The sequence below is a fragment of the Myotis nattereri genome, assembly GCF_964212035.1.
Source record: "Myotis nattereri genome assembly, chromosome: 3".
Taxonomy (NCBI): Eukaryota; Metazoa; Chordata; class Mammalia; order Chiroptera; family Vespertilionidae; genus Myotis; species Myotis nattereri.
This window is the reverse complement of record NC_138077.1, coordinates 200,399,787-200,453,270: the sequence shown is the minus strand read 5'-3', so window position 1 is coordinate 200,453,270 and position 53,484 is coordinate 200,399,787. Positions and strand designations below refer to the sequence as shown.

The window sequence follows — 53,484 nt, the reverse complement described above, 5'->3', positions numbered from 1 at the left end:
ATGATTCTCAATCATCATTGATGTTTCTATCTCTCCCTCTCCCTTCCTCTCTGAAATCAATAAAAAATATTTCTTAAATGTTTCTAAAAGAGGGGCAGAAAAGTACAGCAAACATAAAGCACATTGTGATGACAGAAATAAATAAAAACGTATTGATCTCAATGAATGAGTCAATTCTCCAATTCAAAGCTAAAGGTTGTCAGATCGAATAAAATCCAGTGATGTTTTGTTCACAAAGACCAATCTAAATTGTAGGAACACAGATGGACAAGGTTTGGGAAAAGAGCCACTGCGAGGGGAGGAGGATGAAATCGCTGTGTTGAAGCAAAAAGCATCGTTGGAGAGAAAGAGGGTCACCTTACGATGATAAGGTCAGTTCACCAGAGAGAGAACGTGTCTAGATTAGTATGCATCAAATAACACAGCCTCAAAACGCCAGAGAGAAATGGACGCACCTGCCATGCCACCCTGGGATATTTTGACACACCTCTCCTCGTAATTGATAGATGAAATAAGCAAACAAAACTCCAGTAAGGACACGGGAGATTTGAACCTTACAATTAATAACCTCTATATGTTCCAGTCACCTATGTCTATCCCTGTATAAATACGTCACTGTCTTAATTACTGGGAAATTAAATAAATTAACCCTTAGCATCACCTGTGGCCCATGGCAAGCACTTCACAGATGTCAGTGACAGCAGCAGCGGAACTTACCATGTGATTTTGGTGGAGACACTTCACCTCTGTGAGCCTCAGTTACCTCTTCTAAAAAATGGCCATAATTATCGTTCCAAGTTGCTTTGCAAACCAAATGAGAATAACGAACCGGAATTCTCGTAAACTAACAAGAAAAAAATAGAAATGTGTGGGGAAGCACAGGACTTGGTTGGAATGTCCGTAAGAAGGATTCTCTGAAAGGCCGGGACCTCTCAGGGGACCTTGCTGAAGGCGGCAGCCCCTACCTTGACTTTTCCAATCAAGTCTGAGCCCCTGGGGTGTTTTGCTAGAATCTCTGTTTAGTCTTTTAGACCCGACCTTGTAAAAGCATATACTTTCTCAAGAATGCTTACCCTGCTGGTTGTATCTAAAGGTTGATTTTAGTTCAAGCTATTATGACAATAAAAGCCAAAGAAGGCAGACAAACAAAACTACTTGGCAACAATAGCCAAGTAATGCCTTAGCCGTCTCTTTCACAAAAATACACGTTAGAACAATCTGTTCATCCGTTGCTCAGGGGCTGCTGGTCAGCCCCGCCAAGTAAATGAAAGGATGTGCTGCTCTTAAGGGTTTAACTGGTATTACCAAGCACCCAGTGTCGACGTAAATAACCATGGGAGTGGTCACCAGGTGGAACCACAGAGCTAGGTTGTGGGCCCTTGGCTACTAGAGCTGAGGAAAGAGAGCCAGCAGATAACCGGGATCAGGAAGGCTTCTTGAAGGATAAAGCCTGCCCTCTGGTGGGGGGGCCTGGAACACCTTGCTCAAACACAATCAGACTGGCATTGTCCCTGGGCAAAGCACTTCCCAAACTGAGTCTCTACCTCCCCTCAGTCCCACAGACTTGCTTCCTGTAGTCATGATAGGACAGGGTGGGGTAATTTGGGGAACAAAATGATCACTGTGGCCTGAGCCTCCAAGTGCCAAGTTCACCTAATCCCACAGTCTTGTTAGGGGAGTCTCTAAAGGGTACGTGGTTGGCCACAGATCTCACAGTATCACTAAACAAGATTTGTCCTAGGCTCCCATCTCCTGATGACCAATCCCTTGGAGATCAGTAGGGCTGGCAAGGGTGGCCCCTTTGACTAAAGCTGGAACCTCATGAGGCCAAGGGGAACAGACAACTCTGGGTCTTGGCCCTTGATGGCACAAAGATTTATTCTCATTTCTCTCCTGAAGGCACTTAAAAATTACGAGGTATTAAGTGGGGTGCTTAGTACTTGTTTGTAGACTAAATTTTGATAGAAGGAAGTAAAAAAGGGTGTCTAAATTTCAAAATAGAGCATAAAAGCAATGAAAGTGATATATAAAAACATGAATAAAGCCCATGGAACACACAGGAAATTGAGGAGGAAGGAGGAGAGCTCCAGGGAAAAGAAACAGTATGAGGAAAGAAAAAGAAACATGAAATGTTTAGAGGTCATGAAATGTTAGAGGTTGGCAAAGACAGAGATACATGCGGAGGGAATTCAGCATGTTGATAAACGGGATTGCGAAGAATCCTGAAAGCCCAGCTCAGGCATGAGGTCAAGAGCACCAGGGGTCCAATTGCCTGGGTTTGAATCCCGGCTTCACCATTTACAAGCGTGTGAGAACTCAGGCAAGTTGCTTACCTTCTTTGGGCCTCAACTTCCCCACTTACAAAGTAGGAGCAAGAAGAGTACCTGCCTTACAGGAATAGATGAGAGATTCTACGTAAAATGTTGAACATAGAATCTGATACATTAGCTATTATTGTTATTGTTATTGCTGATAATACTCTCTACGTAATGAGAACAAGGGAATACAGCTTTCAAGAAATAAAAATAAATAAGTTTCAAATAAAGTAGAAAGAGATGTGTTGAAGGAGCTGCTAAGATGCCCCCTACCCCACTTCAGAAAACCTTGGGGTATCTGAGTGGGATCTCAGAAGAACAGTTATTGGGAGGCTGAATTGTTCCCCAGGGGCTGGGGATGTAATCCAGGCAAGAGATGATGATGGTTGGGACCAGGTTGGTAGGGTGAGTAGAAGTCATCTAAATCTTATGTATTCTGAAGCTAGAGCCAAAAGATGTTGCTAATGATTAGAAGTGGAATGTGAAAGGAGATGCATCCAAGATTACTCCGAGGTTTTGACCTGAGCAATTGGAAGGATGCTGAGATGAAGGATCACCTGAAATGAGGACAGCGCTGGTCCAGGAGTTGTGGAGGGACGGGAGACAGGTCATTAGTTTAGCTTTGGACTTGCTGAGTCTTTGGTTCCCAGATAGTAGCCTCAATTCAAACTCAATGTCTAATAATTTCTAAAATGCCCGGACTTTCCTTTCTCCCTTCCTTGGAGGAAGATGTACTGTATATGGTGATGGCAGTGCTGCAAGTTTCTCCCCTAAGGGATCTGGCCTCCTATTCCATCAAGACTTCAGGTCTGTGAACTGGCTTAGATCTGGAAATTAGCCCAAAAGCCTGAGATGCTCCCCTGTGACAATCATTCAAGATAGGCTTCTGGCCATAAGACATGGAGGTTTTCTGGTAATATGCCTCCATAATATTTCATAAGTTGCTCATCTGTTTCATTCTTAGAGACACTCTGATCAAAGATCCCCGGAAGTCAAAACATTCTGATTGTCACTTCATTCCCCTGCCTGGACTCTGGCAGTACAGCTCTGTGACTGGGTCTCTACTCCTCTAAGACTCCATCATCCCCAGTGATACAGGGAACCCATCTGGGAGGTGCCTCTCCCACTAGACCCCTGCTACGGAGGGCATCCGCCAGAAAAATGTTCAAAGATAATGAGGCTGCTTTCACTAATGCTTATCGCAACACCTAGGTGAGGAACTACCCTCTGAGCCTTCTTGGGGAATGTACTTGGTGGGATTAAGGAGTATAGGCAATTTCATGTGGTAAGTCTTCTCCAACGTTCCTATATTCTTAGGCATTAGACAGATTAACCGAGGAAATGCTGGCATGTCAACCTCATTGACAATATACAGATCACGTTGAGTACTAGTTTTGGTCAACCGAACGAGCAAACTATTAGAGTTACTTTGGCTGCAAGAGGTGACACATTAACGCTAGAATCTCTAGTAAGGGCCCTTATATTAATGAAATCAATATGATCCCGTGTTATCTTCTTTCCTCCTTGACTCCACCCAAGATTTGCTAAATAAGGTTCTCTGAAGTGGAGTCCTGACATCTGTCTTGTTAACAAACCCCGCAGGTAAATTTTATGTCCAGGCCACCTGGAATGGCATTTGGGAACCACGGGTCTAATCAATGACTTGCTCCAGTCCAAGAATGAGCTCCTAGCAAAGTCAGGACCAGAACCTTGGTCTCCTGACTCCATATGGGAACATCTACTGCTCTTCCAGGTCAACTTGACAACAAACCTCAGGGAATCTGGTCAGCATACCTGAGACATCACAGTGTGGAGATGGGTTCGAATGGTGAGCAAACCTAGGCTGCACATGCTGGGTGCTGCCGGCACTGTGGTGAAGGTGACCCTAGTTTGGAGAGAATGGTGTGTTTCCTCCTGATGTATTTTGGTGTAAGTGACTGAAAAATCAACCCAACAGGGTTTAGCTAAAAGGAAATGTATTTATCCAACTGTGAGGAGCATGTATAGTTCTGCTTCAGACATGACTAGATACAGAGACCCCACCCCTCAGGGTTGGTTTTCACTCTCTCCACTCTGTTGACTCAGTTCTGCAGCAGGCTGTCCTCTCAACGCTCTTTATTCCCAGGTTCTTGCACAGCAAGGACGAGAGAGAAGCTTTTTCTCAGAGGTCCCAGCAAGCCTCATGGGCTATCATTTGAGTTGCATGTTCATCTTTAAATGAAGTAGTGGAGCCCTGCTGGCGTGGCTCAGCAGTTGAGCGTTGACCTAGGAACCAGGAGGTCATGGTTCAATTCCCGGTCAGGACATATGCCCAGGTTGCGGGCTCAATCCTCAGTGTGGGGTGTGCAGGAGGCAGCCGATCAATGATTCTCTCTCATCATTAATGTTTCTATCTTTCTTTTCCTTTCTGTCTGAAATCAATAATTTAAAAAATATACATTTAAAATATAAATAAAGCCCTACCCGGTTTGGCTCAGTGGATAGAGTGTCGACCTGCGGACTCAAGGGTCCAGGTTCAATTCCGGTCAAGGGCACATGCCCAGGTTGCGGGCTTGGTCCCCAGTGGGAAGCATGCAGGAGGCAGCCAATCAATGATTCTCTCTCATCATTGATGTTTCTATCTCTCTCTCCCTCTTCCTTCCTCCCTGAAATTAATAAAAATATATAAAAAATAAAATAAAATATAAATAAAATAAATTAAGTAGTGGGGAAAAAATAAATGAAGTAGTGGGACCAGAGAATTGTGATAGGCTTTTGACCCAGGCCTAGATCAAGTGCCCCACTCGGAGTCAACTTACCTCACTCTGAGAGCACAAAGTGGCCAAGGTCAGGGTAAGATGCCAGAAGAAAGGGCAGCATTGCTGAATGGCAGAACTGCAGGTGTGCAGTGTGGAACGATGGGGTAGCTGGCAATGACTGTGAAGAAGGTGACAGTTCGAATCCAGGGGTAGGATCCAGGTGCTAGTTATAATTCTGTGATGATGTCAGGAATGGTGGTTATAATACCACCGTTGCCCACCCCTTAACCTCCACCTTCTGTGGGAATTGCCCTCCTCACATACAAAAGTGTAGATCCCCACAGTCAGGTAGCTTCAATGTGATACAACACTTCTATGGCCATAGCTCAGTGCTACCCCTAGAACTTGCTAAAAGGACTGCTGCCCTTTAAATGGCCCCTAATATACAAAACACCCCAAAAGTCATTTATTGAAGACCACATGGGCACCTGTGACTTGGGCCTGAGCGCTCAAAACTGCCTTCTATAAGCCGTACCCTCAGCACCTGCTCTCAGACCTAACACTGTTCAGCCCCAGCCAAACAAACACGTCTCCCCATCTCTTGCCCTATATCCTGGAAATAAGATGACTGCATACAAATGTCATGAAGGTTCGCCTTCGTGCAGACAGCCACTGTGTGGAGTGCGGGGAAGACTCAGCGGTGAAGGCACTTAGGTAAGAGAAACGACAAATTAATTAACTTGTCAAATCCTTCTTCTCAGAGAGCATGAATGCCGTAGGTTGAGGCACAAGGAACTATTGTTCCCCAGCAAGTGCCGAGTGTCCATTTTCTTGCTTCATTTCATGTTCCAATGTGCAGCATAGCATTTGCAATAGTAGCAGGTGATGGCTGAGGATCATGCTGCATTATTAAACAATATATTTTATTTTTAAATGTGTAACTTCAGGTGCAATATGCAAGAAGCATGGTGCCAATTGCTTTAGGAGATGGTGAAAATGGTGAGATAAGAAGTAGGGATTTACATGATGCCATTAAAATATATTGAAATATTTTCTGTTGTTAATGATAACTTATCATATACACCCCCATTTAAATGTTTGAACATGTTATGTAACATTCATAGTTCATCTCTCATGTGAATATTGCTTTAAGAATTTTATTTTCGCCGAAACCGGTTTGGCTCAGTGGATAGAGCGTCGGCCTGCGGACTGAAAGGTCCCAGGTTCGATTCCGGTCAAGGGCATGTACCTGGGTTGCGGGCACATCCCCAGTGGGAGATGTGCAGGAGGCAGCTGATCGATGTTTCTCTCTCATCGATGTTTCTGACTCTCTATCTCTCTCCCTTCTTCTCTGTAAAAAATCAATAAAATATATTTAAAAAAAAAAAAGAATTTTATTTTCCATTCTAGTTGCTACCACCTCAGCAGAGTAAAGTTTCACCACACTAAAATTTTAAAAAACTAAAAATAAGCCCAAGCCAGTTTGGCTCAGTGGATAGAGCATTGTCCTGTGAACTGAAATGTCCCAGGTTCGATTCCAGTCAAGGGCACATGCCCGGGTTGTAGGCTCGATCCCCAGTGGGGGACTTGCAGGAGGCAGCCGATCCATGATTCTCTCTCATCATGGATGTTTCTATCTCTCTCTCTCTCCCTCTTCCTTCCTCTCTGAAATCAATAAAAATATATCTTAAAAAATAAATAAAATAAAAACAAAAAAAACTAAAAATAAAAAAAAAAAACACAGACTGAAGAGAGGTTATTTAATTAGGCATTTCTATCAGTAGAATACAAATTATGTGAAGCCTTAATTATAGGAAAGAATTTCAGCCACAGCATTAGCCTGGCTCCACTTCTCCCTCTGACAGTTAGCAATTTTGCTGAAATCAAGGAAGAAAAATAGATTTGATGAGATAATGATGTAATCATTTATGAATTATTCACATCTTTATTTTCTTACTCATTCAACATTGTTGGTCCTTTAATAAAACACCCATGTGTGCTTAATAATAAGTAGGTTGAGTCATCTTTGGTATTTTGACGACTTTCTGTGTGTGAAAAAGCTAAACATTTTTCAGCACCTCAATATGAAAGTGTAGCTGTCAAGACAGGAGGAAGACTCCTTGCCCCTGCATTCCAGGAAAAATCCTCGTTTCTTCTCCAGATGTTTCCCTGTTTTACTAAGTCTAGATTGGATGTTTTTTGTTCCTTGTACTCAATCTAAAGGCACGTTGATGAAGACAGTGGTGGAAAGTGGAGATGACGGCGATGACGAAGATGTGCTGACAGAGGTGTGGGTGACAAGGACTGGAGCGAGGACTGCATTGAGGTTGCTCTTGTTCCAATCCTTGCTTCCATCCAGCACGGGGAGCCAACAGAGCAAGCAAGGCAGGAAGGCCAGCGGGTAGTGAGAGGGGGCTTGCTCCTGCCAGGCCTGTGGTACAGTCGAGGCGGCAGGTGATTCATGGGCTAAGAGCCGAGCCCTGAGTCCCAGCTCCCCATCTACAAGCTGTGCAGCCCTCGGTGAGTCACTTCACCCTTCTCTGCCTGTTTCCTCACCCACCTCACATAGAATTTTGTCAGAAGTGAGTGAGGTGCTGAGCAGAAAGCGCTTAGCAAAGTGCCTAGCACACAGTAAGCAAGAGATGCATTGGTTTTGTTATTGAAACACTAGAAAGCCTATCTATTTTTTAAATGATTTTTTTAGAGAGAGAAAGGGAGAGGAACAGAGAGATAGAAATATCCATCAGAGAGAAACAACATCTATCGGCTGCCTCCTGCATGCCCACCCCTGGGGACTGAGCCCACAGCCCGGGCATGTGCCCTGACCCGGGAATCGAACCAGCAACTTCTCGGTTCATGGGACAACGTTCAACCGCTGAGCCACACCAGCTGGGCGGCCCTATCTATTTTATTCATACTGTTCACTAGGTGCTCAGGGGAAAAATGGTTAATGACACCTGCCTCTTCCCCACCCCACTGCCCCTCCCCGCTCCCCCAGTGGCTACTGGGCAGTGGGTGCTGGGCACCTGGCTCTGCCCCAGGCCGCCCCTCAGAGGGAGAGTGGAGCCAGGCTATTGTTGCAGCTGAAATTCTTTCCTAAACGGAAAGCCCTGGCTGAGAGGATGGCTGTTCTAATCTCTCTGGGACACACACATGGCCAGCGAGGGGCTCCTCCTCAGGCCCTGGGGCAGCGCAGAAGCCCAGCGCTGAGCCCCTCCCTCTCTCTGAACCACCGGCCTTGAGCCCCCTTCCCTCATTCGGAGCCTTTTCTCAGCCTCCCCATCGCCTCACTGAACTCATCTCCTCACAAAACCCCTCCCTTCTCTGTACCCCATCTTCTCTCTAATCCCTCCTGAGCCACTACCCCAGCAGCGCCTTCCCAGCCTCTAGCCCTCACTGACAGCCTGGCTCCTGCCGTCCCCTAGACCAGTGGTCTGCAAACTGCAGCTCGCAAGCCACATGCGGCTCTTTGGCCCCTTGAGTGTGGCTCTTCCACAAAATACCACGTGCGGGCGCGCATGTAGAATGCGATTGAAACTTCGTGGCCCATGCGCAGAAGTAGGTATTTTGTGGAAGAGCCACACTCAAGGGGCCAAAGAGCCGCATGTGGCTCGCGAGCCGCAGTTTGCCGACCACTGCGCTAGGCCTATTGCTCTCACTATCCCTCCCACAATTCCCCTACCCTCTGCCCTCCAACCCCCCAAAGCCCCACCCTTATCCCACCCCCATCATACCCCCATCAGAAATCCCTTCCAGGCCCAGATACCCTCTCCTCTTTGAAAGCTTCCCTCCTCACCCCACAGAATAAATACCCGCTCCCCATGTCACGGCAGCACTGCTCTCACTTGAGTTGTGATCAGTCCTTCACACCTCTGCCCACCCCACCTCCACCCCTAAGCTGGCTGAGCTCCCTGGGAACAAAACCCATCTGCTGACCCCAGGCCACAGAGCAGTGTTCAGAATGATTTGTTGCCGAAACCGGTTTGGCTCAGTGGATAGAGCGTCGGCCTGCGGACTGAAAGGTCCCAGGTTCGATTCCGGTCAAGGGCATGTACCTGGGTTGCGGGCATATCCCCAGTAGGAGATGTGCAGGAGGCAGCTGATCGATGTTTCTAACTCTCTATCTCTCTCCCTTCCTCTCTGTAAAAAATCAATAAAATATATTTTTTAAAAAAAACAAAAACAAAATGATTTGTTGACAGCAGCTGAGAGTGAGACTGTGGGAATAGAAAAAAAAGTTTAAAAAGATTTAGGCCAGAATTGTCCAGAAGGTATTGGTGGAGGGCAAGAGCTAAGAGTCAGATACATCTAACATTGTTTTTAGCATTTTTTCTTTATTTAAAAAAAATTTTTATTGATTTCAGAGAGGAAGAGAGAGGGAGAGAGAGACAGAAACATCAATGATGAGAGAGATTCATTGATCAGCTGCCTCCTGCACGCCCCACACTGGAGATTGAGCCCGCAAGCTGGGCATGTGCCCTGACCGGGAATAGAACCATGGCCTCCTAGTTCATAGGTTGACACTTAACCACTGAGCCACGCTGGCCCGGCTCATCGAACGTTTTGAGCCCCTGAAGCGCCAGGTGCTTTCCCTTCTCTGCCATTCTGCACGGAAGGAAATTCAGAGCGGTTCAGTTCTTGCTCAAGGCCACACAGGATTAGAACCAAAGGTGGGCAGAGGTGTGGATGGCTATGGCAAGGGTGGCTGACTGGTGAGCGGGTTGACACGTTTCTCCTCTGTGACAATGTGGGTCTGGGGTCTGAGCCGGATCTGAAGGGCCTCCCTGACCCACCAACCTCTCCTAGAAGGAGCCAGTTCTGACTCAGGCCTCTTCCCGTGGATCCTCAGAGTGGTTCGGGAATGAGCTCCAAAACAGGAAGGAAACATCGCTCAGATTTGGCCTCCCCCTCCCCCCTTCCCGTCCCCCTCTGCCCCAGGCCCTGGCTCTGGGGCCGGAAGGAGCCACTTTAAGGATCTCCCTGGGGAACCATGACCAGAAAGACAGATGATCCGGTCACAGCCAGTGTGGCCAAGACAGGCCGGGCAGGCCACTGCAGCTCCACCTCCTTACCCCCCATCTCCCGCTCACTCTTTCAAGCCTGTCTCACCAGGAAGCCAACCAATTTGACCTTTCCACCAGGACCCATGATAGAGGGTCAGTGCGCCCTGGCATCCCGGACAGAGTGCTGTGGCCCCTCAGAGAGCTCCTGAAAGACTCCTTGACCACCCTCCCCCTCGGGCTCCTGAGGACAGAGCGGCTCTCCCCCCTCGGCCTGGAGACCCTCAGGGTGGACTGGGTGTCTCCCCCCACCCCTGACAGAACACTCAGGCCGGGAGACGGATCACTTCTAATCACCTCATCAGACTCGGGGCTGCCCCAGGGCAGCACCTGCGTCCCCCCATTCTGTCGTCCAGCATGTGCCTTTGGTCCCTGGAAAAGAGAAGAGAAAGGGGCCCCCTGCCCTTCTCCCCAACCCGGATGCTCCTTTAAGACCAAAGGGATGGGGGTGGTATCAGGAGTCAGACACACAGCCCCATCCTCCCCCTCCCTCACAGGCCAGGTTTCCTGCCATTGACAGCATCCCAGCTGGGCCCTGCCCAGCCTCCAAGCTTAACCCCTTCGTGACCAGGTCTCAGGACTACTTCATCGATAAAATTAGGAGATGAAAGTACCCATTTCATTTGGTTGTTCTGAGGATTAAATGTGCTAATCATTTGTTTGAAATACTCAGAATAGTGCCTAGTACTTATTGATCTCTCAATAAAAGTCAACTATTATTCCTAATTGTGTGAGCTTGGATCAGTCATTTCCCCTCTCTGAGACGCAGTCTCTTCCGCTGTCAAATGGGAAGAATTAATAAAACCTACCCGCCTAAGATTGTCCTGGGGATGGACTGTGATAAAGTACATGGAAGCATTTTGTACAGTAACAACACCATATGAAACTATCATGGACAAAATAATAATAATCCTAACTAGGTAATAAAAATCTCTTACCAGGAGGTGGGCCTTCTGGTTTTCAGACCCATTATCTTACTTGACAGGCAGAGGGTGCAGAGGAAGGAGTGGATTTGGGGTTGGGCTTGGGCAAGCCTCTCCCCTCTCCGATCCAGTTTCCTTACCCTGCTGGTCACGCTGTCTAGGGTCCTTGGGAGGGACAAAGGAGACCGGAGAGCACAGGGGTGAATGTGCTTTGCAGGGGCCAGGTAGAGGAGGGCAAGCCCTTGGCAGGGAAATTGTCTTTGAACTCTAGGCACTACAGAGTTTACCTGCTGGGGAGTGGGGCGGAGCCCTCCTGGCACCAGCACTGTGGGGACTGGGCTCCTCTTGAGGTGCCAGACAAGAAACCGTGCCAGCTCTAGAAGTCCCCAAGTTGGGGCAGAGGAGAAAGGAGGCCAAAGGACCTAGACTTGACCTCAAACCATCCCTTCATCTTCCTCTTCCCAGTCAATCCCCATTGCCATCGGAGAACTTTGGGCACAGGCACCTCCAATGGGCTCCCAGCTGACCTTCACGCCAAGACTTGCTGGGACAGGCTCACCCTGAACATCCGCAGCACCACTGCCCCACCCTCAGGCTGCAGATTGCTGGCCTCACCCATGGAGAGCAGCCTGATGCCCACACCCGGACCAGGACAGGTCTCAGCCTGCTACAGAGCGGGAAGGCACAGTTATTAGAACGCTGCTCTGCCTTCCTATTCCAACCAAGAGGATTTGCCAAGGCCCAGAGCGGGCTGACCCCACATGAACAGCATGTCCCCACCCCAAGCCTCTGAAGGAAGCCTGGGAATCAGGAGAACTTGCTTGGGGTCCTGGCTGTACCCCAAGCTCACTGTGCCTCCAGCCAAATCGCTTAACCTATCAGGGCTTGTGTGACCACCTATAAAATAAAGGAGCTGGGCCCGCTCCATAGGCCTCGCCAACACAGACTGTGACCAGGAAGGAGTTAATGGAGGCCAGGCGCTGGGTCAGGAAGGCGAGGGTTAATCTGGGGGGGCGGGGGGGCAGGGGTGGAGGCTCTCTCAGCTTTTCCTGTGGAGAGTGAGGTTTGGCTGCCACCAAAGTTACTTCTAGTCCCTGCTGTCCCTCCTGCCCTCAGTCTGGACCTGCCTTCAGACCCCTGCATTCAGCCTCCCCACACAGAGGTGAGTGCATCCCGAGCCCAGTGCTCAGATGGCGGGGTGGGGGCACCCAGGGACCCAAAGGTGGGCAGCCTGGCTCCAAGCTAATGAGCACAGTTCCCCAGCCCTTATCGGGAGCAGAAGCCCTGGACAAAGTTCGGACCACTAACCCCAGGACTGGGAGAAAGTGGGCGAAGGGATGTCTGCCAGGCATCTAGGGAGGGACATCTGCGGTTGGGCAAGGCCAGCCCCGCAGGCAGGGAAGAGGCAGTGGACGGCAGCCTATTTTGGTCCCTGTGTTTAGGGACTTTTTATAGCCTCTGCACTTGGGGCTGGGAAGAGGCGGAGGGGCTGAGGGGATGTGAGGGTATCCATGAGGTCAGATTAAGTGCAATGCCCTCCTGAGACCTTGGAATCTGACCCATTGCCTGGGATAGTCCTTCGGAGCCAGGAAGGAAGGCACTGTCAGCCTCTCCTGCTTCCTGGGATCCCAGTCACCTATGGACTGATTTACTAGACACTGGTAGTGTGTATGAGTGTGTGTGTGTGTAAAGCTGAACAAGTTGCACTGGGGTGAGTGGGGTTGGCAGGGTCTCTGCCTCATGGCTCATCACCAGGGCTCCCCTCCCCCCATCCCTGACAAGTTCTATTGCTTTGTTGCCTCCAGACTTGAGGTCCTCTAAGCCCCCAGAACTGATGTGTCCCTCTCAGCTGAATGGAGGATGGAGGACGTAAGGGGGCAGGGATGGGGTGGGGTGTGCTGAGCTGTGTGGGTGGCCCATTCTGTGGCTGCCAAGGAAACTGTCAACCATTGATTTACAGCCCCTCCGGCCCCTTTCCCTGCAGAGGGAGGTGGAGGAGAAGGGTCATGGGATCTCAGGATGAGAAGGAGGCAGGGACCCTGAGGGCAGGTTTCTAGGAGTGCAGGTTTGGGGAAGAATCAATGGCAGGAACATTTTAAATGAGGCAAGGGGCCCATCTCTAAGGGAAATTGCTTGGTTGTACATCAGCGGGAATACAAGAAAGAAAAAAAGGGATGTTCTGACAGGCAAGTGAGAGATCCAACCTGAACCAGTTCTGGAATGCAAGGCAAGAGACCTAGTTCCAGTCCGAGGCCCTAGTTCTCAGTAAGCCCTGAGCAAGCCCCCTCCTCCCTGGGCCAGGGTCACATTCTACAGAATGGAAATGCAGAGGTAGGTAAGGTGATATTTACTGTTGGGCATGCTGGGATTCCCTTGGCAGGAGCACAGAGTGGGTGGGTAGCAGGCAGCCAGCTGACATGACCTGGTGACCACCGCCCTCTCCTTCTCAATGGCCCTCCTGGGCCTGGGCAGGGCAGGGCAGTTGGCCGCAATTACGGGAGACTCCTACACTGTGGTTATATCCCTGACCTCTGTGCTTGGGGGTGGGAAGGGTGGGCCCCCCTGGAGCCAGCCTATGGCTGGGAAGCGTCCTTGTCTTGGACTCCAAGTTGCTGGTTTGGGAAGAGGTATTTTTTCCGGTCGAGGCCACTTTCGGGAATTGGGCCGGGACCGGCCCCATTTCCTTTCCCAAGTGTCCTGCTTGCTGATGCCTGCTTGGCATGGTCCTGTGGCCAGATCGGGGCAACCTCCATGTGGCATAGGGAGCCCCTGCCCCATGTCTTTGAGGAATGGAGGTAAGGGACAGCCAGAGCCTCTGCCCCCTAGACAGGGCACCGGGGCCTTGGATGGGGGAGGAGTGACTGGCTGATCCTATTCCCAGGAATGCCTGCAGGAATATCTACTCTCCCCCTGACCATTCCTCTTTCCCTGCAGGTCCCAGGAAGCCCCAGCCAGCTGCTCTCAGCAACTCACTGGCTGCCTAACTGCGGTGGCTTATGGGGCACTGTCCCGCCCCGCTCTGCTAAGATGCTCCTAGCCTCTCCCTCCACCCCATCCAGGGCACGGACCCCCAGCGCGGTGGAGAGGCTGGAGGCCGACAAAGCTAAGTATGTCAAGACGCACCAGGTGATAGCGCGACGCCAGGAGCCAGCCCTGCGCGGGGGTCCGGGGCCGCTCATGCCGCACCCCTGCAATGAGCTGGGGGCCCCTGCATCTCCCAGGACGCCCAGGCCGGCCCGCCGGGGTAGCGGCAGGCGGCTGCCAAGGCCGGACTCCCTCATCTTCTACCGCCAGAAGCGGGACTGCAAGGCTTTGGTGAACAAAGAAAACGCCAAGGGCCAGGGGCTGGTGCGACGCCTCTTCCTGGGCACCCCCCGAGACGCCTCCTCGAGCAGCCCGGGCCCAACGGAGCGACCTGCGGCCACAGGAGGTTGGACCGCACCCCAAGAGGCCCCGGAAGCGGCGGGCAAGCGGGCGCTGTGCCCCACGTGCTCGCTGCCCCTGTCGGAAAAGGAGCGCTTCTTCAACTACTGCGGCCTGGAACGCGCGCTGGTGGAGGTGCTGGGTGCCGAGCGCTTCTCTCCGCAGAGCTGGGGCGCGGACGCCAGCCCCCAGCCCGGAACGTCGCCGCCGCCTGGCTCCGGGGACACCAGCGACTGGACATCCAGCGACGGTGGCGCGGATCGCTCGGATCACGCAGGCGGCGGCGGCGGCGGCGGCGGCGACTCGGAGGCAGCGGGATCGGCGCGGGACGGGCGCCCCCCGGTGTCGGTGGTGGAGCGCAACGCGCGCGTCATCCAGTGGTTGTACGGCTGCCAGCGCGCCCGCAGCCCGCCGCGCGAGTCTGCAGTGTGACCGCGGCCGCTCGGGAGCGGGCTCCCGAGGAGTCTGGTACCTGGGGAAGGGCAGGGGGTGCGCGCGGGGCTGGACCCGGGCGCGGGCAGGGACGCCCTGCCTCTGGCGCGCAGGTGGCCTTTTGGCGAACCCCTCCTCCCCGCTCTGGATCTTGGCTTCCCCAAGGAACCGTGGGGGGCGTGGGACGAGATGGTTCCTAAGGCCCTTCCCAGTGCGGACGGCGGAGGCGGAGGAGGCCTCCTCGTGGCCCCGGTGGAGGCCGGGTCTGGGGAGTGAAGATTGGGCTGAGAATTCAGGGAACCTGCTGAATAAAGGCAAAACGTTAAGCGAGTCGTGAGATCGATGTTCAGGAAGGGGGCGGGCGGGTTTGCGGGTGTGTTTTGCGAGGGTTTTGGAGTATGGGTGCAAGGCTGACTGTGTGACTCTCCCTGGGCGAGCACTTTCCCTCTCTGGACTGCAGGTGCACCCCTCGGTGATCATAGTATTTTTGAAATAGTTGGAAAGCTCATGGCAATGTTCCCCGCACATAGAAGCGCTCAATGAAGGCAAGCTGCTATAACCACTACCGAATTAGTACCTACTCACACTACTCATTTCCTCCACGACCCCCAGGTCGGTCCACTCTACAGCGGGGGAGAAAGAATAGAGAGTTTAGGGGGTTTCTGGGGAGGGCCTGCTTTAGAAATCTGGGGGCCACCCGTGCCTGAAAGGTCCCCATTCCTGGAGTTTTACTGCCTGCTTTTGGTTGCAAGGTATGAAGGGCTGGAGCAGAATTGAGGAAAATAAAGGCAAGGACCCTCCAAACAAGGATTTTGCCAACCTGCAGCCTCACATCCTGCCCTTTCCCTCAAAGACCACCAGGTCACCTGTCTTCCTCACACGTTTGCATCTTTAAGTCTTGGTTCACGGTCAGCCCTTTGCCTGGGTTACCCTTCCCTGTCTCTCCACTCATCCTTCTAAGATTGGATATGTTCATTCTCCCTCAGGAATTCCTGAGCTCTCCAGTCGGCCGCACCTCTCAGCTCCCAAGTACAGCCCTATATTTTGAGCCTCGATTTGTCACCTTGTGTGGGACCCGCTGATAGTCTGACTTCTCTTGTTAGTCTGTGGCCTCCTAGTACAAGGACAAAGCATATAGTAGGACCACAGACAACGTTTGCCAAATTAGAAGAGGCTGGGCAGAGCGATGGAGCCTGTCCTCAGGGGTTCCCCAGCTTCTTGGAAAGTTGTATCCTAAATCTAACACAGTCTATCCTGATACCCTGGCTGTCCCTGGTCATTTTCTCCCAGTATGTTTGTGGGATAAGGAAGGATTCCTCCAGCCGGACCCCCACCCTGAGACTGCCCACCAAAAAGCAGCCTTCCCGACTGTCCAGGCAAAAAAGCACGCGGTGAAACGGGCTGTGGGACCAGGGTTTTTATGTTGGAAAGGAGGCGCGGGCTCCCAGTTCGGCCGTCCGGCTAGTCACCTTTGGATGCAGCCTTCGCCCTCATCTCGGCCAGTTTGTGGGTCAGGAAGCCCCACTTGAAGTCGGCCGAAGCGTCGGTCCCCCGCGGTTCGGGCTGCTCGGCGGCCTCCTCCGTGGCCTCCTCCCCGGCTTCGGGGTCCCGCTCCGGGGCGGGCTCGGCGCCGCGCAGCATGGACGCCGCCGCCGCCTGCTGCTGCCACCTGCTGGCGAACGCGTCCCAGAACCCGAGGCCCCGGGGCTCCGCCGCCGCCTCCGCCGCCGCCGCCGCCGCCGCCTGCGCCGAGGCCTGCGCCGCCAGCGGGCTGCGAGAGACCGACCGACCAGAGGGTCAGAGGCGGGCTGGAGGCCCGGCGGGGGCGAAGAAGAGCAGGCGGGTCAGGCACCGGTGGCGGAGCCCGGGGAGCCCGGGGGATTTCTGCGGACTTGGGGGGCGGGGGGCGGAAGACACGGGGCAGGTCAGGATGTGGAGGCAGGGGGAGGCTCAGACGCGCGGGGGAGCGGGGCTGGGTGGGACAGGGTGTAGGGATTTTTAGGAAAGTGACTTGGGGCGAGGCCAGAGTAGGAAAGCCGGAGAGAGGCGCCAGGTCCGGGAGGATGGGGACGGTGCCCTGAGAAAGGGCAGGACCAAGGATTCCAGCGAGTGGCCCGGGACCGGGAAGGGAACGGGTTCAGGAGGCGGTGGTCAGGAAAGCCGGGGGTGGGGGGGTCGGGGGGGGCCTGGGAAAGAAGCGGGGTGGGGACTGGGGTCCGGTTCTGGGATGGGAGTCAAGGGCGACCAGAAAAATTAGGGGACACGGGAGAAGGACGGGTGGAGAGGCCCCTAGGGAAGGAGAAAGGTCTAAATCAGAGGCTCAGGGGAGGGGGGACTTTGGAGGTAGCCGGGAAATGTGGGGGAAGCGCAATCGAGGAGCCGTGGTGCCGCTTGAGGTGGGATCTCAGGTCTGAGGGGAGCCCCTACCAGAGCTGGGAAGTAGAGGAGATAAGTGTGGGGACTAGAGATGGGTGGGCCAGGGGCCCTAGCGGAGAAAGGAATATGGGAGTGTCAAAGAGAGGGGGAATGGGACTGGGCTGGAGGAAGGGGCAGAGATGGAGGGTGTGCCCGAGATAGAGCTAGGAGGAAGACTGGGGCCCTGGGTCCTGCCCCCTAACCCTCCGGCATCCTAGGTCTGCAAGGCTGGTTGCTAAACTAGTGTGCCCCAGATCCTTTCCGCTTGCTGAAATCTAGACCCCAGGCCTCAGCCCACACCTGTTGAAGCAGAATCTTTGAAGAGTCTGGGAAATGGTGTTTGTCATAAGTACCCTGGGAGGATGAGTTTAGACCCGTATTTGGGAATCACTGGTCTGGATCACCCTCTGTTCCAAACACCCAAAGGTTCTCTGCTCAGCTCCCTGATTCTAGGGAGAGGACCCCTCCCACGTGGATGGAGAGAGAGCACCCATAATACCTTCTAGCACCTCAATCCCAACATTTGGTAAATTCCTCCTGTAATCTACCCTAATCTCCCGGATATGCTGATTTGGCCTCTTTCCTGCTAAGAGAAACAGAAAGAGCAGGGGCTGGCCCATCCCAACCCTCCGTGGCCAGAAAGACAAACTGACCATATGGAAAGGCCGTGGAGAAGGCGACCCCAGGCCCATCCCTGAGCCTCCCCCTCCCCCTCACACACACACACATACTGGTCAGCACAGGACTCTGGTGGCAGCAGCTTATCTTCATCTTCTTTGTTAAACAGAGATGACATTGTCAGCCAACCTTTCACTCCGACCCCCTGAACCTGGGAGGGAGGGCCTGGGAGTCATTGAGGGGACACAGCACCACCTCCCAGGACTCCACAGCAGCCTCTTGCAGGCTCCCCAGGGCCGGGTTGGAAGGAGGGAGAACTCACCCGGCGGACCAGCTGGGACATGGGGTTGAAGGCCTCTGAGGTCGGTTCTGCTGTCTCAGACTCCACTAAAGCTGGGTTCTCCCTCTGAGACACAAGACCCCCCACCCAGCATGAGAGAGGCCCCAAAGGCATAGGAACTCCCTCCCCCACTGCTAGCCTGGTACACACAGACCAGGCACCCCAAATTCCACAGAACTAAAAATACACCTAGTCTTCTCACACCCTTCCCAGATGCATAAACGTATTCCTCTAAACCAGTGGTCGGCAAACTATGGCTCACGAGCCACATGCGGCTCTTTGACTCCTTGAGTGTGGCTCTTCCACAAAATACCACGTGCGGGCGTGCATGTACAGTGCGATTGAAACTTCTTGGCCCGTGCACAGAAGTAGGTATTTTGTGGAAGAGCCACACTCAAGGGGCCAAAGAGCCGCATGTGGCTTGTGAGCCGCAGTTTGCAGACCACTGCTCTAAACAAAGCTACCAGTCACATACATTACCTGTATAGAAAAATTCCTCCACAAACACATATGTGCCCACCTACAGACACGTCCATATATACCCAAAAAGCATGTGGACATGGGCATGCACACTGATGTAGACACACCTGTGCAGGAGCATGCCTCCACATGGCTATAGCTCTTCCCCTCTACATGGCTATGTGCACTTGAGGCACTTATACAAGGGCACATACACAGTTATACCATTCACATTTGTGCACCTGTACAACTGCAGACAGCTGCACAGAGGCCCACCCACAGCACACAAACCTTTCCACCCATCCCCAGACACCAAGATATAGATGTACACACAAATACACACAACACACAAACAGAACACCTGCCAAACCTGCACAGAGCTAGGCAGGCATAGACTTCTGCCCAAATGTACACATCTGAAAATACCTATACCTAGTTCACACCTGCACATACACCTTCCCTGGGGATACCACACAGACACCAATCCTAACACTGACCCACAAATACTTCTACACATGCCCAGCCCTGTCTAGACATTCACTAATTCATATACACACATACCACAGACCGTGTTCCTGCCCCTGCCACGTCTGTTTGTGCAATTGCCACTTATCACAGCCGCTAGATGTAAGACTGTTTCAGAGCTTTTTCAGTTTGTTTGTTTTTTTAACGTCAGGATAAACATGGTCCAAGTGTAGCTCTGATCTGATGCTGTCAGTGACCCTCAGAATAAGTGTCACTGTTCCTACCTCCGGTACCAGGAGGCTCCACTTCTGTTCCGCTCTGCCCAGTAGTAAGTAAGCTGAGTGTACCTGTGTGGCCACTGCACACTGGACCTAGAAGGATCTTCTCCCTGTGGCAATCCTGGAGATCCATGGATATGGTGACCGCTCCCCCAAGGTCCCCCAAGTCTTTTCTTCTTGAACCTCCTGTCTTTCTGACCCTGTGCCATGCCATTGTCATCCTTCAGTGGGCTGATGACTTCTGCACAAATGTACCCCGCCCTCTCATTCTCTCTAGCCTGCCCCTTGCCCTTCTCTGTACCTTTCACTCCTGCTTCCCCTCTGCCCCTGCCCCACCCAGCAAACATGGATGGTACTCACCTCCTCTGCCAGATCCTCCTCAGATTCCCCACTCAGGGTCTGTAGCACTTTGGATTTGTAGGTTTTCCAGAAGGTCTGGCTCATAGCTGCAGGGGAAACGGGCCTGGTGCCCAGGTACAGGAGGCAGTGGCTCAGAGGGCATCCAGTGGGTCTGGCTTAGGAACTTGGTGAGACCGAGAGCCTGTCCCAGGGATCTGGTGACTTCATTAAAGATGCACCAGCTTCCCCAGCTGGCACAGTGCCCGGCAAGTGAACGGATCCAAAGGAGTCTAGGGTGGGGGTGGGACAGAGCAGGCTTCTTCCACCTCGGCCCCTTGCCGTGACCCACATTGGCCAAGAATAATAGCGACATCTCTCCCCACAGAGGCCTCCTTCCCAGGAGTACTTGAATTTGATCTCTTGGAATGGCTCCAGAAAAGTCCTCTTCCTTTCACAAAGTCCATTTCCAAAGTCCTTGTCCCCGGACCCACATTGGTGCCCCGGTGACTACAGCCATAACTGCTGCCCTCAGCAGGGCCCTGCCCTCTGTCCCCACTTAGCCTCTGTGAATTGGAGTGGGAAGGTCCCAAGTCCCCCAGTCAGTGCCCTGGGCTTACATTTCACTGCTTTGTCTGGGCTGGAAACTGATTCCTCTCCCCAGGGATGCACGTGCCTGTCTCCCTGTTTCCTGGCAACAGGTTCCAAAGAGCTGGAGCCCCTGAATTATTGCTGAGCTCCTCTGGTTGGCCTGGAAGACACCAGGCCCAGGTGAGTGGGAAAAGGTTTCTTGGCCCTCTCCCCACTCTGAGCACACAACACCTAGGCTGTATCTCTCTCTGCCTTTGTTGCCAGCCCACACAGGGCAGTCCAGGGCTCAGAGATGGGAGGCCCTCCTGTGAGCACCTCTTCTTGTGGAAGGAGCTGATCGCTCTTAAGTCTGACACTGCCTGAGCACTGTGATCTCTGGGGAGGAACACCCCTTCCAGTCTCCCATGTGGATTTGTCTGGGGTGGGGGTGGGGGGTAGATAAGGAATGGACACCGGAGGGAGTAACTGAGGAGCAGTGAGAGGGGCAAGGATTTGTCAGGGAATGGAGGTATCTCGGGAAGCCTTATGGGGACCAGAATCCCAAACTTCTTCAATTTATTCACATCACAGATATTTTTCAGTGCCTCCCGAAGATATTTAAAACATGCCCATCTGCCCTAACCGGTTTGGCTCAGTGGATAGAGCCTCGGCCTGCGGACTGAAAGGTCCCAGGTTCGATTCCGGCCAAGGGCATGTACCTTGGTTGCGGACACATCCCCGGTGGTGGTGGTGGGGTGGGGGGGGGGGGGGTGTGTGTGTGCAGGAGGCAGCTGATCGATGTTTCTCTCTCATCGATATTTCTGACTCTCTGTCCCTCTCCTTTCCTCTCTGTGAAAAATCAATAAAATATATTTTAAAAAACCAAAAAACAAAACATGCCCATCCTCCACCACGGAGTCTAAGATGTGGGAACCAGGGAGGAGAGACGGGGCCAGAGGATAGCACTGAGAGGTGGTGCAAAGCGGGGTAGGCCGGGCAGCGGGGCGCCCAGGAACCCCCAAGGGCATGCGCCACCCCACCCCTCTCCAGCGGCACCCGCCAGGCCTCCTGCGCCCTCTGCTTGGGACACTCCGATGGGCTCTGCCCCGGGCTCCGTCACTGACACACTTGGCCGCCTGGGGTCGCTCAAGGCGCGGTCCGCGCCAGTGACGTCATCAGCGGCAGTCCGTCCGAGCCGGCCCGCCCCGGGCGTCATGTGACGTCATTTAGAGTCCGGAAGCGCGCGCGCACGTGAGCTTCCTCCTCGGCGCGGGCGTCGGGCTCCGCTGCCGCCGGCCATGGGCCGCTCCCGCCGGACGGGCGCGCACCGGGCGCACTCCCTGGCCCGCCAGATGAAGGCGAAGCGGCGGCGGCCGGACCTGGATGAGATCCACCGCGAGCTGCGGCCCCAGGTTCTCCCACGGCCCCGGCCGGACGCGGGTGCCCAGCCAGACCCGGACCTGCCGGGGGGCGGCCTGCATCGCTGCCTGGCCTGCTCGTAAGTCCCGCGGGCCGCCTCGGGAGGAGTAGGGTCCGTGCTCTGGGCCGGGGCTGTGGGGTCCGGTCCCCCGCGGGCGCGCGGGGTCTGCGGGCCTCCTGTCCCTTCCGACTCGAAGTGAATGGGCGGTGGTCAGGGAGCTAGACGTCCCCGAGAGACATCCGGTACCTGCTCACCCTCCTTTACCCGCACCCCTGTAGGAGGTACTTCATCGACTCCGCCAACCTGAAGTCCCACCTCCGATCCAAAGACCACAAGAAAAGGTATGGAGGAGTAAGGCGGGGGCCGAGGATGGGTGTCTGGTTGACAGGGCGCCCATCTGGCAGCTCCCACCTCCTTTTTCCTCTTCCCCAGGCTAAAGCAGCTGAGCGTGGAGCCCTACACTCAGGAAGAGGCCGAGAGGGCAGCGGGTATGGGCTCCTATGTGCCCCCCCAGCGGCTGGCAGTGCCCACCGAAGTATCCACTGAGGTCCCTGAGATGGACACATCTACCTGACATGGCCTGCAGGTGCGGGGCAGAGCCGCCGCCCGTGGACGGTGACGCAGGGCTAGGCCGGGAGAGACTGGGCCATCCTTTGTTGGCCCTGAGTTTGCAAGTGGATGGCGTCTTCTGGGTGCCCTCCGCTCAAATAAAGGAACTGGATAAAGAGTGCCTGCTTCTGACTCCCTAGCCTCCAGGCCTCCCCCGAACTCCTGCCCTTAAGGATTTCTCTGCCACTCTTGTGTGCCGGAGTCAGGGTGTCTATTCCCTACTTGGTCCAGCTGTGGAACCTGCATCCTTGCCTGGAGCCACTAGGCAGAGCCCAGGTACAGTGGGGAGAGTGGGGGGGGGTGTAGAATCAGGTTTTTACGGCTCTGCTTCCAACGAGGGCAGAGATGAAGTGGGACCCCAAGATTGCAGTCCCTGCTGAGTTGCCTACTGCCGGGGCCCAGGCGACAGGCTGCCCACTTCGTCATGGGGCGGTGGCTCTTGTCCCACCATCTTCCAGACAGCATAGCAGGAGCCACCCAGTCCAAGGACAGCCAGCAGTGTAGCCACAACCCCAGCCAGCGGACTCCGGGGCTCTGCCTTCAGCTCCCCGGCTACCTGCATCTGGGGATGTACAGAGGGTCCACCTGCAGGGTCAATTGAGCCTTCTAGGAAGGGAAGGGGCTGAGGAGGCACAGCTGGGTGAAGGAGAGATGGCCGCCATTGCTGCCCCAGGGAGAGTCCACCCTAGTTCCTCTCGCTTCAGTGCCCATCTGGGTCCTGGCTGCTCAGGCGGCAGGAAACGTGACAACATTCCCTGGCTGTTGGGGCCCACAACCCAGTCACAATATGGGGAGGGAGGGGTCGGGTCCAGAAACCATGAGTTAGAGGTACTTACCTGTAGCACCCGGAAGTAGCCAGGGGTCAGGCGTCGCAGTCGCATGGTGGGTGCCACTCGTCTCCCTGGCAGCCTGCGGGGTGTAAGCAGAAATGAGGACCAGTGGCACTCTTGGTATGAAGAAGTGGAAATATGAGGGCAGAGAGGTTCCTGACTTCTCATAGCCATGGCCTCAGAAGATGCTCACCAGAGTCTGCCCTCCCAGGTCTGCCAGGGGGTGGGGCAGCTGGACCTTTAAATCTGGTCCCTTCCCCCACCCGCCTGCCTGCCCTGCCCTGCCCTGCCAGCCTTAGGAGCAGCTGTCAGGAGAGATCAGCATCAGGCCTGAGCAGCACCTCCCCCACCCACCGGGTGTGCAGGCTGGGTAGGCGGGAGAGGCCTTGCCTGACAGCGCTCAGGCATCTTAGGCCTAAACCAGGTACTGGGAGGACCTCTGCAGCCCTGGTCCTGGCCCTTGCCTACCCCAGATGATTGGATGTCACCTGTCAGCTCTCAGCAAAGGTGGGAAAGGGCACCTTACCCCCCGTCACAACAGTGACTCTTCCATTTGGTTTGGGTTAGATCATCCACACCTTGGGAGAGGGCACACGTCACCCCTTTCCCCAAGATGGAGTTCCTGCAAGGACTTTTCTACCCTCAGCTTGAAAATAAAAGATTTGTATATACTGATTTAAAAAGCTATTATTTTTTAGCACATTATAGAAAGCAGTATTCTAAGTAGTTTGCATATATTATTTGGCATTAATTATCTCAGAAAATGAAAAAGGCTTATTTACAGAATAGTATATAGATTGATTATCTACATATGTAGAGAAGGGAAGAACACCCAGCAAATTTAACAGTGGCCCCCACTGTGTAATGGGCTAAGGATATGCTGGGGAAAAGGTTCTCCTTTTACTTCATGACCTACTGTTACGTAATGACCTTTGAAATTTTTACAGCAAATGTGTAGAAAGAACGTCTGTTAAACTCATAAACTAACTTGAAAATAGAAGCTGCTGCCCTAGCTGGTTTGGCTCAGTGGATGGAGCGTTGGCCTACGGACTGAAGGATCCCAGGCTTGATTCTGGTCAAGGGCACATGCCCAGTAGGGGATATGCAGGAGGCATCCAATCAAAGATTCTTATCATTGATGTTTCTATCTCTCTTTCCCTCCCCCTTCCTCTCCGAAATCAATCGTGTGTGTGTGTGTGTGTGTGTGTGTGTGTGTGTGTGTGTGTGTATTTATTTATTTTTTAAAAAACTGCCCTTTATTATGCCCCTAACTGTCTACTCTTGCCAGGTGCTAGGGGCACAGAGTATAGACACTATTGTGATTATTAGGCCCCCAGTACTTCTAGGAGAATATGTGGATACAAGTGGTGAGTTCTTGTCTGTTTCTCCCCTACAGGATTGTGAGTTCAGGGAGGGCAGAGGCTGGCTGGCTTCTCACTTCTATGTCTTTTGCTATCTCAGGGTAGGTGTTTGATAACATCAGGATGGTGGAGATGGGTCTGTTTATTGGGCTTTCCCAGGCTGCCATAGGGAGACTGTTGTAGGAAGAAAGAGGGGAAAACGCAACATTAAAGTGGGACTCGGCATGGAGGAGGGGTGGAGGGACACAGTGCAGGGTGTGAGAACGTGAGTTGAAGGACAAAGTCAGAGAGGTGAGGGCCATGTTGCACATCTGAAGCCTGCTGGTTCACAAATGAGGGAGCTAGACCTGCGGGGACCTCATGAGATGGGTGTAGAGGACTGTTATTGAACCCATTTTCAGAAGCGGAAACTGATCCTTTGAAGGAAGCAATTGACTGGTCTGTACTTGTGTTTGATGCCACATATGAAGATAGGATGGGCTCAGAAGAGCTGACCAAGTTCCAGAGAACTCCATTTGTATGTGAAATTATTAAATGGCCCTGACTGGTTTGGCTCAGTGGATAGAGTGTCGGCCTCTGGACTGAAGGGTCCCGGGTTCAATTCTGGTCAAGGGCACATGCCTGGGTTGCAGGCTCAATCCCTAGTCGGGGGCGGAGGGTATACAGCCGATCAATGATTCTCTCTCGTCATTGATGTTTCTATCCCTCTTCCTTCCTCTCTGAAATCAATAAAAATATATTTTTAAAAAATTATTAAATGATGGCAACGAACACACACAGACTACATGGACCAAATTCAGACTTAAGGTCTTGTTAACAGGCAAAATAGTAATAGGCTTTGAAGGCTGGGTTGTGGGGCACTGGTAGAGATTTCAATTAGGTGGCACAATCAAAGGGGTAGGCTCTAGGAAGGCCTCCTTGTAAAATTAAAGCTCTACTTCAGTGGTTCTCAACCTTCCTAATGCTGCAACCCTTTAATACAGTTCCTCATGTTGTGGTGACCCCCAATTTCATTGTTACAAATTGAACATAGTTAAAGCATAGTGACTAATCCCAAAAACAATATGTAATTATATATGTGTTTTCCGATGGTCTTAGGCGACCCCTGTGAAAGGGTCGTTCAGCCCTCAAAGGGGTTGGGACTCACAGGTTGAGAACCACTGCTCTACTTCATGTTATAGATTTCAAAATACTTAAAGGACCCCTCACAGCACTAAGACCTAGGTGTCCCCCTTTTAGAGAAGAAGAAACAAGTTCAGAGATGGGTAGAGTGGAACTGATTCTGATTCCAAAGTCCTGGGAGTCTCTGGCTGGCTGTGCTGGTAAAGATAACTGCAAACATTTAGTACGTTTCAGATGTTGTTCTAAGAGGAAGGCTCTTAACCTGGGCTTCAGAATCCAGGGATCCCAGAAACTCGGAGAGAAAAAATATATTTAAAAATATTTATTTTCACTAACATCTAATCAAAATTTGGCATTTCCTTCCATATGGATTAAAGTGTTAGCAGTATCTGTGGCTTTGTCACCAATAGAAATCACATATATATATATATATTTTTAATATATTTTATTGATTTTTTACAGAGAGGAAGGGAGAGAGATAGAGAGTCAGAAACATCGATGAGAGAGAAACATCGAACAGCCGCCTCCCACTGGGGATGTGCCCACAACCCAAGTATATGCCCTTGACCGGAATCGAACCTGGGACCTTTCAGTCCACAGGCCGACGCTCTATCCACTGAGCCAAACCGGTTTCGGCGAAATCACATATATTTTTATATTGAATTGTAGTTATTGGAAGTATCTCAAAATATTTATGCTCATAACTACTTCAAAATCATGATAGTTGCCCTGGCTGGTGTGGCTCGGTTGGTCGTCATTCCATGCACACTGAAAGGTTGCCAATTTGATTCCTGGTCAGGGCACATGGCTGCGTTTTGGACTCAAACCCCAATAGGAGGGTATGCAGAAGGCAGCCAGTCAATGTTTCATTCTCACATCGATGTTTCTCTCTCTAAAAACAACCAATAAAAATATATTTTAAATCATGATAGTCATTAACCCACCGTTAAATCACACTGTTTCAGAGACACCTGCCATAGATTGGGCACCACTGAGCCACATCGCCCGGCTTCAGCCCCTTTCTGAGGAGCCTAAAGGTCAGAGTCCCTCCTTGTGAAGCCAGTTTGGGGCTGGACCCCAGGCTGACTCTGAGGTCACATGGGTTACACACCAGTGGCACCGCCCCCCATCAAGCCGCCCAGCAGCCCTGGCACGCCTGAAGGGCGGGCAGGAGGCAGACAGGCGGTGCGCCAATGGCTGTCTCTGCGCCTCACCTGGCCAACCACGTGGGCCCAGGTATGCTGGTGGCTCCGCCCCGGGCCCAGCCCAGCCCCGCCCCACCCCAGGCCTCCGGGAGCGGAAATTCCTGCGCCCGCAGGACGGAGCGGACGCCGATCCCTTCGGGCGGGCGGACTGGACTCCACCATGGAGCCAGTGGAGACCTGGACCCCCGGGAAGGTGGCAGCCTGGCTGAGAGGTGGGTGGGGCCGGGGCAGAGTCGGGCTTGAGGGGCACTGGGCCCAGGAGAGGTAAATAAAGGGCCCGCTGGGGCTGTCAGTTGGTTAGTCTGTCACAGGGTGTTTATTAGCGTCTGCCTGTGTCTGGAACTGCGAGGCAGAGATGAGCCGGGAGGCCGAGGAACCAGGAGGGGTCTCCCATTGCCCCAGCCTCCCAGGAGGCTGCCAGGGTGTCGATGGCGAGGCGGTGGGTAATCAAAACAGAGGGGATGGCCCAGCGCGGCCCAACCCAAGGCACCGCCTTGATCTTCCCTGCGCCCCAGGGCCTAGAGGGCTGTTATTAAACCCATTTTTCCGAAGCGGAAACTGACGCACTGAGCCAGGAAGTGATTTGCTCTGGCTTTGGAATAGAGCCTGCCCGACTTCCCTTCTCTCCATCCTGAGGCTCCCAGTGTGCGAAGCAGAGGCCCAACCAGATGAGAGGTTGGCACAGCCCCCATCCCCACCCCCGCTTGTGCCCAGGGGTCTCTAAGGGAGATACCCCACAGGCTCAGTGAGCCCAAATGGATGGGAAAGGTCCCAGATGGCCCACAGACTCAGAGAAGTGGAGACCTCTGACATGCAGGTGGGAGGGGCAGGTGAGTCAGGGCAGGTGAGTTTCTCCTAGAGGGGCAGCATGAGTTCACTAGGCCTAGGCTCAGGGTGACTAACCCTATAACAGCAGGATTCAGGGTTGGATTCAGACTCCCACCCTGGGTTTCAGGCCCAGCCCGTCCACTCACCAGTTCTGTGACCGTAGGTCTCAGTGTCCCTCTCCACAAAGTGAGAAAGGCAACTTGGGTGTCATGAAACACACAGAATGAGACTGTCGCACAAGTGCCTGGGATGTGTATGAGGCTCAGTGTGGGAGGCAGCACAGCACATTCATTGTACATGGGAATTTGCTCAAGGGCCCATAGCTATGGAGTAACAGGTTCATGGACTCCTGTCCAGTGCTCTAAATGTCACACAGGGAACAAGGGAGAGCTGCTGATCACACACAGATTCTCCAGGGAAGGAACCTGGCTCACTTGGAATGGGAGGAATTCCTTCAAAGAGTGAGCAAACTGTTAACCTCTATTCGTATCCGTTTTCCCACCTGTGAAATGGGAGTCACAGTAGTCTCTGCCTTCTAGATTCGGTGAGGATCAAATTCTGAATATGTTTATTTTTAATTAATTAATTATTTATTTCTTTTTAACCCTTGATCGAAAAATGGTCCTCTCCTCTGTTGGGGAAGGTCATCCTCTTCCACTGAGCATGCAGCTTTGGGAGGGATGCACATGGAGTGGTGAGGGAGGGAGGGGACACCTGCTAGCCAGCCAGATCAGCTGAGTCAACCCTGGGGATCAGTGGGGTGGCAGATGTCGCAGCCAGATCGCCTTCACATCCTGAATGTGTTTACAGCCCTTAAAATTTTGCCCAGCTCATAGGAAGCAGTTAGTAGATAGTTTTCTTATTTTTAAAAAAATATATTTTGTTGATTTTTTACAGAGAGGAAGGGAGAGGAATAGAGAGTTAGAAACATCGACGAGAGAGAAACTTCGATCAGCTGCCTCCTGCACACCCCCCACTGGGGATGTGCCCGCAACCAAGGTACATGCCCTTGACCGGAATCAAACCTGGGACCCTTGAATCAGCAGGCTGACGCTCTATCCACTGAGCCAAACTGGTTAGGGCAGTCTTCTTATTTTTTGAGGGTCTACTTTGTGCCAGGCAAAGGCTGGAATTAGAGATGAACGGTTATTTGAAGAGCTCTGGATAAAGTAGGAGAGGCTGATGCTCAATTGCAGGTGTTTCTGGAGGCACAGGAAGCAGTGGGAGCACAAGAGGCGCCCGCCCCAACCTGGAGAGTGTGGAGCACTTCCTGCAGGGAGTTCAATGAAAAAGGGAGGGAAGGAGCTGGAAGAGCAGTCCAGGCAGGAGTAGGGGCACCTGCAAGGACCCTGGGACAGAAGAACATTCCAGGGCGTTAGTGCTCTGCATCTGAAGTGTTGAGTTTGAGGGGCTGTGTCAAGTGATGAGACTGGAGAGGCACAGGGCAGCCCGATCATCCCAGGCCTTGTAGACCATGGTGAAAACTCTGGCGATGATAATACAGTGCTGTTACTGGTGATCTACCACAAACCAGGAAATGGGCCAAGTGTTTGACATGTGTCATGTCATTTACACATGATTAGAAGGTAGATGCTTTTATTGTCACCATTTACAGGTGAGGAAACTGAGGCACAGAGCAATGAAATTATTTGCTCAAGTACTGAGATTCAGGCCTTCCTGATTCCAAAGCTCCATCCATGTTCTTACTCCCCATTTAGTTGACAAGCAAGCATCAGAACAACTGGAGGATTTGTTAAAACCAGAACTGCTGGGCCTACCCCTGAGTTATTTAGCAGGTGCAGGATAGGGCCAAAAATTTGCATTTCTAACTAGCTCTCCAGTGAGGCTGCTGCTGGTCTGGGGAAACTATCCTACTTCCCGACTCAGTAGCCTCATCTGTGAAATGGGCAGAACACAGCCTAGGCCTCAGGGTTGTTGTTGTTAGGAACAGATGGGAGGGGAAGGGGCTTTATGGGAGTGAAGAAATGGCCGGAAAGGCCATGCCACCCCCTGCCTCCCCCTTGCTGACCCCTGCTGTCCCTCCAGGCCTCGATGATTCCCTGCAGGATTACTGCTTTGAGGACTGGGAGCTGCCTGGCAAGTACCTGCTGCAGCTCTGCCCCCGTAGTCTTGAGGCTCTGACCGTGCGCCCTCTGGGCCACCAGGAGCTCATCCTGGAAGGGGTGGAACAGCTGCGGGCCCTGGTGAGTGAATGGTGGCCACACTGGCTGCAGCTTCCACCCGCCTGGGGGTGTCTGATGGGCTGGCCACTGCCAGGGGGGGTGACCAGCTCCCTCTCTGGCACAGAGTTCCGGGCTACAGACAGAGAACCTGCAGAGCCTGACCGAGAGGCTGCTGGAGGGGACCCATGTCTTCCAGAGCTTAGTCCAAGGCCGCCTGGGGGGCTGTGCCGAGCCCCCTGCTGATGTCCTCAGTGCGGCTGTGGAGCTGGTGCGTGAGGCCCGTTCCCTCCTCTTCTGGCTCAACAGGTACCTCAGGCTCCTCCTGACGTACGGGGTTGGGGTGACTGATGAGGTGACCTTTCTCATCCTTGGCCTCCTCGGGGCCCAGGAAAGAAAAACAGCTTGGCTCTTGCTCAGATGTGGTGGGGCAGGGCAAAGAGGTTAGTTGGTCTGCTTGGGGGCACTGGGTCACCTGGGTTCCTACCCGCCCCACCCACCCAGCTTGTAATCACAGCGGTCATCAACATAGAGAGCTCCTCCCCCTCCACTGGTTGCTGCCTGTCCCACAGGTCACCTCCTCAGGGAAGCCTTCCCTGTCAGATATTCTCAGAGCTCCCTGCACTTCACAGCAGTTGAAGTTAAATCATTATTGATGGAATTATGTACTTAACTTCTGACTCCCCAGTGCCTAAACAGAGCCTGACAGTATTGGGTGCTGTGCTAAGCTGTTGAGCTTTATCAATCATCTTTACCCCAAATCAAACCCATCAGAGTAGGTAATTATCCCATCTCAGATGAGTCATCGGCTCTGAGTGGTTCTGTGACTTGACTGTTAAGCACAGTGTGCTAACCACTGTTCCATCCTTCCCCCTGCCAGGCACCTCTTCACCCACTTGAATGACTTCTCGGCCTGCCAGGAGATTGGGGAGTTGTGTCGGAAGCTGGGCCTGGCCTTGCAGGAGGTAGGAGAACCAGGGGCCAGGTTTGGCCCAGGCTGTAGAGACAGGTCAGGCAAGAGCTTTTTATAACCTGTGAATCAGCACAAGATCGGGTGTGAGGGCAGGAAGAGGCAAGAGCAGGAAGAGAGGTGCCCAGCCACTGGGTAGGCGGCAATGGGGGCAGGGGGTCTCCTACCTGGCCAGGGCACCCCCAGGAGTTTGAATCTCAGAATGGGGAAAGGAGAGGGCCTATGTGTTGACTTCTGGAGGCCTGGTGTCAGGGGGAGACCTTGGGGACGGAGCGCTATGGCCTGTAGTTCTGGAAAGGGGGCCAGGGAGTGGAGGCAGGGAGGGACTGCTGGGAACCCACCCTGCCCTCTGGAGAAGGCAGTGCCCCGACTCAGGGAAGGTCCCTGCTCTCACTGCTTCCAGGACTGCCCAGCAGCGGAGAGGGAGAGCCGAGTCCTGAGGATTGTAAGTGTGTGTGTGTGTTTCGGGGGGTAGGGAGTGATGGGGACAGGGTGCAGTGGATGGGGCTGCTCAGGCTGGGCATTGTGCTCCCCGTCCCAGTGCAGCCACGTGACCGGGATCTGCCACAGCATTCTGAGCTGCAGCCCCCAGGAGCTTCTGGAGCAAAGGGCCGTGCTGGAACGCGTGCAGCTGGATGATCCTCTGGTGAGCTCTGACCTCTGACCTTTGCCTTTTCTTTTTAAATTTTGTTTATTGGTGTGTTTTTAAAGAGAGAGAGAGAGAGAGAGAGAGAGACAGACAGACAGACAGACAGACATTGGTTTGTTGTTGTACTTATGTATGCATTTATTGTTTGCTTTCTGTAAGTGCCCTGACCAGGGATGGAACCCGCAACCTTGGCATATCGGGGCAGCGCTCCAACCAACTGAGCTCCTGGCCAGGGCTCACTTCTCACCTCTTGGCAGCCTGGCCTGGGCCCTGAAACATGGTTCCAGGACCCCACAGATTCCTGTACTGTTACAGCTAGAAGGCCTTTTTCATACAGAAGTTAAAGGCCCAGAGGACCCCCCCCCCCCAAAAAAAAAGAAAAATGCCCAGTGGACTTTCCTGGGGTCTCACAGTTATTCAGCACTGTCCCCAATCCTCAGGTGACACAGTCTAGCCCTGAGGTACAGACCTGGAAGGTTAGGGGAGAGGACATGAACTTTTCTGCTTTAATCTCTCCCGTTGGGAAAGCCAGAGCCCCAGCGCTGCCCCTGCCCTGCCCCTCCCTGCTTATCCCTGAGGAGCGTTGCTGAGAATTTCATACCTTAGGAGTCAGCCGCCCAACTTCCCTCTGATCCTTATTAAAGGAAGAGGCAGAGACCCACAGAGGAGTGACAAGCCCAAAGTCACACAGCAAGTTGGGCAGTGCCAGCTGGGGCCAGCTCTTTCCCCAGTCCTGCCCACCCAGGGATTTTGTTGCCTCGCGGGGGCCCTGCCCACTGGCGCTGCGGCGCCCACCCCCTCGGTGACTCCAGCCTCGGCGTTCACAGGGCCTGGAGATCCACACCACCAGCAACTGCCTGCACTTCGTGTCCCACGTGGGCACCCAGGTGAGAACCCCACACCCTTTCCAGCCGCCTCCCCCCTCAGACCCTCTTACCAGCCAGCCACGCCAGCCTCAGGCCCCAGAAGGGTGCACCTCTGAGCCTCACCTCCCACACCAGGTCCCTCCCAACGTCCGGCTGCAGATCCTGCCTGGGGATGAGATTGTCCAGGTTGACGAGCAGGTGGTGGTGAGTGAGAACAAGAGCGACATAGTGGGAGCGAAGGGGTGACCGAGTAGAACCCAGGGCTGTGGGTCCGGCAGGGACTTTTGCCGAGACCAGGATTGTGGGAGTTGCCTCACAACAGGTGAGTCAGCTCACACAAGCCAGAGCAGCCTCACCAGAGCCAAGGTGAAGGGGCTCATGGAGGCTTCCCGAGGAGGAGGAGGAGGAGGAGGAGGAGGAGGAGGAGGAGGAGAGGAGGAGGAGGAGGAGAGGAGGAGGAGGAGGAGGAGGAGGAGGAGGAGGAGGAGGAGGAGGAGGAGGGGAGGAGGAGGAGGAGAAGAAGGAGGAGGAGAAAGAGGAGGAGGAGGAGGAGAAAGAGGAGGAGGGGAGGAGGAGGAGGAGGAGGGGAGGAGGAGGAGGAAGAGGAGGGGAGGAGGAGAAGAAGGAGGAGGAGAAAGAGGAGGAGGAGGAGGAGAAAGACGAGGAGGGGAGGAGGAGGAGGAGGAAGAGGAGGGGAGGAGGAGAAGAAGGAGGAGGAGAAAGAGGAGGAGCAGGAGGAGGAGGAGGAGAAGGAGGAGGAGGAGAGGAGGAGAAGGAGGAGCAGGAGAGGAGGAGGAGGAGAGGAGGAGGAGGAGAGGAGGAGGAGGAGAGGAGGAGGAGGAGCAGAAGGAGGAGGAGGAGGAGGAGCAGGAGGAGGAGAGGAGGAGAAGGAGGAGGGGAGGAGGAGGAGGAGGAGGAGGAGGAAAGGCAGAGCAGGAGGCTGAGAGTGCTCCAAGGGAGGGGGCTGCTGGGTTGTTTCAGTGCCTCCTGCCCAGCTGGCCCAGCTCCGTGTCCCTGTCCCGTCCCCCAGGTGGGCTGGCCCCATAAGAATGTGGTGAGGGAGCTGTATCGGGAAGCAGCCAAGGTCAGCTTAGTGCTGAAGAAGGTTCCGGTGCCGGAGACCCCTCCACAGGTACCTGTCCCCTGACCTGCCCTCAGCCGCTTTCAGATTCCTGTCGCCAGCTGAATCACCTGCTTCTGGTTGTTCCCCAGTCCCCTCCGCAGGCCCTGGGCTCCCCACGGCTGAGGGTCCCATCGCTGGCTCAGGACCCACTGTCTCCCAGGTAACAGGCTCTGCCCCGGGTGCGTCTGGTGGGGGAGCTGTGGGCTCATCTCATCTCCCCTTGCTCTCCTCTCCCCAGGGCCACATCTGAAGACATCTTTGCCTTCAACCTGACTTCAAACCCAAGTCCCGGATCCAGCCCTGCCTCAACAGGTAGGTCCAAAGTCCCACAGTGTGGTGATGCCCTAGGAGAGACATGTGGGGTGCCTGGCTCTGATCCCTGGACTCTGATGCCCCCACCCTACTGCCCGGCCTGGGCTGGGCTCATGGACCCCCCGCTCTTCTCCTTCCCTGACAGACTCTGCCTCTCTTGACCCTGAGCCCCTGCCCATTACCCCTGCACCCCCAGCCACACTCCCAACAGGGGGAGCAGAGACTCGTGAACCCCTAGAAAGCAAGGTAAGCTGAGGGGCTCAGCAAGGAGGGGTGTGGTTCTAAATCCAGACCCTTCTCTAACCCCCTGTGCTCCTTTCAGAGTCCTGTCCTTGATCGGAAGAAATCAAAAGGTATGAGACGCACCCAACGTGTGGGGTCCCCTGACACTAGCAGCTCTAAGAAGTCTTTATAGTGCTGGGCAGAGCGCACCCCCCCCCCCCAGCCCCTTCTTTCATTTCCTCGCCTCCACAATGGGGAGAGTCATTCCTCAGAGCTGACAGGGGATTCATTCCAAGCACAGAGTACGGGTTCAGAAATACCAGGGGTGCTCTCCTGGTGGACAAGGGAGTAGATTTGGGGGTCCGTGGTGCCTTGCCAGCCCCTCGCTGATGGCCGCGCTCTGCTGCTGCAGGCGTGGCGACGCGGCTGAGCCGCCGGCGGGTGTCCTGCCGGGAGCTGGGCCAGCCGGACTGCGATGGCTGGCTCCTGCTGCGCAAGGTGCCCGGTGGCTTCATGAGCCCTCGCTGGCGCCGCTGCTGGTTTGTGCTCAAGAAACACAAGCTCTACTGGTACCGCCAGCCCCAGGTGAGACCCTGCACACATGCGGAAGCAGATGAGTCACCTCAGGGCCACAGTTCTTGTTCCTACTCCCCACCATCTACTCCCACTGTGGTCACGGGGGGGCCACAAGCCCTCATGAGCCCCAGTGCTCCTGTCTCTACAATGGGGACACTCTTCAAAGAGAAATGAGCTGCTGTGTGTGTAAAAGCACCTTTCCTTCCTCTTCTGTTATTCTGTCCATCCTAGTGATAGGCTATTCATTCCATTGCTTATTCCTCAGCAGACATGCAGGTGCCCGCTGTTACTCAGCTCTGGGCTGGGCACCGAGGACACAGAGGAGTTCTTGCTAATCCAGGCTCGGGGGGGCGTGGGGGGTGGTGGTGAATACACGCTCAAGGACAGTGCAGGGAACACATGCTGTGACAAAGGAAACGCCCGGGGAATGGGGGTGGGAAGCCCACAGAGGTGGCCAGTCCAGCCCGAGGAGCGGCGAAGGCTTCCGGAGAAATCAGCACCTGAGGGCCAGTCGGGCGCAAAGGAGGAAGCAAGTCAGAGGGAGGGCAGCCTCTGCAGGGCTCGGTGGCCCAAGGAGGCTCCATCTGTGCCTATTGACGGAACAAATGTGGGAGCAGCCCCCTCTTCTGCGGCCATTTGTCTGGATCTCCTTGGCTCCCCTTTCCTGGCTCAAAGGCACTCCTTGGTCACACACCGCCTCCCCCTAAATTTCTGCCCTGAGCTCCTGACACCGAGAGGTTTGTGGTTAGAGAGCCCAGGAGATGCCCCCTGGGATGTGGCCTCAGGAAGCTGATGACCTTGAGAGTGTTGGGGCTTCGTGCTGACTCTCACTGTGATCCCCCCAGGATGAGAAGGCTGAGGGCCTCATCAATGTCTCCAACTACAGTCTGGAAAGTGGGCATGATCAGAAGAAAAAATAGTTAAGTCCTGGGTGTGACGGGCTGGGTGGTGGGAAGAGAAAGGGAGAGAGAGGGTGACGGCAGGGGTCGGGTGGAGGCAGCAGGGAGCTGGGATTGCCGGTGCGGCCTCTCCGGGTTCTAGATGGGCACACCCAGGCTGAGTGAAGGTGCTCTGCTCCCTGGCAGTGTGTTCCAGCTCACCCATGACGTGTACAAACCCTTCATCTTTGCTGCTGATACCCTGGCGGATCTGAGCATGTGAGTGCCACCCTCCCCACTCCCAGACTTCCGCATGAGTGCCTGGGAGCCTAGATTCAGATCTCAGCTCTCTGACAGTGGTTGATCAAGGCACTCACTTTTCTAGGCCTCAGTTTCATTATCTATAAACTGGACTAATAAGAGTTCCTGCTCTCAGAGTTGCTCTGAAGATTAGATTAGATGATCATATAGGGCAGTGGTTCTCAACCTTCCTAATGCCTCGACCCTTTAATACAGTTCCTCATGTTGTGGTGACCCCCAATTTCATTATTACAAATTGAACATAATTAAAGCATAGTGATTAATCACAAAAACAATATGTAATTATATATGTGTTTTCCGATGGTCTTAGGCGACCCCTGTGAAAGGGTCATTCGACCCCCAAAGGGGTCGTGACCCACAGGTTGAGAACCGCTGATGTAGGGGAAAGGCCCTTGGCATACAGTACCTGGAAATTCCCTCAGACCCATTTGCCCCTCCACAGGTGGGTGCGCCATCTCATTACCTGCATTTCCAAGTACCAGTCTCCGGGCCAGGCCGCCCTACCCCGAGAGGAAGGTGGGTGCTCACAGGGGTGGGTCTCACTGTGTCTCACCTGAGCTTCGGCCTTTCCTGGGATGGAGGCTAGGAACTCAAATGCCCTCACCCCCTTCCTGGCCCCCCAAAACCGTGTGAAGCTTAGTGGGTTCCCCAATTGCTCCTGTCCACCCCAGACTGCTACAGTGAGACAGAAGTAGAAGACCTTGACGATGAGGCTGGGTCCCGCTCAGCCTCGGTGAGTCGGGGACTGGTGGGGGGTGAGGAGCAGGGCACAGAGCTCAGACTGATACCTTTCTCTCCTTCCACGGTGCCCACAGCCCAGCCTGGGCCAAGCTGGGAGTCCCCCCCATGGAGACACATCACCTGCAGCCACCCCTATGCAGGGCAGCCCACGGACCTCCTTTGGCCTTCCAACAGGTGCTGTGCTGGGGGTGGGAGCTGAGGTGGAGAGCTGGGCCTGGGACAGGCACATCCTCATCCTGCTTCCCCCCCCCCCTCCCCCACAGACAGCAGTGAGGGGACATTGGAAGGAATGGTGCGGGGGCTGAGGCAGGGTGGCGTGTCCTTCCTGGGCCAGCCACAGCCCCTCACTCATGAACAATGGCGGAGTTCTTTCATGCGGCGCAACCGAGACCCCCAGCTCAATGAGCGAGTGCACCGTGTGCGGGCACTACAGAGCACACTCAAGGTCAGCGGGGACCCTGGGCATGGCAGGCGGCTGGGCTCTACGCTTTTGGCTCTGGTTGCTGGCCCACAGCTCTGGGCTCAGTTGTGGAGTTGGCCAAGTTCTAGGTTCCTGATTGGAGAACCAGGTCTAGACTGGGCCTGTGCTGTGTTCTAGGCACTAGCCCAGGGGTGGGCAAACTTTTTGACTCGAGGACCACAATGGGTTCTTAAACTGGACCAGAGGGCCGGAACAAAAGCATGGATGGAGTGTTTGTGTGAACTAATATAAATTCAAAGTAAACATCGTTACATAAAAGGGTACGGTCTTTTTTTTTTTTTTTTTTTTAGTTTTATTCATTTCAAACGGGCCGGATTCGGCCCGCGGGCCGTAGTTTGCCCACGGCTGCACTAGACTCCAAAATTAGCTCTGGACTCAGGCTCTGCCACCTTCCCTGGGCGATTATGGCCCCTAAAGGACTCTCCTTACAGGCGAAGCTGCAGGAGCTGCAGGCCCTGGAAGAAGTGCTGGGTGACCCCGAGCTGACTGGAGAGAAGTTCCGAAGGTGGAAAGAGCAGAACCAAGAGCTCTACTCAGAGGGCCCGGGGGCGTGGGGCGTGGTGCAGGCTGAGAGCAGCTCCCAAGTCCTGACCTCTGGCTCCAGAAATCATTCTGCCCAAGCCCTGTCCTCTGACCCTGAGGAGCACTCTCATCTTTGCCACCTGACCCCAGAGAGCAACCTCTGACTCTGGCCCCGAGGACCACCTCCACCTCTGGCCTCAGGCTTTACCCCAGCCGACCCCCTTCTGCCTGAGTGGCCACCATTTCTGCTCCCTTCTCCCCTGGAGTGGGGTAATGGAATGTGATCTCTGTGCCACCCTCTCCCACCTTGGCAACAAAAGAGTGGGAGGCAAGGCTGAAAGAAACTCTCCTGTCTGTCCTCTGACCTGTGGGGGTGCACACCTGCCTCCCTCAGTCCTTTGGCACTTCTCCCTCCCCAAACCGGTCTGTACAGGCCTTCCTGACTTTACACAAGAGACACTTCAACCAAATAAAGTCAATTTCTCTAAAATGAATCCACATCTGTGCTTGACTTCCATATTAGAGTCAGGAATTGGCTCCCCAGGGGGACTGGGATGAAGACTGACAGGGATGAGCGCTCTTGGTAACTAGCCCACTGGCCTGCCCACTGGCCCAGGCTGTGCGTGAAGCTCCTGTCCACCAGGATGAGGACTGCTAATCCGTGGCTCCCGATGGCTTCTACTCGTGCTCATCTGTCCCAGCCCTTTAGAGACCAGAGGTTTGCTTTCCCGTCCCATCGCAGGGGAGACAAAGTGAGGCTGAGACCAGCCTTTTACTAGATGGGGCACATATCTTGCATGAAGGGCAGGGTGGGCTCCTGGAGACCAGGGTGGTGAGATGGCATAGCCAGAGGGGAGAGGTGCCGGGTGTAGTCAGCTAGGAGGAAGCTCCTGAGGTGAACATTTTTCTCCTCTCCTTAGCCCAGTGTCACCTCCAGCTCCTGGATTTAGAGTAGGGACATACTCCTCTCCATCCAGGTTGTAGAGGAGACCTGACCTGCTCTGTGCCTCTGACCTCTGACCCCAGCCAAGGTCCTTAGTGTCCCTGGCTTTCTCGTTGGGGTTGCAAGAGAATTCAGTGGGAGGAACTTCTCTCGGGACTGGAATTCCTTGGTGGAATGCAAATGACTGGAGTCACAGAGGCCTCTATGATATCACCACGAGGGGGAGCAAGCCCGCATAGAATAAAGTTTCTTTGTAGAGTGGGAGGAGACTGAGCAACTATGCAGGATAAAGAATGGCAGCGAAGGACTATCAAGTCTATGAGTATCATGGTAGATGACCCCTGCCTGGCTCTACCATTTAATCTGGGCATCCCAGGATCGGGTGGGGCACAGGAGGACTGTGCTGGGTCCAGAGGGATAGGGGCTGCGCTGATGGGCCCTCTCCTCACCCTTGCAGAGGTCCCCTCATGATCCCTACTTCTGGCCAGAGGAGCAAGTGCTTATCGACCGCGGAGACATTATTGACACAAAGGTAAAAACAAGGTGGTCCAACCTCCCCCACAGGGACCCTTCTGCAGCTGCGCCCATGAGGCAACAAGCTTCATAATCACTCTGTCCCTTTTGCCTTCTAAATGTCCTTTCAGAGGACACTCCCCAGAAGTAATCCCTGCAGTCACACCCCCATGATATGTTAGAATTGCCTGTCAGTGCCCCCTATAGGAACCCCTCTATGACAGTCTCCTCCCAACAGAGATCCTAAAAGAGTCTCCCTTGTAATGACTCCCGACAAAGATCCTCCAGCAGTGGGCCATTTAGGTAGTAACCTCTACACTGATACCCCATACCATGATTCCCTCTTAGGCCCCTTTCCCCAGAGTGGTCTTCCTCAGAGAACCCCACACACTGAGGGCAAATATCCAGGCAGAGGCCTCCTATGGTGATACCTGCCTGAAGGAAGGTCCTTTGCCCTCTCCCAGGATGCCTGGGATATGCAGGAGTTCATCACTCGAATGTATGTCAAGCAGCTGCTCCAACACTGGACGTTTCAGCTGCTGCTGGCCACGCTGCTGGTGATCAATGCCATCACCGTCGCGCTCCGCACCAATTTCGTCCTTGGCCAGGTGGGACTCTAGCCTGACCTCTGCACCCACTGACTTAATGGGGGCCTGGGTAAGGCACTTCCCTCTCTGGGCCTCAGGATCCTCCTCTGTCCATGATGATTGGATTGGCTGCTCTTCCAGGGCCTGCCAGCACTGACCTTCCAGTGGTCTAGAGATAAAAGAAGACATTGGGGGGGGGGGGGCAGCTTTGAGGAACACATTGCATTTGTACAGGAAGGGCAGGGGGAAAATGGTGTGAGCAGAGGCAGGCAAACAGATGCCTTGTAGGGAAGGCTATCCCTTATTTATTTGTAAGATTTTTTAAAATGGATTTTTAGATAGAGAGGAAGGGAGTGGGAGAGAAGAAGAGAAACATCGATGTGAGAGTGCAATATTGATCGGCTGCCTCCTGTACTGGGGATCAAGCCCACAACCTGGGCATGTACCCTCGACTGGGAATGGAATTAGCAATCTCCTGGTGCATGGGAGGATGCCCAACCAACTGAGCCACAACGGCTTGGGCAAAGGTATCCCATTTCACTCACTAGTCACTGAGAGAGAATCGCTGTGTGCCATGCACTGTACTCAGGGCTAGGGTTCCAGGTATGAACACAACAGATGCAGTTCTGTCTTAACACAAACATGTCATCATAAATGCCTGAGTGTCAGAGCACATGGAGAAGGCATCAAACCTGATGGACTGAGGAAGGGTTCCTGGAGAAAGGGACACTTAAGCAGAGAATAAAGAATGAGTAGAAGTTGGCCAGGCAAAGAGAGGTGAGGAAGAGTGTTTGGGGGCAGGAGAAATAGCATGTGTGTTCTATGTGTCCAACTTGAAGTCAATAATATACAAGGAATATACAACATACATGGATTGTGCTATTTAAAAATCAATATTTTTTAAATGTTCAATGCAGTGGCTGATGAGTTCAGAACGGTGGTCAGGGCAGGGCCTTTAAGTTATGTCAAGGAGGATGGTCTTTATCCTATGTCATTGAAAAGCCAGGGAAGAGTTTAAAGCATGGAAGTGACATGACCAGGCATGTTATAAAACTGACCCTGTCTGCCACAGTGAGGGCTACAGAAGGGAGAGTATCAAGAATGGGAAACAGGGAAGCAGGCAAGATCGTGTTGGAAATGTTCAAGTGAAAGCAGATGGGGCTTGGACCAGGCTAATGACAGTAGGTAAAAAGAGGTCACATGCGTCTGAAGTTCCCTAGGAGTTGGATCCATGGGCCTTATAGATTGATTTACTTTAGAGCAAACACTTAGTGAGCACTGACATGTGCTGCCTCGTTTAACATCTGTCACCACCTCACGTACACACAGGGAGAGCAAGAAGTTAAGTTTCTGGTGCTTTTTGTTGGGACATGGGGACATAGGATGAGCAGGTTTGGGGAGGATGCTGAGTTCAGTTTGAGTTGTGTAGGGTCTGTGGTGCCCATGCAGTATCCACACAGAGATAGTGAGGGGTTAGAGGTCAGTTCTGAAATGCCTCAGAGAACACTGGGATGGAGGTGGTGACAAGAGAGTTGCCAGCATCTGGGTGGATAGTTGCCGGAGCTAAAGGAATTGATGAGGTTGCCTGGGGAGAGAGAATTGAGTGAGAACAGGCCAACACAGAGTTCTAGAGGAGAACCTGTAAGTAAAGGGCAGAAAGTGGAAGAGGAAGTACAAGGGAAACTGAGGAGAAGGCGTGCCAGAGGAGTGGGAGGAAACCCAGGACAGTGTCCGCTCAGGGGAGTGGGCACAATGGCAGGTGTGGCTAAGAGACAAGGCAGTAAGGACTAAGTACCCCTTGGATTTAGCTTTTATGACCTTGATATGGTATTAACAGAAATCCTATTGCTAGATTTGGAAGATGAGTAGATGGGGAGGCAGATCACACACATTGATGGATCATGAAATCAATTCAGAGTGCAGATACTAACACTGTGATGTAGAATGAAACAGTAGGATGAAAAAGAATTGAATAGAAATTGTGTGTGTGTGAAAGAGAGAGAGAGGGGGGGGGGAGGGAGAGAGATGTTGTAAGAAGTAAAATTGATTTCTTATTTTGGGTCCTAGTCAAAAATGGTAAAAGCACTGGTATAGGATATGTGTCATGGAGGTCGAATCCTAGAAGCCTGTGAACGCCAGACTAATTTGAACCTTACCCTGAAGGTCATAGGGAACCATGGAAGTCTAGTGTTGGAGAAGGCAACTCTGATGTAGACATAGATGCCCATGACTTGGAGAAGGCAGGAGGACTATTTAGGAAATTCTTTCTATAAATAGGGGAGCCTATTGCCTTCAGTGTCCAGTGGGGCGGAACTGAGGTGACAGATGAGGGGACAGAAAGCTCTTCCTTGTTACGGGCAGACATCCCTGGCCCCTGATGCTGTTTGGGAATTTAGAACCCATAAAACTTAACCTCTCATCTGGGTTTAAGAAGCTCTTCTCAGCTGGTGGATGGGGGTGATGGCAAGGTATGGTAGCAAGAGGCTTCCATGTGTGGCAGCGAGCCTTGGGGCAGAGTCTATTGGCCTTGGAAGTGAAGAAAGGGAGGAGTCCAGGTGACTTTGGTAACTGCCAGGGTAGAGCCAGGGGTCTGGGAGCTATTAATAGAGTCACAGACTATAGTGGCGTCACAGCTTACGGGGAGCTAAGGGAGTAGTATCTAGTTTAGGTGAAAGTGAGTTGGGGTTTAAACAGAATTCAGTCATCAAGTCATCTGGCCACAATCCATTCATCCAGAGAAATGTCCTGGAGCAGATACTCAGGAGCTGGGTCAGGTTGGCCTGGGGGATTTGGGCAGCAAGAGTGGTTGGGACAATCAGAGAAGAAAGGATGGAACTTGGTGGCTTCTATCTCAGGGGCGAGGGCTTTTCCTCCCAATTCTGGAGCCAGTTCTGCCTCTCCCCGTCTCCCTTTCCCAAGTATCCTTACTCTAGGGGAGCAAAGGTTTGTAGTCAGACAACAATTTATTTTTTTAAAAAAATTGATTTTTAGAGAGAGAGGAAGGGCGAGGGAGAAAGAGAGAAACATTGATGTGAGAGCGAACTATTGATCGGCTGCCTCCTTCATGCCCCAAAACAGGGGTTGAGCCCACAACTCAGAATTGTGCTCCACCTGGGAATTGAACTGGCAACCTTTTGGTGCACCGGACAACATCCAACCAAGTCACACCTGCCAGGGCTGGACAACAATCTTTACTGCTGTCTGACCTTGGGCACCACTCATTTCTCATCTATAAGATGAGAATACAGCCTACTTTTTAGGATGATGGTGACAGTAAAGCAAAATAATGCATAGTGGTCTTAGCAAGGTGCCTGGCATGGACATGCAAAATGTGCTCTAAAGGAGCTACATCCCTAGCTGGTTTGGCTCAGTGGATAAAATGTCGGCCTGTGGACTGAAGGGTCCTGGGGTTTAATTCCGGTCAAGGGCATAAGCCTGAGTTGCCAGTTCCATCCCCAATAGGGAGATGCAGGCAACCAATCATTGATTCTCTCTCATCATTGATGTTTCTATCTCTCTCTCCCTCTCCCTTCCTCTCTGAAATAAACAAAAATATATTTAAAAGTATATAAAATAAAATAAAAGAGTTACAAAGATGCTGAGGATGAAGAGCAGCAGGAATATGGGCCTTCCCTCCCCCCACGATGTCCTCTCTCCCTAGCCCTGCCCAGTCCCCCACTCCACTGACCTCTCTGTCCCTCTCTTTTTCTCTGTCTTCCATGTAGAAGCACTATGAGTTCTTCGCTACCATAGATGACATTGTGCTGACCATCCTTATCTGTGAGGTTCTCCTTGGCTGGTTAAATGGCTTCTGGGTTTTCTGGAAGGTGAGATCCTGGGCCCTACCTGCCATCGCCCTTACCCCTCCTTAGGAAGTGTACCCCGTCCAGTCCCCATTTCTGTGCTCCTGGCCCTGAAGATTGAGAGGTGTGTGTGTGTGGTGTGTGTGTGTGTGTGTGTGTGTGTGTGTGTGAGAGAGAGAGAGAGAGAGAGAGAGAGAGAGAGAGAGAGAGAGAGAGAGACTACTTCTGAGATGTCTGATATAGTAACTTATACTAGAAGTGCAGCTTCCCTGGGTCCCGGTCTCTGCTCCAGCCTTCCCCCGTTCTGTGATCCTGGGAAAACCTTGATGTCCTTATATAGGAAATGAGATTGAGAGCATTTACCTTAATTTACAGGGTTCAAGAGGAGGAGTCAACAAACTTTCTCTATCAAGAGCCAGATAAAGATTTTAAGCTTTGTGGGCTCTCGTCTCTGTAGCAAACATTCATCTCAGCAGTGGGAGCACAGAGAAGCTGTAGGCAGCACATAGGTGAATAAACATGTGCCCTGGCTGGTTTGGCTCAGTGGATAGAGCATTAGCCTGCGGACTGGGAGGTCCCAGGTTCGGTTCCGGTCAAGGGCATGTGCCTTGGTTGCAGGCACGTCCCCAGTGGGAGGTGTGCAGGAAGCAGCTGGTCAATGTTTCTCTCTCATCGATGTTTCTGGCTCTCTATCCCTCTCCCTTCCTCTCTGTAAAAAATCAATAAATATATATATTAAAAAAACAAACAAACAAACAAAAACCATGGCTGTGCTCCAAATAATCTCACTCAAGGACACTGAGAGTTGAACTTCATATAATTTGCATGTGTCACCACATGCTATTCTTTAGATATCCCCCCCCCCCCCCCCGGCCAATTAAAAACAACAACCACCACCATTCTTAGCCTGAGCGTTCTACAAACAAAGAGCTGCTGGCCAGATTGGCCCCTGGCCTAGAGTTGGCTGAGCCCTGTCCTGGAGAATGTTGAGGAGCTGTCTCTGTAGGAATAGGTCTGAAAGTTACATTAAATCAAACTCTTTGTTTGAATAGGACTTCAGGAGCCAAGGGATTTATTTGCCTTTGGGTATTTTCGAGAAGAGGCTTACAAAAACAAACAAACAAACAAACAAACAAAAACTACCCCAAAAAGAACCCTCTCATAAAAAGGAAGTATTTAAATATAGTTACTAGAACAACCAATTCGAATTATAAGCTTTCCATGGGTTAGAGGTTTCACTTCATAGAACACAGAATGTAGAATCTAGAACAAAAATTGTGAAGTCTGAATGTCTTAAAGACTGCTTTGGGCAAACAACACTTGTAAGGATGCTTATTAACAGAAAAAGGAGCCTGACCGGCATGGCTCAGTGGTTGAGCATCTACCTATGAACCAGGAGGTCATGGTTCAATTCCCGGTCAGGGCATATGCCTGGGTTGTGGGCTCCATCCCCCCATTGTGGGGCATGCAGGAGGCAGCCGATCAATGATTCTCTATCATCATTGATGTTTCTATATCTCTCTCCTTCTCCTTTCCTCTCTGAAATCAATTTTTTTAAAAATATATTTTATTGATTTTTTACAGAGAGGAAGGGAGAGAGATAGAGAGTTAGAAACATCGATGAGAGAGAAACATCGATCAGCTGCCTCCTGCACATCCCCCACTGGGGAAGTGCCTGCAACCCAGGTACATGCCCTTGACTGGAATCGAACCTGGGACCTTTCAGTCCGCAGGCCGACGCTCTATCCGCTGAGCCAAACCGGCTTTGGCTGAAATCAATTTTTTAAAAAAGAATAGGATGGTTCGTATTGACATATCTCAGATACCTTGGTTTTGTGAACATTTCCCTGCACTGCTTTTTCAGAACTAGCTCTAGGATGCAGGCAGACATCTACTTACTAGGAGGGAACATTCCTCCTTCATTTTCCTGAGATTTCTTTCAGCAACACTTAGGGATTTGTCCCAGAGTTTCTTAGCACAGGAGACTTGAAGCAAGCATGAGGATCTTGTGTTCCTCCAAGCCATTCCATCAGCCAGGGCTTCTCAACCTCAGCACTACAATAATGACGTTTAGGCCTGGATACTTTTTTGTTGTGGGGACTGTCCCATGCATTGTCAGATGTTTAGCAGCATTCCTGGCATCTACCCACTAGATACCATTAGCACCATCCTTGTTGTGATAACCAAGAATGTCCCCAGACATTGCCAAATGTCATCTGGAGGGCAAAATCACCCCTGGCTGACATAATGTTCCCAAACCTAACCTTTCCTCTGTGGCCAAGCTACCAGTGCCAAAAGCCAGGGCTGGTTAGAAGCTGTTTTTGCCTCCTTCCCTACTCCCACCCTTCCCCCTGGATCCTAATACACAAAATCTGATCCCTGTTGCAAGGGTGTGGTGGAGGGGTTGTCGAGAGGAAAGAAAGGGATAAATATAGGGAAGGCAGGAAGTCTGGAAATTAACATCTCAAATATTACCCAGTCACATAGGGATCCCCAATTTTGTCCCCAGTTCTCCCCCCCTTTTTTAAAAAAAAATATATATTTTTTTCTTTTAATATATTTTATTGATTTTTTACAGAGAGGAAGGGAAAGGGATAGAGAGTTAGAAACATCAATGAGAGAGAAACATTGATCAGCTGCCTCCTGCACATCTCCTACTGGGGATGTGCCCGCAACCCAGGTACATGCCCTTGACCGGAATCGAACCTGGGACCTTTCAGTCCGCAGGCCGACGCTCTATCCACTGAGCCAAACCGGTTTTGGCTAAAAAATATATATATATATTTTATTGATTTTTTACAGAGAGGAAGGAAGAGAGATAGAGAGTCAGAAACATCAATCAGCTGCCTCCTGCACATCCCCCACTGGGGACGTGCCCGCAACCCAGGCACATGCCCTTGACCGGAATCGAACCTGGGACCCTTCAGTCCGCAGGCCTATGCTCTATCCACTGAGCCCAACCGGTTTTGCCCCCCCCCCCTTTTTTTTTTATCATCTGTGCGTGACTCCTTCCTTCTCCTCACCTCCACAGCCTATTAATCACTATTTCACCACCTAAATCTTTCTCAAATTTCTGCTATCCCTGTCTATGGTATGGCCATACCACCCTGAACGCCCCGATCTCGTCAAATTTCTCCTATCCCTGTTTTAGCTCTTGCTTTGTCTTCCCTCACCAGGATGTTGCTATGGCTTCCTGTGTCCCCACCTGCCATTAAAGTGATCTTCCTAAGGCACAAGCCAAAGTATCCGTGCTTATTTTTGCAGCCTCATCACTCCTGGCCTCACTCTGGTGTTCCAGCTGCACCAAACTGCTTGTAGTTGCATTACACACACACACACACACACACACACACACACTGCTTCTCACCTCCTTGGCTGGTTAAATGACTTCTGGGTTTTCTGGGTTCAGGGTCTGGCATATAGTGTGAGTTTAAAACCAGATGGGTAGAGGGATGAATCTTTAGACAGGCAGACTTGTGTCTCTTTGTGGATGTGTAGGCACAGACATTCTGAACTTGGGACACTGGGCGAGCTTGTGTTTATTAGACTACCCAAGAAATTTAAGAACATTTTTTTCATTAAAAAATATTTACTACAGATACATATTGGTCAAAACTATATTGAAAAGTACACATAGAATTCTTGCTTTCATTCCTTTCTCTCCACCCCCACCCTCTCTAGGTAATCTTTGTATATTTATATTCTCTTGCTTAGCCTACCTCTGTTTATTTTGCAATCATAAGCAAACAAGTATATATTTTTAGTCCTCCCTTTCCTAACAGTAACATACTATTGTCACTGTTCTGCACTTTGATTCTTTTTTAATATATTCCATTTATTTCTTTACAGAGACGCAGGGAGAGGGATAGAGAGTTAGAAACATCGATGAGAGAGAAACATCAACCAGCTGCCTCCTGCACACCTCCTACTGGGGATGTGCCCGCAACCAAGGTACATGCCCTTGACCGGAATCGAACCTGGGACCCCTCAGTCCACAGGCTGATGCTCTATCCACTGAGCCAAACCGGCCAGGGCTGCACTTTGATTTTTTTAATATTTTAAAATATTTTTTTATTGATTTCAGAGAGGAAGGGAGAGGGAGAGAGAGAAACATCAATGATGAGAGAGAATCATTGATTGGCTGCCTCCTGCATGCCCCCTAACGGGGATTGAGCCCGCAACCCAGGCATGTGCCCTTGACTGGAATTGAGCCAGGGACCCTTCAGTCTGAGGGCCAATGCTCTATCCACTGAGCCAAACCAGCTAGGGCTGCACTTTGCTTTTGTCACTTAATGGATCTTGGCAAACTTTCTATGTCAATACTTTTCTTTTTTTTATGGCTCAACGGTACTACTCCAGTGAATGGATATGTAATAGTTTGTTCAACCAGGGCCCACTTGCTGGACACTTTGGTTGTTTTCAACCTTATACAAATGTCATTTTGTACTTGAACTAGAGTTTCTGTGGGTCAGGTGTCTAGAAGTGGGATCACTGGTCAAAAGGTCAATGCACATATTGTTTGTGAAATAGAGCAAAGTCCCCTCTTTAGTCATTGTGGCTGAATTTTCGTCTCTGGGAGCGCCCTTCCCCCATCCCCACTCCTAGATGAGTCTGTGCCTTATAAGACAGAGGGCTTGTAAAAATGTCCTGTCTCTCTTATACAGTGAGAGCTAGTTCACCACTGAACTGACTACTGAAGCAGTGGCCTTTAATGTTTTCATTAGCATTTATTTTCCTTTTATTATTAATTGGAGTGTGTGTCACACAAAGGCTGGAGCATCCCAACACTCTCTTGTCACTTAACTGTAGGACAAGGCCATTTTCAGCAGTGCACCAACCACGGGGGTGCTCAGCTGAGGAACTAGCTTGTATGTATGTGCGATCATACACTGTGTGTCTCTGAGACTGCACTTGGCTGTTGACACATGTATGAGACAGCAAGTGCATGCCTATTGGGTGACATGTTTTGTGGGCAACAGAATGAGTAACAACAGTGAATGGCAGATGATTGGCCCTGCTGTGAGAAGATCCCCTCATCCTTGGGGGGTGGGGAAGGCAGACCCGGGATGTCTCCATGGGCTGGGCCTGACAGACCCCATTGGGGCTGACCCACCCCACCCCCCAGGATGGCTGGAACATCCTCAACTTCCTTATCATCTTTATCTTGCTCCTGGGGTTCTTCATTAGTGAACTCAATGTCATCTCTATCACCTACACCCTCAGGTGAGTGGGAACTCTGGAGAAAAGAGGGGGACCTGCCTGGACCCTGGGGAAGAGATGGGGGGCTATTACCAACTGGGGGTAGTTCTGCCTGTCTGGGCAGGTAGGGTGGCAGTGAGGAGGAGGGGTCTGGGAAAGGCTGAGGGGCATCCCTGAGAGGCTCTGCTACAGGGTCCTTCGTCTCGTGCATGTGTGCATGTCTGTGGAGCCCCTGGCCCGGATCATTCGCGTCATCCTGCAGTCGGTGCCTGACATGGCCAATATCATGGCCCTCATCCTCTTCTTCATGCTGGTCAGTCCCTCCCCCACCCCAGCCACTCCTCTTCCCTGAACAGGTCATGGGTCACTGGGGATACAGGGGTGTCTAGAGAAGAGGAGAGGCTTATGGGCCCAAACCCCTGTGATTCCCTTGGCAGCGTTCATTTGTATGTGCTGTCTCCGAGGCTCGTGTGTGAAGTCAGATGGGTCTTCGGTCTCTCTGGCAGGTGTTCTCCGTGTTTGGGGTCACTCTCTTTGGTGCATTCGTGCCCAAGCATTTCCAGAACATGCAGGTGGCCCTGTACACCCTCTTCATCTGCATCACCCAAGATGGCTGGGTGGACATCTACAATGACTTTCAGTGAGTCCCTGTGAGGCTTCTGATCCCTAGCCCATCCAGGCAAGGCAGGGGCTGGGCTCTCGTGAAACAAAATACCGACTGGAGAGGGCAAAGGGCTCCAGGTGGGTGTGGAGCTCCAGGGCTGGGGATGAGAATGGCCCAGCAGGAAACGGGTGTCAGGGCTTTAAAGGAGGAAAAGAGATGCCTGGGTCTGGGGCCTCTGGGTTTGTGGACTACTTGAAGCCTTGTCCCCTTGAAACTCCAACCAATCAAAGTCCCACCACAGGCCTATTCATGGATATTTCTCCCATCATGCTAAACAGCCGGGTTGGCAGGCCTTGGGCACAGGAGCTGTCTGTGGTTGCACTAGAGCTTTAGGGCAGCCTCCCAGTCCACATTGGAGCCTACCAAACTGTCTGGACTCCTGGGAACCTAGGGCCTCATTTCATTGATTCTTAGACTCACTGCCCAAGGTCACATTTGGCCACAGATGGTTGCCTGGGTTCTGTCCTTTCCCGCTTTCCCATTAAGACTATAACATGAGAAGATGGCTATGCTGATGAACTGAACGCTGCCTCCGTGTCATTCAGTGTTCGCCAACTCCGTCCACACCTTTGGGAACCCCTGGACCTGCTGGGGCTGGACCCCAACAGTTCTTGTTGTTGAGCAGTGACTGCGAGCAGGCAGGGGAGAGAGGAGCTGAATGTTTAGGAAGATGGGGCACTGCTTCTGCCAAGATAAAATACAATATAAAATTCTCCATAATGGGAAAATACCCACCTCCCTGCCCCTAGACTCTCCCTTCAACCGATGCTCCCCAGTGTGTTCAATCTTTACTACATCTGTAGCAGTCCCGGCTCTGAACAGGAAACGTGCTTTCTTCATATTTGGGTTCACTACAGTTTCTAACACCTAGAGAAATGATATGGATTAATAAAGCAACTCAAAAAAAAAAAAGACTATAACATATTTGTTTCCAGTCCACTCCAGGAATTTGGGCCCACTGATGATATCTTTTAATTTCTTTCATGTGAAAGTAGAAGCTCAATTGGTAAAGAGATTCTACTATCATTATCCATTATGATTTAGGTGGTAGAGAAACCACAGAGTGTGCAATAAAGGTGGACTGGGCTTTTGAGTCTTTACTCTACCACACTAGCCATATGACCTTGGGCAAATTACTTTCCTGAGCCTCAGTTTCCTCATCTGTCATTTGAGGATTACAATACAATATTAGCTATGTCATGGATTGCTGTGAGGATCAATATAAATCTCTTAGCATAGAACCTGGCATAGTACACACACACACACACACACACACACACACACACACACACTGGGGGGTGGGGGGAGAGAGAACACACACTATTATTTGGGGAATATTTTATGGGATATTTATAATAGGTATTAACAGTGGGTGGGATTTTTTCTGTGTATTTTCCTTCTGCTCTTTCTATAATGAGCTTGAATTGTCTTTTATAATAAGAAAGAGTATAGCCAATAGATTAAACATAATAATGCTGATGTACAAATCCCCACCTTGCCGGGTGGGTTGAGGACCCTGCTGTCTGGCAGTACAATTAGAAGCAGGCATTGGATGTCACAGTAGCAGTGAGGCAGCAGAAGCCCTAGTAGCCTTGAGATAATCTCCCCATTTCATAGATGAGGAAATGAGCTCAAAGGGCCAGGGCGGTGACAGGGCCCCTACCTGCCATCTCCAGGACGAAGACCAGGGACTACGCAATGGAGGTTGCGGGGGCCTTCTACTTTATCACCTTCATCACTATTGGTGCCCTTATTGGCATCAACCTGTTGGTCGTCGTGGTAACCACCAACCTGGAGCAAATGATAAAGGCAGGAGAGCAGGGACAACAGGATAAAATAGGCTTCAGTGAGGTGAGTGAGATGGGGAGGGCAGAGGGAGGAGAGGGAGTGTATGTATGAGTGCTGACTTGAGCATAGGGGTATGTGTGTGTGTGTGCTCACACACTCAAGTGCCTGGAGCAAGCCAAGCCTGAGACCCAGAGGCATCATTTCCCACATTGAGTGCCAATTCACCAACTGGGGCTTCTGAGGGCTGTGGATTTCCTAGATGTTTTATTTCTATGACAACTCAAACTGAGTAGCCTGGATGACCTTAGGGCATTTAACCAATCTAAGCCTTGATTTCTTCTTCTGTAAAATGGGAATAATGATAGTACTTACCTCAAAGTACTATTCCGAGAATGGCATGGGTAAATGAACAGTACTTGACACATACTAAGAACTCACTACATGTTAGCTACAGAATTATTTTTTCAGGGTTAGAACCTCCAAAGGGCTGGGGAGGTGAATGGTATAGCAGTTCCCACAGTGTTGAAGTCACTAAGCTGTGAATTGGGAGCAGATGGGCTTTAGAAGTTTGCTGGGTAGGATTTAGCAGGAGCGAGAAGGCTAAGATTGGTTGAAGCTGAAATGAGGGACATTAGAATCCTGATGTCCTAAGAGACTCATCCTCTCTGAAGCCAAGCAGGAAGGGGCTGGGGCAGGGGGTGCCGGCTGGGCTGTCTCTCCCCTCTCCATTTCCCCTTTCCCAGACAGATGTGGAGGAGTATGGGAATAAGGACCTGCCCCTGGTGCACTGCGAGGTGGCCCGTTTGGAGATGTCTGGCCTTCCCCAAGAGCCGCTTGTGGGAGGCCCTCTGTCCAACCTCTCCGAAAGTGCTTGTGACAACTTTTGTTTGGTGCTCGAGGCGATACAGGAGAACTTGATGGAGTACCAAGAGATCCGAAATGAGCTCAACAAGTAGGGCGGCTACTGGGGGTACCCCCGAGTCCCGTGAGTTAGGACTGAGCAGAGCCTCCGATTCTTCTGGCCTTATGTCCTCGCCATTTTATACTGTAGTCCTTGAGGCCCAGAGAGGTTAAGTGGCTTGCCCAGTTCTCCAGCCTTATGGAGGAGCTGGAATCCAGACTTCCCGGCTTGGCCTGGATCTCTATCAGCTTGAGGAGCAAGGGTGACGGGGGCGGACACCAGGGAACAGGTGGGAGGACTGCCCCTCTTTCCCCTACCCTGAAGGCGCTCACCGCTCCGCCCCCAGGATAGTGGAGGAGGTGCGCTCCATACGCTTCAACCAGGAGCAGGAGGAGGAGCTATTGCACAGACACTTGTCAGTCCAGTCGATGGAGAGCAAGTCCTCCATGGACCTGCGTGAGATGACTAGCCAGCAAGACTTGATCACTGCGCTCGTCCACAGGGAAAAGGTGCCGTTTCCCTCTCCTATCTGACCTGTGCTCACCCCGCCACTCTACCCAGCCCAGCCCAGCCCAGCCTAGTCTCTGAGGAATTAGTCCAAGTTTGTCTATTCCTCGGCCCGCGCCCTAGACACTTAGCCCCAGCAGTCACAGCCAATTGGCCAATCTGGTTAAGTTCCACCTTTCCTTCTTTAAGAAGCCCGGGAACCCATCAGATTCTTCTCATTGAGCCACTTCTGATTCTAGTGCCCTCAGCTCTACCCTTTCTCAGAGAGACTTGAGCCAGCTCCGTTCCTGCTTAGTGGCAGATACTTATGCCCACTGATGGCAAAGGACCCCTGGGTCCTGTCGCACAGGAAGCCTCTTGGGGAGAAAAAGGGCACACACCCACATTAGTTTCTGCTTCTCACACCATCTGATTGTGACTGTAAATCTCCACGGCCTGGGCTCCCAAGCTCAGAGAGGATACTAGGCAGGCTAGACATATAGAGGATTTCCTTGGGAGGCCTCGATGGGGCACCCTTGAAGCTGGAGGAGGGGAGTAAGGAGCATCTGCCATGACAGGGTAGACTACTGACAAGACCTCTGGGTTTGCAGGTTCAGGAATCTACCACAAATTTACCTAAAAGGAAGAAGAGCAGCCGCTGAGAGGTCAGGAGGGGAACCAAGGGGCCTGTGCATACACGCCCAGCTGCTGCATCTTCCTGCATCCCAAGCGTTTGGTCTGGAATGTTATATATGTCCCTGTACTTAAACAATAAAGTTCAGATCTGTGTCTTGAACCTGGTCTCCGGAATCGGGCATGCTTCGTTAGGACTCCGTCGGCCTCACCCCCCGCGGGACCCCCTGCCTCATTCTGGCGCCGGAACAGGGACCCCGGCAAGCATTGGGACGGGTGAGTGCCCCTCTATAACAATGGAAAACCCTCCCCCCTCAGCCCGAGCCCCTCAGGCTCAGGCACTCCACGCGCTGTTACAGAGCAGGCGAGTAAAGGTAAC

The 53,484-nt window shown here is 52.4% G+C and overlaps 6 protein-coding genes across 9 annotated transcripts; 4 read left to right on the top strand and 2 right to left on the bottom strand.

Moving 5' to 3' along the window:
• Positions 1-12,096: 12,096 nt before the first annotated feature.
• Positions 12,097-15,219, top strand: FAM110D (family with sequence similarity 110 member D). Of its 3 annotated transcripts, none has more exons than XM_081088174.1 (2): positions 12,097-12,198; positions 13,971-15,219. In XM_081088174.1, exon 2 carries the CDS (start codon positions 14,064-14,066, stop codon positions 14,889-14,891), a length of 828 nt encoding a protein of 275 aa, XP_080944300.1. In that variant the 5' UTR covers positions 12,097-12,198; positions 13,971-14,063; the 3' UTR covers positions 14,892-15,219. The 3 variants fall into 3 exon arrangements, with proteins under 3 accessions (XP_080944300.1, XP_080944301.1, XP_080944299.1); XM_081088175.1 differs by lacking the exon at positions 12,097-12,198 and adding an exon at positions 13,017-13,367 and having other exon boundaries at positions 13,971-15,213; XM_081088173.1 differs by lacking the exon at positions 12,097-12,198 and adding an exon at positions 13,771-13,831 and having other exon boundaries at positions 13,971-15,213.
• A 1,133-nt stretch (positions 15,220-16,352) lies between these two features.
• On the bottom strand, positions 16,353-19,910 carry LOC308517314 (uncharacterized protein C1orf232; the record flags this gene model as incomplete). Its single annotated transcript, XM_081088422.1, has 4 exons — positions 16,353-16,662; positions 18,038-18,135; positions 18,247-18,330; positions 19,827-19,910. 4 exons carry the CDS (start codon positions 19,908-19,910, stop codon positions 16,353-16,355), a joined length of 576 nt encoding a protein of 191 aa, XP_080944548.1.
• Positions 19,911-20,404: 494 nt separating this feature from the next.
• ZNF593 (zinc finger protein 593) lies at positions 20,405-22,677 on the top strand. Its single transcript, XM_081087217.1, has 3 exons — positions 20,405-21,870; positions 22,071-22,133; positions 22,225-22,677. Exons 1-3 carry the CDS (start codon positions 21,671-21,673, stop codon positions 22,364-22,366), a joined length of 405 nt encoding a protein of 134 aa, XP_080943343.1. The 5' UTR covers positions 20,405-21,670; the 3' UTR covers positions 22,367-22,677.
• Positions 22,678-22,751: 74 nt separating this feature from the next.
• On the bottom strand, positions 22,752-23,073 carry ZNF593OS (ZNF593 opposite strand). The gene has a single exon (XM_081087222.1). The coding sequence runs from the start codon at positions 22,961-22,963 to the stop codon at positions 22,787-22,789; it is 177 nt and encodes a 58-aa protein (XP_080943348.1). The 5' UTR covers positions 22,964-23,073; the 3' UTR covers positions 22,752-22,786.
• Positions 23,074-26,907: 3,834 nt separating this feature from the next.
• On the top strand, positions 26,908-38,074 carry CNKSR1 (connector enhancer of kinase suppressor of Ras 1; the record flags this gene model as incomplete). 2 transcript variants are annotated; one of them, XM_081087204.1, is made up of 21 exons in its annotated part: positions 26,908-27,112; positions 29,794-29,951; positions 30,055-30,236; positions 30,808-30,892; positions 31,301-31,342; positions 31,439-31,543; positions 32,374-32,433; positions 32,548-32,616; positions 33,443-33,544; positions 33,625-33,695; positions 33,774-33,847; positions 33,993-34,093; positions 34,170-34,200; positions 34,482-34,654; positions 35,491-35,564; positions 35,731-35,802; positions 36,287-36,360; positions 36,516-36,577; positions 36,660-36,759; positions 36,849-37,030; positions 37,498-38,074. In XM_081087204.1, the coding sequence occupies 21 exons, from the start codon at positions 26,908-26,910 to the stop codon at positions 37,750-37,752; spliced, it is 2,277 nt and encodes a 758-aa protein (XP_080943330.1). In that variant the 3' UTR covers positions 37,753-38,074. The 2 variants fall into 2 exon arrangements, with proteins under 2 accessions (XP_080943330.1, XP_080943329.1); XM_081087203.1 differs by having other exon boundaries at positions 27,037-27,131.
• Positions 38,075-38,259: 185 nt separating this feature from the next.
• Positions 38,260-53,134, top strand: CATSPER4 (cation channel sperm associated 4; the record flags this gene model as incomplete). The annotated part of the gene is made up of 11 exons (XM_081086102.1): positions 38,260-38,340; positions 38,989-39,063; positions 39,509-39,652; positions 43,357-43,458; positions 48,560-48,657; positions 48,826-48,946; positions 49,140-49,273; positions 50,974-51,148; positions 51,829-52,037; positions 52,333-52,495; positions 53,084-53,134. The coding sequence occupies 11 exons, from the start codon at positions 38,260-38,262 to the stop codon at positions 53,132-53,134; spliced, it is 1,353 nt and encodes a 450-aa protein (XP_080942228.1).
• Positions 53,135-53,484: the final 350 nt, after the last annotated feature.

Coding starts and splice junctions, on each gene's coding strand:
- ZNF593 (XM_081087217.1), top strand. CDS start 21,671: ATGGGCCGCTCCCGCCGGACGGGCGCGCACCGGGCGCACTCCCTGGCC. Junction 21,871..22,070: donor CATCGCTGCCTGGCCTGCTC/GTAAGTCCCGCG, acceptor GCACCCCTGTAG/GAGGTACTTCATCGACTCCG. Junction 22,134..22,224: donor TCCAAAGACCACAAGAAAAG/GTATGGAGGAGT, acceptor CCTCTTCCCCAG/GCTAAAGCAGCTGAGCGTGG.
- ZNF593OS (XM_081087222.1), bottom strand. CDS start 22,963: ATGCAGGTAGCCGGGGAGCTGAAGGCAGAGCCCCGGAGTCCGCTGGCT.